This window comes from Lygodium microphyllum, chromosome 6, assembly GCF_053477565.2.
Source record: "Lygodium microphyllum isolate KBCC chromosome 6, Lygodium_microphyllum_v1.1.10, whole genome shotgun sequence".
NCBI classification, from domain to species: Eukaryota; Viridiplantae; Streptophyta; class Polypodiopsida; order Schizaeales; family Lygodiaceae; genus Lygodium; species Lygodium microphyllum.
The window spans coordinates 62,613,187-62,685,275 of NC_141140.1; positions in this window are offsets into that span (position 1 = coordinate 62,613,187).

The following is a 72,089-nucleotide window of genomic DNA, read 5'->3' on the forward strand; positions in this document are numbered from 1 at the left end:
GAAAGAGGGTCTAGAAAGCTCCACCCAGCACTCCCATGGAATGTTACGGGGTTTGCGATCTAGGTATTTCCGAGTCTCCCATGTAGCGAAGTATTCTGGCCGTCCCCACTTAGGACCAACCTGAATCAGGGTTTCCCTAATGGTCAATTTCCTAGAACGGCAGCTAGCATCGAACCCCAGGCAAACTACTTTACGCAAAAACATCAGGGTCGAAGCGGATTCATGCTGCACTTGGCTCAAGGAGAATGGAAAATGAGAGGGATGCAAAGCTCGACCTCTCTGCCCATAAGGCATAGTCCCATTCTGTTCCCCTAAAACAGCATAAATCGGGATTCTAGTTACCTAGATTCTAGGTCAACGTTCCTTGCTGTTCATTTCCTTCGAGAAGAATTTCTTGTTGTCAACTTTGTTTGAGAAAAGTTCCCGGCCAACCGGGACCACCCATCCATAGGACGGAACCATGGCCACATCCACCGCAATTTCCTCAGCGTTTTTTTAGTTGTCTAATTACCTACCACATTTAGTTGGACACGCATAAAACAGCTTCCTTAATTAGCCAATTAGACACCGGTTCCTTCACGTAATCTTAGCACTAACATAGAAAAGTAGTGTCAATCAAGTTCCTTTTCAACAGATGATCTTATTTATCTTTGGAAAACATCATATAATCCAGCCCGTAGGCTAATCCATAAACCGCCTGAAGGCTATCCATAATCCGTTCGAAGGCTATCTAGCAATCCACAGGGATTACTAATCCAAGATTATGCCCGTAGACTAGTATGCGGGCCTCGAGATCCAATCTCGAGTCATGTTGGCCTCTTGTGCAGGGCCTAGAAGGCAAGGGATTTACGGCTAGAGGCCCTTCTGGCATCCAAGTGTCCTCCTGCTTCCAAGTAGCGCCCAACAGAGAGACCTCTCGTAGTGGGTTCGGTCCACATTCCCGGCACGGCTAACAACCCCCTTGGTTAGGGTCAGGCAGACAGTCGGGGGTAATTGATGCTGCCTCTCCCTTTAGGCCTTCAACTTGAAGCATTAATTATCTTTCCATCTTTAGTTCCTTGAGCAAACAATGCAAACAGTGCTCCTAAACTATTACAAGAACAATCAATCCAGTGGTCGTTTATTTGGCCAACTGCTAAGGAGTGAATCCTTCTCTCCGAATGCATCCAGCATTCGATCCGGGATCAATTGTAGCTTGGCAAGATCTCCAAGGGTTTTTTTGTTTACCCCTTTTGTCCTTGGGTTAGGGTCATTCTCCTAGGGTTTCCAAACTCAATCCGAGTTTTAGCATTAGGTGAATGATCCTTAGGATAGAAATCCTAGATCGTTGTTTGCGTGAGCGTCCAATTGACCCAAATATTCCATCAATGTGGGTAGGACCTTTGGGCTTGAGGGTTTTGACTTGGCGTCCAAGTACGATACTTGGTTGCATTTCTAACGTGCCAAGCCCTAGCTAGTACTTGAGGTAATTATCGTATCGACTAGTTATGCCTATATGAATCCCTTGAGGGTTAGGTGATTTAGCTAAATTGGACTACTTGTCTTGCGACAAGGAATGATCCTTTCCTAGAGATGCTAACTTGTTCTAAGGTGTAGATAGTACAAGATGTCACAATACATGTAAACATGCGATTCCTTACTTCTACGTGCCAAGGGGTTTGCAATAACCCTATCTTTCCTTACTAAAGTCATTACGCATGATAATTTATAGAATACCTTACATAGGACCTACAAGGATTTACATCAAAGAATCATGCCTACAACCCTTTTGTCTAAGCTTTAGAATTTCATACTTTGATAAGCCATGCAATCTTTTCTAAATGCAACTCAATGAAATGAAATTTACGCACGACGAGTATGTAACATGCGACCCTTAGATACAACATCGTAAATGAAGTTCATGCAAGACTAAGGCTAGTGTTGACTTAATCCATTTCCAAGCATCTTTTGCATGTAACTTGCAAATCCGTGGTTCCATTCCCATACTATGCAATTGTCCAGGGTTTCATTTTCATGCCGTGCAACGGACGTTAACAACTCTTTCCATGTGAGACATAACAAGGAAGTTATTACTAAATGCAAAATACACTTGTTCTTTCACGGCCAATCAAGGATGCACTTAATAATTTCAACCTTTCAATGCTAGGCAATATGCGTTTTAGGCTTGTCACTTTGAAATGCACGACAAGGCAACATGCTACTAAACTCATAAAATGGATAGGTAATTTACATTCATAGCATTGGAAATGCAAATAACCCAATTTCATGTCATGCATTAATTCTAATAAATCGTTTGAGTAGGCAATTTTTCCCAAATGCATTCTAACTAGGCTAGGTGAATTAGATACATGCATAAGTGCTTCCTTTTCATGAGAGTTATCGTGCTCAATGCATTTTTATTGCATGGAATCAAAATCGTAAAACCTGGGCTTGTGGGCTTGGGGAGATGTCCACGTGTATGTTTGGGGAAGAACCTCCCGCGAGTGCACCTTGCGTCTTCTTGGGAGCCATCATTGATGACTTGAACTCCGCGGATTCCTAGCTTTGGCAAAACAGCCTCCAAGCCCGCCTGCTTTCTTCCTTGCCTAGGAATTACCCTTTTACAGGGTGTGGATATTAAGACCGGGAATTGGACGCGTGCACATGGCTTAAGAGGATCTCCTTTGAAAGCTTCTGCTTCCCAAGACCACATGGGAGAAAAAGGGGGTAATGATTTGGGAGAATTATGATGTCGAAGGAAAGGGAGTTGGGATTATGATGAAGGCGAGGATGGGTGGCGGCAGAAAAGCTGCATTCGGCGGCAGCTAGCGGTGTATGGTGGTGGCAGCTCTTCAGTACGGTGGCATTTTCTGGCAGCCCAACGGCCTCTTCTTCCTTCTCTCTGATCCCCTCCAGCAGCCTCCCACTCTCCTCTATCCTCCCCCCACTTGACCACCGAGGGGGGGTTCTTATAGCTTTAGGGAGGGGAAGAAGGTAGCCACCACGTGGCTTAAGCATGCCCCTCCCTCTTCATGCTCCCACACATGAGGCCATTCCTCCCCACACTCCCTCTCCTCCAGCCATGCATCGACTGGGGGAAGGGATAATTATTTAAAAAAATTGACTTAAATTTATCCAATTGCCCCTTCAAAAATGGTATTTTCGCACTGCTTTTACGGTCTTCAACCCCGGCCTTGGTTTCACAATGCAGAGGCCGCACTTTTGCGCTTGCGGGGTACGAATTAAGCTGCCAAAAATTACGATGTGGGAGACAACCTTGCACAGGTTTTACGCGGTGTGCGGGGAGTCAATTTCAATAATATTTTTGAGTGGAAATATTACATTCTCTCCCCCTTAGAGGAATCGAGATGTCCTTATCTCGAGAAGAACTGGGGGTATTGTTGGTTGAGAGTGCTTTCATCCATCCAAGTGGCATCCTCCTTAAGATAATCTTTCCATTGGACGAGGCATTCTTTCAAGGTTCTGGATCTCAATTCTCTCTCCCTAACATCTAAGATCCTATCAGGCCATAGCTCAAGGACTCCTTGGCTAGTCATTACAGCTTGTTGGTCATCAAGTACATGGCTAGGATTAGGTACATACTTCTTCAGTAGGCTGATATGAAATACATTATGAACTTTTAGGTTCTCAGGGAGTTGTAGTCTATAAGCATTGGGTCCTAGGCACTTGAGGATCTTGTAGGGTCCACAATACCTTGGACTTAGCATCTTCCATTCACCTAAGGATAGGGAACTCTTCTTTGGGCGTACGCGAATGAAGACCATGTCTCCTTCAGCGAAGGTTCTATCTTGACGTTTCAAATCCGCGTATACCTTCTATCTATCCTTGGTGGCTTGGATGTCCTATCTTATTGACTTCATTTGGTCATCCATATCTTCCAGCATATCTGCCTTGAAGCTTCAACCCTCAAGGTTGGATCTGAGAAGTTTAAAGGACTTTGACAGTCATGCCCATACAATGCTTGAAAAGGGATCATCTAAATGCTTTGTTGATAAGAAGCATTGTAGGCAAACTCAACCAGTGGCAAGTATTGAATCCACCTTTTTGGTTCATGACAGCAGTGTACCCTTATCATATCCTCAATGACTTGGTTGACTGGCTCCATTTGACCATCAGTTTGGGGATGGTAAGCTCTACTAAAAGAGAGTTGAGTCCCAATGGCTTCGAAGATAACTCTCCAGAAGTATGATGTGAAGAGAGAATCACGATCACTAATGATTCTTCTAGGTAACCCATGCAGTTTGAATATCTCCTTGATGAAAAACCTTGCAATGTCAGAGGCTTTATAGTTTGTCTTAACAAGAATAAGATGTGCAACCTTGGTGAACATATCCACCACAACCATAATGGAGTTGTATCATCCCTAAACTTGGGGCAAGCCAACAACAAAGTCCATACTGATGAATTCCCATTTCATTTGGGGAATGTCAAGTGGTTGTAACTTTCCTTGCATTTTGACATGTTCGGCCTTAATATGTTGACAAGACAAACACTCAGTGACATATTTGAGAATGTCACCTTTAAGCATCTCCAAATAGTAACTCTTCTTGACTGTATTGAGGGTCTTGGCATAGCCAAGATGTCCTGAAAAAGGGGAGTCATGAGCTTCCCAAAGTATCTTTTGCTCCAGTGACTGGTGTGCCAGTATACATAATCTCGTTCTATAGTAGACAAGTCCACTACTAATAGAGAATTCTTGATACTTAACTTGTAGCTTCGGGTCTTGATCCTTGATAAGGATCTCCCTTAGCATCTTCTGATAGGTTGGATCATGGCATGCTTCTTCTCTAGCTAGCTCAAGTATTGGGTTGTTTGGCATGGATACCTTTGTGGCTAGAGATCTAGCTGTTGATGGATTCTGCAAGATTAGGGAATTTAGGAACGCCTTGCACAACTGAGTGCATCGGCAACTAAATTCTCCTTTCCAAGCCAGTATTTGATTTCAAAATCATACTCCTCCAGCACTTCAATCCACCGACGTTGCCTCATGTTGGTAAAGATCCACTTCAAACTTTTATGATCTGTCACTAGGGTAAACTTGTTACCCGGCAGGTAGTGCCTCCAAAGCTTGAGAGCATGGATGACAGCTAACAACTCTAGATCATGGGTAGCACAATTCCTCTCATGGCTCTTCAACTTCCTTGAAGAGTATGCTATAGGATGTCCTCCTTGCATAAGCACACATCCTAAGGCAAGTGTGCTAGCATCCATTACTACTTCGAACTCCTTACCAAGATCCGAAAGTTTTAGGATAGGTGCTGATACCAAACTTTGCTTTAGACTATCAAAGCTAGATTGTTCGCTGTACAAATCGATGTTTTCTTCTTCAATAGATGCGTCAGAGGTGTTGCAATCAAAGCATAGTTTTTGATAAAGACCCTATACCATCCTATCAATCGAAGAAAACTGCGTATTTCCTTGATAGTTGTTGGTATTGGCCATTCCAGAACATCTCTGACTTTGGCTGGTTATCCACTGATATTCCTTTAGCTGACACGATGAATCCCAGATATTCAATCTGACGTTTGAAGAATGCACACTTCTTCATCTTGGCATAAAGCTTGTGTGCCCTCATTGTCTCAAGGACAATGCGAAGCTGGGTTCATGATCTTCTTCCTGTTTGGAGTAGACTAAGGTGTTGTCGAAGAAGACGAGTACGAAGTCATCAAGATATGGCCTAAAGATATCCTGCATTAACCTGTTGAAGGTGGCAGGTTCATTCGTCAGCCCGAATGACATGACCCTAAATTTGACCGAAGTCGAATTCCACATTACATTACATGTCCACTTCAGCTTTTAGCCAAGTGACCAAATCACTTTACTTATTTATCAATATTCACAGTCAAGACAATCATTCATAAGAAGAAGTCTTATTTGATTCATATGCGCATAGCCCTTTCGGAGTGCAATATTTCTTGGGATGGTAGAGCAAGCTGATACATTAATTCGGAGAGAATAAGGTTGTGTTACATTCAGCTACGGGAACTGGGTAATAGTATGGATTTGGGTCATGAATCTTCAGGAATCGATAAGTCATTGGAAGATTAGTGTATCCTTTCTTTTGATACCCATTCTTCTCGTAGTGTCCCAACACCTTGATCCTGTCGGCGGGGATTATGCGGGTCACTTCCTTGTACACATATGTGTTCAGCTTGACCTTGCGACCTCTCACATGTAAAGTTGTATTTACGTGAGCCTCAACAAAGATGAACAGCTTCACGATCTTAAGGTCCTCCAACCACTTGATTCTCTTTAGGTTGGTTTGAAGGTACGCAAATCGGTGGGCCGCTATGTAGTAGATTCCTGAATCACCTGTCCATCTTTGTTCCACGTATAGAGGCGATGGATTGTAAATGCGGTCTCTAGGATGTTCATCATATCGATCCTTCGTCGATAATCTGAAGCATGCATCACGGTCATAAACATGACCTAGAATACCATGAATCTTTTCCATGCTTCACAATTCTACAAGACATCATCGATAAGTAAGGAAATGTTCTTAACAACAACATTTTCTTTACTTCTGCTTATTAAGTTTTCTTATAAAGTCAGATCCTTCCTTGGTTCACTCTGATACCAACTGTAACGTGTCCATCTATTCGCTTGCAGGACACGTCTTAGTAGCCCATCGGAAAGAGGGTCTAGAAAGCTCTACCTGGCACTCCCATGGAATGTTACGGGGTTTGCGATCTAGGTCTTTCTGAGTCTACCACGTAGTGGAAGTATTCCAGCCGTCCCCACTTAGGACCGACCTGAATCAGGGTTTCCCTAATGGTTAATTTCCTAGAACGACAGCTAGCATCGAAACTACTTTACGCAAAAACGTCAGGGTCAAAACGGATTCATGCTGCACTTGGTTCAAGGAGAATGGAAAATGAGAGGGATGCAAAGGTTGACCTCTCTGCCCATAAGGCAGAGTCCCATTCTGTTCCCCTAAAACAACACAAATCGGGATTCTATTAACCTAGATTCTAGGTCAACGTTCCTTACTATTCATTTTCTTCGAGAAGAATTTCTTACTGTCAACTTCGTTTGAGAAAAGTTCCCGACCAACTCAGACCACCCATCCGTAGGACGGAACCATGGCCACATCCACCGCACTTTCCTCAGCGTTGTTTTAGTTGTCTAATTACCTACCACATTTAGTTGGACACACATAAAACAGCTTCCTTAATAAGCTAATTAGACACTGGGTCCTTCACCTAATCTTAGCACTGACATAGAAAAGTAGTGTCAATCAAGTCCCTTTTCAATAGATGATCTTATTTATCTTTGGAAAACATCATATAATCCAGCCCGTAGGCTAATCCATAATCTGCCTAAAGGCTATCCATAATCCGCGCCCGAAGACTATCCAGCAATCCACAGGGATTACTAATCCAAGATTTTGTCTGTAGACTAGTATGCGGGCCTCGAGATCCAATCCTGAGTCGCGTTCACCTCTTGTGCAGGGCCCGGAAGGCAAGGGATTTACAGCTAGAGCCCCCCTAGGACCCAAGCATCCTCTTGCTCCAAGTAGCACCCAATAGAAAGACCTCTCGCGGTGGGTTCGGTCCACATTCCCGACGCGGCTAACAACCCCCTTGGTTAGGGTCAGGCATACAGTCGGGGGTAACTGATGCTGCCTCTCCCTTCAGGCCTTCAACCTGAAGCATTAATTATCTTTTCATTTTTAGTTCCTTGAGCAAACAATGCAAACAGTGCTCCTAAACTGTTACAAGCACAATCAATCCAGTGGTCGTTTATTTGGCTAACTGCTAAGGAGTGAATCCTTCTCTCCGAATGCATCCAGCATTCGATCCGGGATCAATTGCGGCTTGGCAAGATCCCCAAGTGTTTGTTTGTTTACCCCTTTTGTCCTTAGGTTAGGGTCATACCCTGTCAACCCAAATTAACCTTTATCTTAGGTTTCTTAAGTTCAGTCAGTGAATCCTAGCGACCATGTCGCTCTAACTTGATTGATCGTTTGCTTACTAAGCAAATCATAACTTTCCTTAACTTGGCAAATCAGCCCAAGAAAGGTGATGTAGTAGGATGACTACTCATCCTCTTGCAAGTTAGACTTGCGCTAGAACCTGCCAACCTCGTTCCAAGGAGTGGCAATTCTCTCTTGTGATTAAACCACAAAGATGCGCGACATTGCAACTTGTTGCACAAGTGTCGCACCTAAGTCATAGGATCATTTCACCCATTGAACAACGTTTCTTGGTCAAGGAATTATGTTTATGCAAGACGCAGGGTTTGGGGTGTCTTCTTACCAACCCAACCCTAATTGTACTAGGCTCACAACATTCTCCTAGGGTTTCCAAACTCAATCCGAGTTTTAGCATTAGGTCGAACAATCCTTAGGGTAGAAACCCTAGATCGTTGTTTACGTGAGCATCCGATTGACCCAAACATTCCGTGAATGTGGGTAGGACCTTTGGGCTTGAGGGTTTCCACTTGGCATCCAAGTACGATACTTGGCTGCATTTCTAATGTGCCAAGCCCTAGCTAGTACTTGAGGTGTTTATCGTATCGACTAGTTATGCTTATACGAATCCCTTGAGGGTTAGGTGATTTAGCTAAATTGGACTACTTGTCTTGCGACAAGGAACGATCCTTTCCTAGAGATGCTAACTTGTTCTAAGGTGTAAATAGTTACAAGACGTCACAATACATGTAAACATGTGATTCCTTACTTCTACGTGCCAAGGGGTTTGCAATAACCCTATCTTTTCTTACTAAAGTCATTATGCATGATAATTTAGAGAATAACTTACATAGGACCTACTAGGATTTACATCAAAGAATCATGCCTACAACCCTTTTGTTTAAGCTTTAGAATTTCATGCTTTGATAAGCCATTCAATCTTTTCTAAATGCAACTCAATGAAATGAAATTTACGCACAATGAGTATGTAAGATACAACATCATCAATGAAGTTCATGCAAGACTAAGGCTAGTGTTGACTTAATCCATTTCCAAGCATCTTTTGAATGCAACTTGCAAATCCGTGGTCCATTCCCATACTATGCAATTGTCCAGGGTTTCATTTTCATGCCGTGCAACGAACGTTAACAACTCTTTCCATGTGAGACATAACAAGGAAGTTATTAACTAAATGCAAAATACACTTATTCTTTCACGGCCAATCAAGGATGCACTTAATAATTTCAACCTTTTAATGCTATAGGCAATATGCGTTTTAGGCTTGTCACTTTGAAATGCATGAAAAGGAAACATGCTACTAAACTCATAAAATGGATAGGTAATTTACATTCATAACATTGGAAATGCAAATAACCCAATTTCATGTCATGCATTAATTCTAATAAATCGTTTGAGTAGGCAATGTTTCCCAAATGCATTTTAACTAGGCTAGGTGAATTAGATACATGTATAAGTGCTTCCTTTTCATGAGAGTTATCGTGCTCAACGCATTTCTATTGCGTGGAATCAAAATTGTAAAACCTGGGCTCCTGGGCTCGGGGAGATGTCCACGTGTATGTTTGGGGAAGAACCTCCCGCGGGTGCGCCTTGCGTCTTCTTGGGAGCCATCGTTGATGACTTGAACTCCACGGATTCCTAGCTTTGGAAAAATAGCCTCCAACCCCGCCTGCTTTCTTCCTTGCAGAGGAATTACCCTTTTACAGGGTGTGGATATTAAGACTGGGAATTAGATGCATGCACAAGGCTTAAGAGGATCTCCTTTAGAAGCTTCTAAGAAGCTTTTAGGAAGCTTCTGCTTCCCAGGACCACGTGGGAGAAAAAGGGGGTAATGATTTGGGAGAATTATGATGTTGAACGAAAGGGAGCTGGGATTATGATGAAGGCGAGGATGGGCGGCGGCAGTAGCGCTGCATTCGGCAGTGGCTGGCAGTGTATGGTGGCAGCAGTTCTTCAGCACGGCAGCATTTTCTAGCAGCCTGATGGCCTCTTCTTCCTTCTCTCTGATCCCCTCCTCAGCACGGCAGCCTCCCACTCTCCTCTATCCTCCCCCCAGTTGACCACAGGGGGGGTTCTTATAGCTTTAGGGGGGAGATGGTAGCCACCACGTGGCTTAAGCATGCCCCTCCCTCCTCATGCTCCCATACACGACTCCAGCTTAGGCCATTCCTCCCCACACTCCCTCTCCTCTAGCCATGCATCGGCTAGGGGAAGGGATAATTATTAAAAAAATTGACTTAAATTTATCCAATTGCCCCTTCAAAAAGGGTATTTCCCCGTGACTTTTACGGTCTTTAACCCCGGCCTCGATTTCACAATGCGGAGGCCTCATTTTTGCACATGTAGGGTACAGATTAAGCTGCCAATAATTACGATGTGGGAGATAACCTTGCACAGGTTTTACGGCGTGCGGGGAGTAAAGTTCAATAATATTTTTGAGCAGAAATATTACATCATGAGCTTCATCTACATCCAGATCCCCCCTATTTGCTATAATTTTTTCCACACAACCATACCGACAAAAGATCTCTTCTAAGAGAAAAGTACACATTGCATTTGTTGTCTTAGTACGTAGAGCTCTCCCTTCTACTTGGTTAGCCAAGTCTTTATGAGCAAGTACAAGATATCTCACTTGCCAAAGACCTGTAGGCATCGTGTCTAAACATCACCCACTTAAAATGAAGAGACAATGGATATGTAGATTGCAATCCATCCCAATGTGTCACAGATGAATACATTTGACACGTCGTACATGTTTCCATAAAGTTATCAATGTCCTTATATATACCCTGCCACCAATAACTTTCTTTGATCTTTGCAAAAGTATCCCAAACACCTCTATGGCCAGCCCCCATAAGCTTTCATGAAATTCTTATATAACATTTACTTGTGAAGCTCTCTCAAACTTGCAATGGCATACCCTGTTTCTTTTTAGCATGTTTCCATAAGTATCTTTCTTTTAAGAAAAACCTATAGGCTTTCCTCTTGATCTTCTCAAACTCCTCATCTGACCATTCGTCTCTCTTTGTTAATGTACTGAGATATTGACCAATTCTCAGCCATTCTCCTGCATATTTCTCTTCTAGAAACACTTCTACACAAGATAAAAAACATCTAAAGTGTCTTCTTGAGAGCTGTTTTTTGGCCCCAGAAAAGTGCTAGAAAATTGCCAAAAAACCCGAAGTTCAGGAGAAAATTGAACCCCGTTGAAGGTGACGGATGTAGATAGGTCGATTTTAGCGGCAAGTTAGAGATGGGTTTCAAAAGTGCCTCAAAGACGGACCAAGCGGCGATTTCGGCTTTTCCATAAATTTTTCATCTTTCAGATTTGATCTTGAGAAGTGCCAAGCAGTGCGGACCTCAAGACGGTCGAGAAAAAATTTACAGATCCAAAATCAGAGGCTAGACGTGTGGGCACTAGGCCAACTGGGAGCAAAGGAGGCCAAAGTAAGAAGGGGTGTAACCCTTGGGGGCCCCCTTGGCCCCCAAACATCAACATGATAGGGGGGGGCATTTTTTTATGGCATACAAAATAGAGGGGGCATAGCGCAGATGAATTGAGAGAGAGGGGACCTTAAGCCAAGTCAGAGGTTGCAAATATTGATAGCAACTGATAATAGACATGGATTGCTAAGGGGCCAATCCCCTTGATGTAGGAAAGCTACAATGGAGCTGCGACAGTGAGTCGAGAGGTGCTTCCCTATGTTTGTGCTACGAGAGGTATTATACCTATATGTTATGGGATCTTCCCTCTAAGGAGAAGGGAATGTAAACATTGGACTGTGTCCTATTACAAATGCAAAATCAATATTAGAATTTAGTGTAGTGTGAGCCTTAGATGCTCCTAGCAAGGCCGTGTGGAGTGTCTTGTGTGTCTTAGAGGTCTCACTAGTGCTAGAGAGCCAGTGGCGGGCCCATTTTAGGTCCCGACACTTCTCTTTGCTACTGTCCAAGCTTCTGTTAATGCTATAGCAACTCCTTGCATTGCTAAATTCACTCTTACAACATCATTTTTAGCTCCAAGAAAGTCATCTTCTTCGTCCTCATCCACCATCCCATCTTCATTCTCATACCACACCCAAGATAACATGTCTGCCACCACTGGGTTATCTCTTCCTTCAATATGCTGAAATTGAGGGTTCAAAGATTTTATGTATGCAATCTACCAAAGCATAGCAATGTTCGGGGTAGCACAACTAGTAATCCTACCCAATAATCGGTCTCAATGACTACATGAACACCCATACAATACTCCTTATCACATTTAAGGGCCGTCACAATTCCCCATAATTCTCTTTTTGCCTGTGGATACCTTCTCTGTCATTTAGTCAATACTTTAGCACCAAAGTGAATTGCATATCTTTTGCCCTTCCTCATCATCTTGCTCAATTTCCCATCCAATCCCAATTGGGCTTGCATCAATAGTAATAATGATAGGCTTTCCATGTGAATAATCGACCTTTCTCAATGTACGAGTAGATTTTAAGAGCTGCTTCAATTTCTTCATTGCTTTTTTATGCTTCCTTTTCCAATGAAACCTTTCCTTACAAGCTAATATAGAATATCAGCTATATGTGCAAAGTGAGGAATCCATATCAAATAGAACACACATGCACCCAAGAATCTACGCACCTCTGATACATTCGTGCATACATCTTTCATTCTATCAATCCCATCTATTTTTGCTGGTGCTGGTCTTTGCCCATAGGACCCACACATATGCCCAACAATCAAAACCTCTTCAACTCCAAAGATTGACTTTTGTCCAAAAAGAGTTAAATGCAATACCTCTTTTAGATGCGTCAAAATGCTCTCACAATCCACAATATGGTCTGCAACAAACTATTGACACCCATAAGCATCCATCTCTTCATTCTTTTTATCCAGTGCACACCCTTTGATTGGAACATCATCCAAGAAGGGCATTGTCAATTTTGGTATAAAATCCATGAGTATCCTATTCATAGCATTTGTCATGTGTGCCACTGAGTTTGTTGCACCCTGTGGGAGAGTACACATCCGTACAAACCCCAAGGTAGTCTTCATGGTTGTGATATCCTTGTTTCAACTGCAAGCTGAAACTGATCACACCCCAAGTAAAGACCACCCAAAGAATAGATCACTCTGCTTGCAAAAGCCTCTGCAAATTCATCAACCACAGGGCCTACACCCACATTTCTTATGGTCACTTTATTGATCGGTTGCATGTCTTGAATAAATCTTAAAGCCCCATTCTTTTTGGGTACAGTAAACCAATGATTTGAGTATGGGGTTGAAGAGGGCTCCAATATCTTCATGTGAATCTTTTCATTTAGCAAATCCATTAGCCTTGGCAAGTAAGCTCTAGGCACTGGAATAGGCCTCAAGTTTCATGGTACATGTGGCACAATAAATATTACCATAGGAGAGACAACATTTGGATCCACACAACCTATTTCAGTTGGTTGAAATACAAATGCCTTTCCATGCCTAGCCAACATGTGCATAAAATAGTTTCTTTCAGTAGACAAAAGAAACCCTTTTGCACCAACTTTCAATTCCTGTAATGTTTCATATGTAAATTGATGACCTATATCTTTAGGATCCTGTAAGCTTGCCGCCTTGACACGTTTCCATACAAACCCTCACTTTCTGGTGGAAGTGGCAAAGCAATTGGTTTCATCTTTTTGTCAACTATCTTATACTTTGTCTCCACAAGTGCTTCAGCCCATTGTAATCCTTCCTACTGAGTAAACAATGCTATGACATCATATATATCCAAAGAACAAGCTGACAACATTCTATTTTCAGCCTCATTTTCTGCATGTATAGTTGCTAAAATTTCAGCCATAGTGTCATTAATATTCAGCCTATAAAAGATGCTTGAAATGCCTTCATTTTTAGCTAGCAGTCCCAATGCTTTCATTTCCTTAGTAGCATGTTTCATAGATATGCGTTCAACCTCGCACATAGCTTCCATAGGCTTAAACCAACATGAACTCTTTGCTGTAAACTAAGAATAACCAATAGTAAATACATGCTTCATTCTATCAAGAGGCGAGTGCATCCTCTAAACAATATTATTGTAGCCCTTCATTACAACAGTGCTTAATGAAACTCTGGGTCTTTGAATTCCCTTGCATTTGAAGGTAAAGGAGACTCTCGAAGCATATCCCGATTTCTAGGATGATTAACACAAATAATAAGAAATTTGACTGCTTTCCTCTCATCCTTCCTTTTGACTCTTGCATAAGCAGAACCATCATCAAGCACCTTTGTTTTCCATATGTACTCCTATAATATAGGGATGTCCCAAAAGCACTGCATATGAGGAATTATCTTGCACAAAAAAGTGTTTCTCTTCTTGCACATCACCAATCGTCACTTTTACATTAGGACATGCTGCATAGAGCTTTCCCAAAGAATTATTTACAGCCCTCATATGCCAAATATGATCAGTATCCACAAGCCATGCACCATTCTCATACAATACACACTCAATGACATTAATCTCAGACCCATGGTCAAGCAAAGCAACACAAGGAGTTTCACGTCCCCTTATTTTCACTACCATTTCGCTGGTAGCCCTGGCATAATGATTTCTTATGTAACGACTTTGAGAAATTAATCCTAGAGTCTCTTCCCTATATTGTTGCATCTTCCTTACTCCACCATGCATATTGCTACAAGACAATGCATTTTCAATCACTTTCTTCTATTTTCCACATGTTTTCCATTGATTAGTTGTAATGTGTCCACCTGTTCTCTTCAGGACACGTCTTAGCAGTCCATCGGAAAGGAGATCTAGAAAGCTCCGCCCAGCACTCCCATGGAATGTTACAGGGTTTGCGATCCTGGACTATCCACGTCTGCCACGTAGCGGAAGTATTCTGGCCGTTCCCTAAATCACGGTTTCCCCTAATTGTCATTGCCTAAACGGCAACTAGCATCGAATACGGAGTGAACTACTTAATGCAGAAATGCCAGGGCCGAAGCGGATTCATGTTGCACTTGGTTCAAGGAGAATGGGAAACGAGAGGGATGCAAGGCTCAACCTCTTTGCCACCATAAGTCATAATCCCATTCCGTTTCCCTAAAACAACGTAAATCGGGATTATTATAACTTAGACTCTAGGCCAACGTCCTTGCTGTTCATGTCCTTTGAAACGATCTTCTTGCTGTCCATCATGATTGAGAAAAGTTCCCGGCCAACCGAGACCACCCATTCGTAGGACGGACCCATGGCCACATCCACCGCACTTTCCTCAAGTTATTTTAGTTATCTAATTACCTATCACATTTAGTTGGACATGCATCAATCAGCTTCCTTAATTAGCCCGTTAGGCACTGGTTTCTTCACGTAATCATAGCACTTGACATCAAAAAACAATGTCAAACAAGTTCCTTTTAACCAGCTTATCATATTTATCTTTGGAATACATTTATAAAGTCTAGCCCGTAGGCTTATCCATAATCTGCCCGAAGGCTATCCAGCAATCCACAGGGATTACTAATCCAAGATTCCACCCGTAGACTAGTATGCAGGCCTCGAGATCCAATCTCGAGTCAAGTTGGCCTCTTGTGCAGGGCCCGGAAGGCAAGGGATTTACAGCCAGAGCCCCCCTGGCACCCAAGCGTCCTCCTGCTCCAAGTAGCGCTCAATGGAGAGATCTCCCGCGACGGGTTTGGTCCACCTTTCCGGTGTGGTTAACAACCCCCTTGGTTAGGGTCAGGTAGACAATCGAGGGTAACTGAGGCTGCCTCTCCCTTCATGCCTTCAACTTGAAGCATTAGATATCTTTTCATCCTTTAATTCCTTGAGAAAACAAAGCAAAAAAGTGCTCTTTAAACTGTTACAAGCATAGTCATTTCCAATGGTCGTTATTTTGGCCAACTATTAAGGAGTAAATCCTTCTCTCCGAATGCATCCAACATTCGATCCGGGATCAATTGCAACTCAGCAAGATCCCTAGGGTTTGTTTGTTAATCCTTATATCCTTGGGTTAGGGCCGTACCCTATTAACCCAACTTAACCAATGCCTTAAGTTCTTTTAGCAATAAATATGTTATTCCAATTTACTGATTGGTCTTGTGCTTCCAAGCTATTATCTAATTCCCTCATCTTGTTACTTTTCCCAAGAAAGGTACTATATCAGGATGACTACTCATCCTCTTGCAAGATAAACTCGTGCAAGAATCTGCTAATCTCATTCCGAGAAATTTGGCCATTCCCTTGTGATCAAATCACAAGATCATGCAACTCTGCAACATGTTGCACAAGTGTCGCATCTAATCCATGGGACTATTTTACCCATCAAAAAACGTCTTCTAATCACAGAATCATGATTAGATAGGAAATAGGGTTAGGGTGTCTTCATAACAGTCCCTTCCTGATTTCACTAGGCCGACATTTTCGGTCCTAGGGTTCCAAATTCAAACCGAGTTTTATCTTTTTAGCGAGGGATCCTTAGGGTAGAAACCCTAGATCGTTTCTTGCAAATATGTCCTATTGTCCCTATATTCGGTGAATGTGGGCAGGTCTTTAGGGATACGAGAGTTTCAACTTGGCAATAAGTGCGACTAGATCATGTCCTCAACGTGCTAAACCCTAGTTAGCACTTTGGGATATGTTGCATCGACTTAACCATTCTTAAGCGATTCCTTCACGGTTTTTTAGGTGTTTAGGGTAAACCAATTTACTTATCTATTTTTGAAGATGTTTCTCGTAATCACATGATTCATTGCCTACATATGATTAGTCTTACAAACCCTACTTTTCTGGTTAAAATCAAAGCATTGTCAAGATTGTGGGAGAGAAGGAAGGAGTCTCACTTGTAGCTTTCTTGCTTGCACAATGGGGGAATACACACAAGGGTGGAGGCTGAAAACAGTTTTCCTCTTCTTAGTTGTGTAAGCCAAAAGAACTCACATACAAAGAAATAGAAGAACCCTATATATGGGTCTCACACCAAACTCAACTAACTAAGGTGGCATACTAACCAAGCCACGAACTAGAGTAGATAAGGATAGCTATCATGTAGCTATTATTCATGGGCGGTATATCAACCGCATCTGCAACTAACACGTCGGTGACATAAATGCACAACGGTCACCCTGGCATATCACGAGTGGAGCTCGATATCTCAACACTCCCCCTTGAGCTCAATCCCAATTCATGCACACCAAGCAGGTCTCTGAACTTGCGCAGCTTCTCTGCGCCCAATGCCTTCGTGAATATGTCAGCTACCTGATCCTCTGTGCTGACATAAACTAGATCAATAAGACCTAGTAAAACCCTCTCTCGCACATAGTGATAATGCACCTCAATGTGCTTTGTTCTAGCATGATAGACTGGGTTATTTGCCAAGTGTATACTACTCATGTTGTCACAATAAATGACAACTGGCCCATCTGTAGACTGATGCATATCATAAAGTAGCTTATGCAACCAAGCTACCTCACATGCAGCCATTGCTACACCCCTGTACTCAGCCTCTGTGCTCGACAAGGCAACTGTAGGCTGTTTCTTATTGCTCCAAGTGACTGCAGCACTCCCAAAAGAGAACACATATCCACTGGCAAATCGTCTATCAGAAATACTACCAGCCCAATCAGCATCAGTGTATCCATGCAACTGTATCTGAATCCCAGTCTCATAAAATAGTCCATACTGCAATGTGGACTTCACATACCTGAGTATGCGTCTAGCCGCATCCAAATGTGGTTTCCTTGGAGCCTGCATAAACTGACTTACCAATCCAACAGTATAGCTCAAATCTGGCCTGGTAATAGTCATATAAATCAAACTTCCTATTATGCGTCTGTACATAGTAGGGTCTTCTAGAAGCTCACATGCATCTGTGCTCAGCTTCACATTCTGCTCCAAAGGAACTGAAATAGGCTTACAGCCTGTCATCCCATATTTGGACAGCATGTCCAATCCATACTGCCTCTGCAAGAGCTGTATCCCACTTGGTGATCTAATCACCTCAATGCCCAAGAAATAACGCAGCTCTCCCAAATCCTTCATCTCAAACTTCTGCTTCAATAGCATTTTCACATGAAGGATATCTTCATCACTGTCACCTGTCATAATCAAATCATCAACATAAATGACAAGTAGCATAATACCTTTCTCTGTTTTCCTCACATAAAGTGAGAAATCTGCCTTGGAAATCTGAAAGCCAATAGTGACAAGATACTGTCCTATCTTGTCAGACCATGCTCTAGATGCTTGCTTCAAGCCATACAAGGCTTTCTTCAACCTGCAAACAAACTCAGGATGAACAGCATGCACATAACCTGGTGGCTGCTCCATATATACCTCTTCTTGCAAATCACCATGCAAGAAGGCATTCTTTACATCCATCTGATGTAAAGACCATCCCTTTGATGCAGCCATAGCAATGACTGCTCTTACGGTTGCCATCCTTGCAACCGGACTGAATGTTTCTTCATAGTCAATGCCATATGTTTGTGAATACCCCTTGACTACTAATCTTGCCTTGTATCTGTTCACAGAACCATCTGCATTGTGCTTCACCTTATAAACCCACTTACAGCCAATTGCATTTTCACCTTTAGGCAAAGGTACCAATTCCCATGTAGCATTTGCTTCCAAGGCATCCATTTCTTCATCCATGGCTTCCTCCCATTTTTCTTTTCCCATGGCTTGCTCAAAAGATGTGGGTTCTGGTTCCTATATCACTTTGACCATATATGCATAGTGAATGGCTGTAAATCCATCATATTTCAGCCTATCCACAGGATACCTAGCTCTCGTAGACCTGCGCAAAGTAGGTTCACTCCTAGGTGCTCTCAAAACATCCCTGGTCTTCCTTACTCCAGGTGTAACAATAGAAGGAATACCCAACTCATCATCAATGCTCTGTTCTGAGCCACTGGATTCACCATCCACATAAGAGTGACCTGCATTCACATCAAACATGGGCTGATCAACCTTCTCTTTTCCTTTTCGTGATACCTGCATATCACTATTTGCATTGCTTTGAGAAGATTCTCCTGATCTCAATCTGCCTGTCCATGGCGAAGAATGTGAACCACTGCTAGAGGACTCTCCAGGTCCACTAATATTTTGTGACTGCTGCTGTGAATTCTGTGCAGCATTACCATTTTGTGCATCTACATCATCAATCACATTTACTGGTTTATACCAGCTACTCATCTCATCAAAAACAACATCTCTGCTCACTATAAACTTACGAGTAGAAGGGTTATAGCATCTATACCCTTTTTGCTGCAGAGAGTAACTAATAAAGATGCACTTCTCAGCTTTTGGATCCAACTTGGATCTCAGCTCATCTGGCACATGTACATAGGCAATGCAACCAAAAATTTTCAAATGAGAAATATCTGGTTTCCTACCAGTATACCTCTCCTCTGGAGTCATTCCATGTATTGCTGCAGTGGGAGTCCTGTTCATTATGTAGACTGCTATAGCAACTGCTTCAGCCCAATAAAAATCTGGCAAGTCTTTTTCATTGAGCATGGCACGAGATACCTCTTCAATATGCCTGTTTTTCCTTTCTGCAATTCCATTTTGTTGTGGGGTATAACTGCATGAATATTGCTGCTTTATGCCATGCTCCTGCAAGAACTTTGCAAACTCATTTGAGAGGTACTCTCCCCCTCCATCTGACCTTAGGCATTTTATTTGCAGGCCTGTTTCTTTTTCAGCCATAGCTTTAAGGGTTTTGAAATGCCCAAAAACTTCACTTTTCTTTTTCATAAAATACACCCAAATTTTTATGCTATAGTCATCAATAAAGGTGACAAAATAATGACAGCCTCCAAGAGATGCAGCTTTAGTAGTCCACACATCAGAGTGGATTAATTCCAATGGCTTCTCACTCTCTTGAACATGTCTAGGAAATGGTTTCCTTGCCTGTTTTCCAAACTGACAGGCTTCACATACCTTATGCATTTCTGCAACCTTGAATTTTGGCAAACCTGCAACAATATTTTGGGCCTGCATTGATTTAAGTCGCTGTACATTAACATAACCAATGCGTTTATGCCAGATATCAATATCTGCAACTACACCGGTCCCATGTGCAAACATTGCTGCACTCAATTCAGACATGTCTACATCCAACGTAAACATTCTGCCCTTCTTCTTTCCTTTTGCTATCAAGCGACCTTTAATTTTCATATCCTCAACAAAGCATCCATGAGGATTAAATCTGACCTGCAAGCCCTGGTCAACCATTTGACCGACAGAAACCAGATTCTTGGTGATATTCGGGACATGAAATACATCGGACAGGTATTTATTTTTCCCATCCTGCATAGACAAGGGAATTTTTCCAATCTGCACAATAGGATGTGCAGTATCATCACCAGTCTCCACAAATCCTGGTTTTTCCATTTTCCTTGCATCCTCCATCCATTCTGCATGACCTATCATGTGGTTTGATGCACCTGAGTCAACATACCATACATCATTGCTTTCTTCTGCACTTGTCACAGAATTGTTCATGTGCTGCACCATGAACAAATGCTCATTTCTGTCATCACCCTGTCTACTAGAAGATGCATAATTCCCTTGTTGCAGTTTTCCATTCATGATGTCATTCTGCTTTTTATAGCAGTCTTTAGCCATATGACCCATTTTACCACAGTAGTAGCATTCAACATTACTGTTTGCATTTTGGCCTCTTTGCCATCCACCACGACCTCTTTGGCTCCCCCTGCCTCTAGAGTTACCACATCCTCCTCCATAGGACTGGTTTTCTTGAGTTTGCTGCATATTCTGATTTCTACCACGGCCTCCAAATCGACCTCCTCTACCTCTGCCTCTACCTCTTCCAGCATTTGAGTAGAAGACAGCTTCTTTTGAAGTTCCTCCTGAAGAAGATGCACCACCATTTCTCTGCTCCTCAGAAATTAGAAGAGCAATCAACTCCTCAAAGTCAGGAAATCTTTCACGAACTGAAATGGATGTCCGAAACTGTGCATAATCCTTTCCTAGACCATTCAAGGTCACAGAAACTAAATCATCATCTTCCACTGGCGACCCAATGGAAGCAAGTGCATCTGCAATCTTCTTAACCTTCATGTGGTAATCATTGATGCTCATATTTTCTCTGTGCACATTATGCAACTCTTGCTTGAGCTGCATTTTCCTGGCTTGCGTATTTGTGCTATACATTTTTGATAACGTATCCCATGCCTCCTTTGGCGTACTTGCATCCTGAATATGCACAATCATAGAGTCTGAAATACTGATAGACATCCAGTACATAACTTTCCTGGCTCTCTCATGCCATGCTTTGAATGCCTGCATTTGCTGTTGATTGGGAACATCAGGAAGAACTGGTTCTTCTTCATTTCCTGCAACAAATTCCCAATATCCTTTTCCCATAAGGAAATTCGTCATTCTAAACTTCCATGCTTGGAAGTTGTTCTTGTCAAGCTTTTCAGTGACAATCTGTGAAAGAGAATCAGATGCCATTACAGAAGACTGCAAAAAATTCTGTCACTGCAAAAACCACAGCTTCACCCTCACAAGGGAAAATCTGCAAAACTGGCGAAAGTGGTATTTGACCACACAGTCACTTCCTAGTGACGATTTTGCATCAACAGGCAACAGGGATGATTCTGTAACTCCCAATGTCTCTGCGCACAAGCATACAATGCAATTTTTACAGTAACTATTCACCGACCTGTAGAACAGTGGCTGCACAGCATAAAACTGGGCCTTTTCCTGAGTGCGTGCAGAAAACTTCCGCCTCCAAAACAGGCCCCGAAATGGCCTCAAATAAAAAAAACAAGGTCACCGAGGGCTAAAGCCTTTCGTCCGCAGCATATACTGCCCTCTTGCTTCACCGCGAAGGGCGTCTCAACCTGAGACAATGCACTCCTGCACTTTCCGGCTGTGCTACCTGCAGAGATCTGCTCCCAAAACAGAAAATGAAAGCAACACTGCTCCTCTTACCAGAACACCGCGAGCTTGGCTTGCTTTCTTGAGCTCCTTACCACGAACAAGGCTCTGATACCATGTCAAGATTGTGGGAGAGAAGGAAGGAGTCTCACTTGTAGCTTTCTTGCTTGCACAATGGGGGAATACACACAAGGGTGGAGGCTGAAAACAGTTTTCCTCTTCTTAGTTGTGTAAGCCAAAAGAACTCACATACAAAGAAATAGAAGAACCCTATATATGGGTCTCTAACCAAACTCAACTAACTAAGGTGGCATACTAACCAAGCCACGAACTAGAGTAGATAAGGATAGCTATCATGTAGCTATTATTCATGGGCGGTATATCAACCGCATCTGCAACTAACACGTCGGTGACATAAATGCACAACGGTCACCCTGGCATATCACGAGTGGAGCTCGATATCTCAACAAGCATATACTAAGTTACGACATAACTTCTATTGATTCTTCTAGAACATGCATTCAAGATTCATGCTACTAAGCTTTAGGGTTTTATGTTTAAAATGAACCATGCAGCTTTTTCTAACAACTACGCAGTTGAAACGAGATTTATGCCAATTGCCTAGAGTTTAATCTCCTTCATGCAGTCATAGAATCATTTCCATGCCTTGCAAATTCCTATGGTTATTAGCAACCTTTTTTAAAGAATCATTTCGAAGAAAAGATGTCTAATAATGCGACATGTGATTTATTCTTTCCATGCATAATCGAAGTGTACTACCATAATTTCGATTTGTAAAGATGGTCATTAGTTGATCTAAATTCATTACTTTGCAATACATAAAAACCACTTACTAAGAATGCATAGAGATCTTATGCTCTTTTTTTTGTTCGTTTCATTGAAAAATACCAATGATCAAATTCTTCAATCATGAGCTATTTCTTTTAAACTAGCCAAAGTATTTCAATAAAAAAAGTACATCCTAATTCCATAACTGATCCATGCACAATTGTAATATTACGACATAAATCAAAATTAGGAAGAAAACCTGGACTTGTGGATTCAGTGAAATGTCCACATGAATGCTAGGAGATGATCCTTATGCGGTTGCGCCTTGTGCCTTTTTAGGAGCCATCAAGACTTCGACCTTCTTGCCTTGGCCGCAGACTTATGATCTTGACTCGTCTCCTTCGCATGCGAAACTCTCTTTGAGATGCGGCTTTCTTGACCGATTGCACCGTCTTTCGGGCTTTAGAAGGCCTTATAGGCTTCCTCCTCGAGGCTTGGAGGAATAAGAAGTTTTTTTAGGAGGGTTGAATGGGAGAGTCCTTAAACCCAGCAAAGAGTTTGGGCTTGTGACAGATGCAATGAAGAAGGCTTTAAAATTCCAGATATAATAAGTCCTTCACGAAAAGGGATACTATGGATTTAAAATACTTTTGTGGGAAGGGTTTTAAAAAGGAAACCCAGGTGTTAAACGGATTCTTGGGGGATGAAAAAGGGAAGTGCTCAATTCACGAGGATGTAAAGGGAAAGGCCTTAGTTCCGGGGGGTGTAAAGACCGCACAAGAAGGGCCAATGGAAAAAGGGTTTTTAAGAAACCCAAGGGTTAAAAGGACTTGCGTGGGAATTTTGACTGGACAAAGACCAAGCCACTTTTAACCCAGTTGTCAAGCCAACTCCTAAGAGTTGTTACACTAAACAGGTGATCTTGATAACTAATTCTTGCAATTTAGTCTAGCCTTCCTTTTTATTCGTGACACTTATTAGCGATAGTCCAACTAATCGTCTGAACAAAACTTGGTAAGCTTATTCAATCTCATATTTCATTTCTTTAAATGGCTAGGTCTCTATGTTGGGTCCTAGAATGCTAACCTAGGAAAACTACAGCTTCTCCCCATCTCTCAGGGGTAGCTCCTCATAATTCGCTCCTGCCAAACTAGTGGCGGTTTATCCAGGAAGTTTTGATGTTTGACTTTAAGAATTTTGTTTCAAAGTATAGATCCCTTGGATCTATTTGAATATCCCCATTTAAATTCCTTTTTATATTTCTCTTCTCCAACTGATTAAAATTAATTCGTTTTATTTATTTGATTAATAGCAAACATTCAAATCAAAACATCTAACATTCTAAAAACCCATAATTTTAATTCCTTGTAACGTTTCCCAACTCCGTATTGCAATTTCGTCGTTGCTTTTTAGTGTTTAAATACTTAATTCGTTTTGCAAGTATAGCGTCCTTTCTTTCTTCTTCTTTACTAAATACAAATCACGATAAAAACATGTACTCTCTGCACTCTAACGTAAACACATACATAGTTCATTTTAAATTCCCATATTTTCCTTTAATTTATCAGTTAGTCCTAGTGGCCCTCCACTCTTCCTTGCAATCATCAGATAATCATTTTTTAATTCAAACAAAATATAGATCTTAAATATGGATGCTTAGGCTTTCCTTCATGCCATCAAAATGATTATCTAATTAAGTTTCTTGATATTTGTAATTTAATTTAAGATTATAATTTTCTTATCATCAGCAAACATCATAAAATACTATTGTATCTCTCATTCCTACCTATCCTTGTGTTATTTAATAGTATATCATGTATCATTTTATTTGCTCAAAATAAAAACACCATGTTTATATGTAAATGTTTCTTTCAGTAGATTATCATTAAAATATTTTTTCTTTTCATTTTAAAGTTTACAAAACTTCATCAGAAATCAAGAATTATCTTCTCAGCTTTTCATGTAAAAATCCATATTTTTATTGATAAATAACATATTTTACTCAAATAAAAACTATGATTTTTCTTTAAAAATAACACTTCTTAAATTTTTAAATATATCAAATAGACTTTAAATATTATGAAAAAATTTAAGTGAATTTGTAAACACATATTCTTTATCAAAAAAATATCATAGTTTATATTGGATCAACCAAAAATTTTATAAAAAGTCATATGTGTCAATTTTAAACCATTTTAGAGCATTTTTCACTATTTTTTATTTTTAGGAAATGATTTCAAGTGTCGATATTGTCAAGCTTTCAGTGACAATTTGTGAAAGAGAATCAAAAGCCATTACAGAATACTACAAAAAATTATGTCTCTGCAAAGAACACAGCTTCAGCCTCACAAGGACAAATCTGCAAAACTGACGAAAGTGGTATTTGACCACACAGTCACTTCCTAGTGACGATTTTGCATCAACAAGCAACAAGGATGATTTTGTAACTCCCAATGTCTCTGCGCACGGGCATATGATGCAATTTCTACAGTAACTTTTCACCGACCTGTAGAACAGTGGTCGCACATCATAAAACTGGGCCTTTTCCTGAGTGCGTGCAGAAAACTTCCGCCTCAAAAACAGGCCCCAAAATGGCCTCAAATCAAAAAAACAGGGTCACCGCGAAGGGCGTCTCAACCTGAGACAATGCACTCTTGCATTTTTCGACAGTGCTACCTACAGAGACTTGCTCCTAAAACAGAAAAATGAAAGCAACACTGGTCCTCTTACCAGAACACCGCGAACTTAGTTTGCTTTCTTGAGCTCCTTACCACAAACAAGGCTCTGATACCATGTCAAGATTGTGGGAGAGAAGGAAGGAGTGTCACTTGTAGCTTTCTTGCTTGCACAATGGGGGAATACACACAAGGGTGGAGGAGGCTGAAAACAGTTTTCCTCTTCTTAGTTGTGTAAGCCAAAAGAACTCAAGTACATAGAAATAGAAAAACCCTATATATGGTTCTCAAACCAAATTCAACTAACTAAGGTGGCATACTAACTGAGCCACGAACTAGAGTAGATAAGGATAGCTATCATCTAGCTATTATTCATGGGCGGTGTACCAACCACATCTGCAACTGAAAAGTCAGTGACATAAATGCACAACTGTCACCCTGGCATATCACGAGTGGAGCTCGATATCTCAACAATCCATAGGTGTAAATGCATTGATTTTGTTTTGTTCCTGCAGTTTGATAGATAGCTCTTTAAACCATTTCTTTTGACTTTCTTGAATCCACCCATAACCATGTATCCTCTTCACCTTGGAGTAGTCCCCACTATCAAGCATGTAAAGATTTAAGACACTTCTTCTTTCATGCTCTAATCCCAATGGGCCTTGCACTTCTAAGTGGTAGTTACCAAATCCATCTATGTCAGTGACGAGTTTGTTGCTTGAATTCTCCATCCCCCTACCACCCTCTACATCATGGTGTCTAACTTCTTTTGGATATACTTGTGACAAGGTGTAGTCCATGGTGGTGATGTATATATATTTTTTTAAGCAAAAGAAGGATCATTGAAATATGAGGAGACCACCACATGTGTTGTATAAGAGTGTTAGTTGATGAGGACCACAATACTTCGTAATCAATCGTAGATAGATCATGATCATCAAGTCATTTCCAAGTAGAAATCTTCCCTACTCCTAACCACTGCATATCTTGGATTGATGTTGCAAAATTTCCTTTGGCACCCTTTGGCACCACACAAGGATGAATGCAAATATGACATAGTGTGTCCTTATAATCTTTAACACATTTTGGAATAATGAACATCAAACATGAAAATCTTGCTTTGGCATTAATTCACCAAAAGACTCCTCCATAAGCTTGTCTAAGATTGTGCTTCTTATAGGCTCCGTGTCTGTATGGTACATCCAGTCTTCCTTTTGCTGGTAAGTCCCCTTTGGATTACTTCGTCCTTGCCAAGAGTCTATTCACTTGAGTCTGATATTCAACACCTCCCCAAATAAATCTCTATAATAATCACCAATTATCTAATGATCACCCTTTGATCATCACTACAGTATTACTGTAGACAATAATAACACATCATGATGCTATGTATTTTTCATAAAGAATTTAATCCTTAGGAGGTAGGAGGTAGCATAACTACTGAAATCCCCCATCCCTTAGATTAATACTAAGATATCCTATCAACCTGTCAAGACCTTGCCAAGTCTAAAATTCCCCCGAAAACTCCTAATTTATAACAAGGTCCTATCTCCTCTAAGTGATAATAATCTCTACAAGAACATTTTAAACAGTCATAGCTGAGATTCACTAAGTAAACCTATCAGATTTTGTCTAAAACTCCACCTTCCTCTTGTACAAGAATTTCCTTGTACCAACATCTCCTGGCTAGACTACAAGAACACAGCCTCCAAAGACAACTACCAACACCGCATCTGTAGTAAATTAATGTAAAAAGATGGTAGTAGGGTGTCACTTATATACAAATTTGCCAAAAAATTGTTGCAATAGATGGCATGTTTTTAAGTGTTGTCATTCTCCCCCACTTAATTGCGAAGTGTCCTCATGAGCACAGCTACATCACGAACTTGCAGCATCACGAACACAGCTACCACAAGCACTGCTACGCAACTTCGAAGAAAAAATATACTCTCCCCCACTTAATTGCGAAGTGTCCTCACAAGCACAGCTACAAGATCTACAAAACCGCACATGGACAACTAGTAGACACTACAAAGGTAGAAAAATACTTATTGGTGTCATATTAAAACACAAACAATACAAACATTACAAGTAAATTGTATAAAAACTTATGCAAACTAACATTTCCCTTACTCACTTTCCCCACTAAAGTGCATAACAGAGCTTCATCCATTGCATAGAATATACCAACTAGGAAGCTGTCTAGAGCCGCTAAACAACAATAATCCCTTGAGGCAATAAATTGCCACACTACTATCCTACTAGAAATATTGCTTCTAAAATAGCCTCACTAATAAGATCGTTACTTAACAAAGAACCCAAACAAGGCAAGCTAATACTATAACACCAAATAGGACTCCTAGGGTTTAGCTGCTAACCCTCCATGTTCTACTGGAACAACCAGCCAATGATCCCTTGCTTCCAAGTGTCCAAAGTTTTGCTTTTAATTATCAGTTTTAATAGCATTCTTTTCAGTATCAAAAGAGTATATACATTTATTCTCCTTCCAAAAGGTCCAACCCCAAAGAGATGCAAGGCATCGGATGCAGGGCACCCATCATTTCCCTACAGCCTATTAGGACCTCAGAGGCGATGGTTATCTTCTTTTGGTTTTTTTTTTTCAAACCCTACAGTCTGAGGGCGTTTTTTTTTTCTTTATTTCATTTCATTTTTAAAATTTTAAAAGAATAAATATATAGACTCTTCTGAACTTATAATATTTGGATTGGATTTTAAGTAGTTTTTTTTTTAAAGGATCAACTAGAAGGCTAAGAATACATCACTTAATTGAACGGTCAAACATTTTAGCTCAACAACCTTGCTCAAGGAATCTAATCTAGCGCATAATACTAGTCACTCTGCCTAGGAAAATGATAAGCAAAGAATACTCACCAGTTCAGCATCTCTCTTCCACGCTACTCCTAGTTGAAATTTCGTGGAGAGAAACCTGTTGCATAGCTACCCTACATATCGCTAGAAAAGCAACTAAAAGATAGGGGAAAACTCTATAGAATTCCTAATCAGATATCCATACAATGGAATTCACTATGTTATACACACACATCACCCCCTTTTTAATCTCGTCCTAGTGCTAAATCCCATCCCTTGTGAGTGGACTTCATATATACGACATTAGATATGTGTCATTCATATTTGTTTAAAATATCTACTTATCTTTCTTCTATAATTACTGAGGCTATTGAAATCTCTGAGTTAACTCAATCAGTTTCTATTGTTGTACTTTGCCTTTATACCAAAGGAATATAAATAAAGAGTATAGATATGAAACAACCTGATTTGTACGTGGATATTGCAACTCCAAGAATCATCAAGAGAAGCATGCAATAGTATGTAACTCAAAATCATAGTCAAATGTGCACATAAAACATACACTAGCCAGGACAATGTTAAAGGGTTAGATAAAATAATAATAAAACTTTCCCCTAGACAAAAGAATTGTCATATACTCATGTCACAATTTTGATCAACTAGTCTATCGTAATGCTTACACTGCTTAGTTGTTTAGAGCAGCATAGTTCTCCACTTGATAACCATTCTTGCATATAGAACTGTCCATCTCACTAACTTAAGTATCCCAAACTCTAGCACTGAAAGGAATACCCTGACCGTGCGTGCAAGCTAACTACCTAACTATGTGAAGAATGAAACTAGAGTGCACTAAAACCTAAAAAAGACATGAACTCGAAAAGTTTTTTTTTTTAAGTTATCTATTTTTTATTTGTTTTTGTTAAATGCAGAATAAAGTAGAAACCTAAAAAAACTAAGAAAACAAAATGTCTAAACTAAAATCCTCAAATTCTCTAAGATCTTCTAGTGCAAATAATAACCCTAATCCGAAATCAGCATCACTATCTAAGTCAAATCTACTAACTAAACTATCAGCTATAGGATGCTCAGGAATAACCTCTAGCATAGGCACATCAGAGGTCACAGATCCGCTATCAGGTGCATCGCTAAGAACCTCCATCACATCATGGAGCGGAGCCGAAGTTGCATCATCATAGTAGGGCATAGGGGCCACTGGTAAAGCATCTAAAGGATGCCCCTCGGTCGCATCCATATACCAACAAATATAATCCCAACATGGACATGGAACTCTAGTCTGCAAATCATGGTAAGATGGAGTAAGGTGGTAGACAATGGAACGATATCTCCCAAATTCTGCCTGCTCTCTACCTACCCTAGACTAACCAGCGCCACACTCAGGAGAAAAAGCACTAGTGTAATCATGACGCTGGAAGGTATAACCAATCATATCCTGCATGGCAGTGGTACTATAGCGTCGAAAGTATGTGCAACACTGCCAACACAAGAGCTGAGCATGCACAAATAAATGCCGCTGACAAGACCTACAACCAAATGGTGGATGGTACTGTAAACAAAAAATAATCACAAAAGAAGAACCACAACAAACCTCTCCCCTCCATGCATATAAAAACCTGTCATGCGCTTGAAAATGTGGAATATCGTAAGGCCCGACATGAATAGGATCAGAACTATCAGCATCAAGACGAGGGTAAAGTGTATCCATCCACAAAAGAGCCATACCTGCATCCCATGTAAAACCCCCCAAGAAAGAAAAGAAATCCAAAGGTAGATTAGTCAAAGTATTATTTTAACTACTAACCTAACTATACCTAGCTATCCTAAGTCACAAAATGTTTAAGGCGCAGGCCATTGACCCTAAATATCTCATTTTCAGCATTAATATCCTGCACATCAAGAGAACCATTATCATAAACCTGAACAACCTTAAAAGGTCCCAACCAACGAATTTTAAGCTTCCCAGGAAACTTATAATAATGACTATCATAAAGTAAAACTAAATCATCTTCTTTAAACTCTCGTACTTTAATATTCTGGTCATGCCATGCTTTGCGACGTTTTTGCATTGCTTCTAAACTTTGTAGAGCTAATAATCTCTCTTCATCCAACTTTACCAATTGTAAAACCCGTTGTTTCAAAGATTCAACCTCACCTAGTTGTAATGATAGAGCTACTCGTAAAGTGGGCAACTCTTGTTGAATAGGGAATATAGCATTGGTTCCATAAACTAGATTGAAAGCTGTATTTTGCACTGTCACCTTATAAGTAGTTCTATAGGCCCATAACGCTCATATAAACGTTCATCCCAATCTCGCCTGTGAGAAGCAACCGTTTTAGTTAAAATGCCACAAATAATGCAATTGGTTACTTCAACCTGGCCGTTAGCTCTAGGATAATAAGGCGTTGATTTGCGATGCTTAGGTTTGTAGATTTCCATTAGCTCACTGATAAGACCATTCAAGAAATGGGAACCTCGGTCACTTACTAATTCTAGTGGGCAACCAAAACATGTAATAATATTCTCATACATAAACTTAGCCACGTCAATGGATTTATCTGTCTTCAGCGCTTTCGCTTCCACCCACTTTGTAATATAGTCAGTACAGACCAAAATATAACGATTTGATCGATATCTCGTAGGCAGATCAATTGGGCCCACAAAATCAATTCCCCACTTCTCAAAAGGTGCTAAGGCTAATATGGGTGTCAAAGGCGTTGCAAAACTCTTAGAAGGACGACCAGTCCTTTGACATACATCACATTTTCGGCAATAATAATAAGCATCTTTAAATAGGGTAGGCCACCAATAACCAGCTAATAGAACTTTTCTTGCAGTCAATTCACCGGAAAAATGGCCACCACACGGCTCATCATGCAATGCCTTAAGAACCACTGGGGCTTCATCTTCCCTTACACATCGTCGATAGATACCCTCGCGTGGAAAAAATTTATAAAGGTAACCCCCTAATAATCCATAGGAGCCTGCTTGCATTAATATCTAACGTTTCCGACGCTTATCAGCACCAGGTGGATATCGAGCAGTACTCAAAAAATTTGCAATATCAGCATACCATGGAACTTGTGTCTCCACAATAAAAAGTGATACATCCGGAAAATCATCTTCCACACCTTCCTCCTTGTCTGATGTTAATAATCGTGATAGATTATCTACTAAGACATGATCTCTACCACGACGAGTAACTATTTGAAAATCAAATTCTTGGAATAACAACATCCAATGAATCACACGTCCTGAAAGTTCTACTTTATTAAGCAAGTACTTTAATGCCTCATGATCAACATATATGGTAAATTTATTCCCTAATAAATAATGACGAAATTTTTCCACCGCAAATACCATTGATAGGCATTCTTTCTCAGTGGTGGTATAATTCCTTTCTACATCACTTAAATTCCAACTCGCATAATAAATTGGATTATCCACCTTATTATCATATGCTTGGCACAAGACAACCCTTACAGCATACATAGATGCATCGGCATTAATATGGAATTATTTTGTCCAATCTGGGGGTGCTAATACTGGTCCTTCAATTAACTTATGTTTAAGAAATTCAAATGCTTTCTGACAAACATCGTCCCAAGTAAAAGGAGTATCCTTTCGTAGCAGATTTGTCAAAGGTGATGCCACCTTTGTGAAATCTGAAATAAATCTCCGATAATAATTTAGATGTCCTAAAAAACCACGCAATTGCTTAAGATTTGTTGGAGGTGGAAGTGCAAAAATCTTTGCAATTTTAGCTAGATCCATAGCAATGCCCTCTTTAGAAACAATATGCCCCAATAAGGTTCCTTTTGGCACTCCAAAAACACATTTATCAGGGTTCAAGGAGATACCTACGTCATCACTATGCTCAAACACTTGCGTTAGAGAGTTCATGACCAACAACCTTATCAAGTACCTGATTAGTAAATGGCAAAGGAAAATGATCCTTACGTGTTTTGCTATTCAGCTTTCTATAATTGACACAAATACAAATCTTCTTAGTATTCTTCTTGGGTACTACCACAATAGGGGACACCCATTCACTATTGTAACGTGTCCCCAAGAATCATCCCGAACACGTCTTAGCAGTCCATCGGAAAGGATGTCTAGAAAGCTCCGCCCGGCACTCACATGGAATGTTACGGGACTTGCGATCTAGGTCTTCCCATGTCTGCCACGTAGCGGAAGTATCCTGGCCGTTCCCACTTAGGATCGACCTGAATTTGGGTTTTCCTGTTTGGTCGTTAGCTAGCAACAACTAGTGTCAGACCCAAGCGAACTACTTTACGCAGAAACGCCAGGTCCGAAGCAGATTCACACTGCACTTGGTTCAAGGAGAATGGGAAACGAGAGGGATGCAAGGCTCAACCTCTCTGCCATAAGGCATAGTCCCATTCCGTTCCCCTAAAACAGCGTAAATCGGGTAAGACGTAACTCTAGGTTATTGCTCTCATTATTCGCTTTGATAATGATGATCATCCCGATGTTCTTCGAGATTTTTGAGAAAAGTTCCCGGCTAACCGGAACCACCCAACCGTAGGACGGACCCATGGCCCATCCTCCGCACTTTCCTCAGTTTGTTTTAGTTATGTAATTATCTAACACATTTAATTTGACATATAGCAATCAGCTTCTTTAATTAATCCTGTTAAGCACTGGTTCCTTCACGTAATCTTATCACGTGACATAGAAAAACAATATCAGACAAATTCTTTATTATCATTTCATCATTTTATCTTTGAAATACAAGGAGTTCCGCCCGTAGGCTTGTCCATAATCCGCCCGAAGGCTATCCAGTAATCCGCCAGGGATCACTATTCCAAGCTTCTGCCCGTAGACTAGTATGCGGGCCTCGAGATCCAATCCCCAGTCACGTTAGCCTCTTGTGCAGGACCCGGAAGGCGAGGGATTTACGGCCAGAGCCCCCCCTGGCACCCAAGCGTCCTCCTACTCCAAGTAGAGCTCAATGGAAAGACCTCTCGCGGCGGGTTCGGTCCACGTTCCCGGCGCGGTCAACAACCCCCTTGGTTAGGGTCAGGCAGGCAGTCGGGGGTAACTGAAGCTGCCTCTCCCTTCAGGCTTTCAACCTGAAGTATTAGATATCATTTCATCCTTTAGTTCTTTGAGCAAACAATGCAAACAGTGCTTCCTAAACTGTTACAAGCACAATCAATTCCAGTGGTCGTTTAATTTGGCCAACTGTCAAGGAGTGAATACTTCTCTCCGAATGCATCCAGCATTCGATCTGGGATCAATTTCGACTTGGCAAGATCCCCAAGGGTTTGTTCGTTCACCCTTTTGTCCTTGAGTTAGGGCCATACCCTGTAACCCAACTTAACCAATACCTTAGGTTTTATTCATAGTAAATCCTGGCGACCATGTCGCTCCAATTTATTGATTGATCATTTTCTTCCAAGAAAATACCTAACTTCCTTTAACTTGGCAATTTTTCCCAATAAGGGTGATGTAACAGGATGACTACTCATCCTCTTGCAAGTTAAACTTGCGCAAGAACCTGCCAACCTCATTCCAAGGAATGGCAAAACTCTCTTGTGATCAAACCACAAGGCTATGCGACGTTGCAACTTGTTGCACAAGTGTCGCATCTATTCCAAGGGATCATTTTACCCATTGAACGGTGTTTTCGGGTCAAGGAATTATGATTAGACAAGAAGTAGGGTTTAGGGTGTCTTCTTACCCAACCCAATCCTAATTGCACTAGACCGACAACGTTCGGTCCTAGGGATTCCAACTCAATCCAAGTTCTAGCATTAGGTCGAATGATCCTTAGGGTAGAAACCCTAGATCATTATTTGCGTGAGCGTCCCATTGACTCAACATTCCGGGAAGGTGGGTAGGACCTTTGGGTTTGAGGACTTCGACTTGGCGTCCAAGTACGATACTTGGCTGCATTTCTAACGTGCCAAGCCCTAGCTAATACTTGAGGTTTTTATTGAATCGGCTAGTTATGCCTATACGAAACCCTAACAGTCATGATACCACAAATGACTTGGGTAAATTGACCTACTTGTCTTATGACAAGGACAATTCTTTCCTAGAGATGATAAACTTGATCTAAAGTAGAAAAATAGTTGCAAAATGTTACAATACATGTAAACATGTAATTCATTATTTCTACGCACCATAAGATCCGCAATAGCCCTATCCCTTTCTGCTAAAGTCAAAAGGCATGATAATTTGAAGAATAACTTACATAGGGCCTACTAGGATTTACATCAAGGAATAACACCTACAACCTTTTGTCTAAGTATTTGCATTTCATGCTTTTATAAGCCATGCAATCATTCCTAAATGCCACTTGATGAAATGAAATTTGCGAAAGTATAAGTGCGACCCTTAGATACAACAACATCGTGAATGAAATTCATGCAATACTAAGGCAAGTGTCGATTTAATCTAATTGCAAGCATCTTTTCCCATGCAACTTATATAAGATCGGGGTTCTTTTTCATGCCGTGCAACAGAAATTAACAATTTCCTCATGCGAATCCTAACGAAGGGAGTTTTTGCAAAAATACTCCTTTCCTTCATGACCAATGCACTTAACAATTTCCTCTTTAATCCTAGGCAATATGTGGCTTTCCTTTGAAAATGCACGACAAGACAATTTACTATTAAGGTCGTAAGATGGACGGACAAATAGCGTTTATATTGAAAATACCAATTTTTCCCAATTGCATTTAACTAAGCTAGGTGAATTTGAACACGCACGGGTGCTTCCTAATCAATGAAGTTATCGTGACTAACTCAATACTTCTAGGTAAATCAAAAATAGGAAGAAAACCTCGACTTGTGCTCTCGGTTAAATATCCACATGAACATTAGGAGATGATCCTCCTTGGTTCGGAGCCTTATCATCTTTGGCCGTCTCCCTCGTACGTGGAGATTCCCTTTGAATTACGGCTCCTTGAGAGAAGTACTGACTTGTGGAGTTTGGTTTTTTTGAAGGCCGTAGGGTTCGGAGCTTGGGCCTTCTTTCTTTCGGGAAAATAGGGATTTTGTGAAGGGATCTTATGAGGGCCTTGCGGAAACGAATGCCTATGAACTTCATCTTCCTCCCCTAAAATCAAGAGGGAAAAGGGGTAGGAATGGATTTATGTGGAATCCAGTGGGGAGGGGGTCTAAGGAAGCCCTCTTCTTTTCCACAAAGACCCGAGGGTTAAGGATGGGCTTATTGGGGAATCTAGTGAGAAGGGGTTTTATAGGCTTCCACCTCTTCTTTTCAAATCTCGAACTAGGGACGATTGGTGGGAAGGAGCTTTATAGCTTCCTCTCCTTCAAAGTCCCGGGATGGGCTTATGGAGTGATTTGGTAAGAAGGACCTTATAGGCTTCTCTTCAAAGCAGGGTATGGAAATTTGGGCTTTTGGAGAATTCAATGGGAAGGGGGCTTAGGGAAGCCCTTAGAAGCTTCCTAAAGAAGCTTCTATGAAGCTTCTGAAACGCAAATGTGGAAAGAGGGAGATTAATGGCTACGTGGTTTATGTGGATTTGGAAGGCCTTGATGGTGGCGACTATTATGTGGGATGGCGACAGCGACTTCAGCTGGCAGCTAGCGGCGTTTCGGCGATGGCAGCGGCGGCCTCTAGTCTCGCAGATGGTTGCCCTTCTTTCTCCTCCCACATAGGACTCAGCTACAATGTCTTCAGTGTGATTATGCAGCCTCTCTCTCTTCTCACACCTTCGCCACAGCTCTACGGCAGTGAACACGATGCGTTCTCCTCTCCAGCGGCAACGTTAGCAGTCTGTCTCTCCTTCTCTCTCCACGCCAACACTCCCCTTCTCAGCTGATGGTGATGTGGGCTTCTCCCAACTCAGGGCAATGCAGCGTCTTGGCCCTCCCTCTTGACGGCCAGCATCAACCCTCTTGCTCCACAGCAGCGACCAATTACAGCAGCGTCCAGAGTTCTCCATTCTTCCCCTCACTCATCAACAATAGTATCAATGTATTAGCTTCTCGACCACCCCCCTTTCCTCACCCCTTAGAGGGGGTATTTATAGGAAGGGGAGGTAAGGTCTCCCTTCCCCACGTGGTGCATGCATGGCTCTTCTTCCTCCACCTCTCCTATTTCCCAACATAGCCCCCATCCTCTTCCCTCTCGGCTGGGGAAAAGAGGGAAAAACAATTTGCACTAAATCCAAAATTATCCTCTTGACCTCCTCCCAAGAGGAGGTTCATATGAGGATATGTAGGTTTCTTTAAACCATTAGTCTCATTTTTTCCAACATCGTATACAATTGCACCGTCCGAGAACATAATGCTGGCATTATCGTTTGCCCGAGACTTCACACGGCCTCGTAATATTTTCAACAGGAATATTACAACTATATGCAACAGGATATATAATCCCAGTATCTAAAAGTTTAGTTATTTCAACCTTCACTAACTCTGCATATACACGGTTTGTCCGTCGTTGATGTTGACATACGGGTTTCGTGCCTGGCTCCAGATCAATATAATGCTGACATAATTCAGCTTTGATACCCTTAAGGTCCTTATATGACCAAGCAAAAGCGTCAACATGTGCTCGTAAGACTTCTTCAAATCTTTCACGATGTAGCAATTCCAATTGGTCTCCTAAATTTAAATATTTTTCTTCTGCCATTTTAAGTTTAACTACTTCAATTTCAGGCTCTTCAATAAATAAAGAAGCTATTCTTCGTGGCTTAATTGTAGGCACATCTTCGGATATCTGCATCGATACATTTTCAAGCAGACTATGCCTAGTACTTGATTTTGGTGCTTCTTCCCTCACATTCACAGAATGTACTAAGGGTAAAGCCCTATAATGAATAATAGCCAGGTTATCTTGAGTAGCACCATCAACTTCAACTCCGTAAACATTTTCTATCTCAGGAAAGGATTTTTCAGTATATCCCTTCCAATATTTATCTAAACAGCCATTATTAGCATTTAAGTCTTTATGAGATTTCATAATAAATGAAGTTTCTACAGAGTCAATTACACTAGGTATCTGCTCAAAATTACATGGATATTGAGCATGTAACCTACGGCGATATCGACATAAGATTTTGTTATTCTTTTCTAAACATTCTTGATCATCTACACTCCAAGACCATTGATTATCTTTAAGCTTGAGAATTAACAAATGTAGATTCTCGTCCTCCTCGCCCTGAATTTGACAGCCCAAATAATGTATGACTTGTTTCAGTTCCACAAAATTCCTAGGTGTTGCAAGTTTAAACCATCTAAGTTGTGGCTCCTGGCCAACCCCATAGATAGTAAAATCCATTACTCTTTCTTTTGGATGAGGCAACACCACCTCGTGCATATTTTGCAATTTGACCTTGGTGGGCTTAGATTGGACTCGTCGATAACCAACTAGTGGTCCCCTAGAATAGCGATACATCTTCTGTGTAATTCCATTGGAACGCTTAAAAGAATGACACAACCAAGGAAAACTCGTAGGGTTTTTCTCTTGAGTCTCTGGCTCAAAAGTACCCTTAGATTTATCTTTTTCCAAAAACCTATTAGTTTTATCATATTCTTCCCAATAATTCATATCCATAGGTAAAGCTTGTTCCATCTATAACTCCCCGCCACTAAATTTAGACTTCTGTTCTTCAAAATAAAATTCTAAAAGAGAGATCTCATCTAGATATCGCCTTTCTCTAAACTGAAATTTTGCCTTTTCCTTTTGCAACTCAGTAATCTTCTTCATTGCTTCATTTATAGCAGTCAACGCTGACTTACGCTCTACTTCCAACGCCTCGTTCAATCCTCTAATAATCCTAACGTAATTACCATGATGTTCATGAGAAGTCTGTAAAAACCTATTAAAAGCCGAAGATGAATCATCCTCATCCTCACGAGATAGTGGTCTTCGTAAGGGTTTGCACCCATGCTTACTTCTCCTTTCTCTTTCCTTTCTTTCTAGCTGGTAATAATAAATCCTTTTGGCTCTATCTGGCAGTTGTCCAAATCCAAAGGATAAAGCATTTTTCCCATAAGGAAGAGCTGCTAAGATCCTACTCTCAGGCATACTATTATTATTATCAGTAACATCATCTTCTTCCATACTTTCTGAAGAGGTTATTAAGATGTCAGCCACATCAAATGTCATTAACTCGGGCATCTCTTCCTCCTCAAATTCATCCATAGAAACCTCTTCTGACTTGCTGTATGCAAAAAATGCATTTTCTTGATTATTCTCTTCTTGATCCGTGGATAACTGAAAACATGTTTCAAGCGAATCATCAAAGTATTCTGCTTCCTCTGCAAAAAGCATTAAGCAGTCCAAGGTTGTATCTTCGGATGTAGATAACCAATGGGTAATATCACTGTCTGAATCATTGTCAGATGAAAACATTACAGCATATTCACCAATACCCATCTGTTCTACCTTGTGAGGCTGATGTACTATGTTGACCTCTACTTTCTCTGCTCCTGCTAGGTGTTGTGTTTTAAATAACCAGGCATAAGGCCCTTCATGATCAGTCCTCTCCATTTTCAAATCATAAAACTCACTGTTGGATCTCTCATCCATTTCACTAATTGCCTCATCTCCTGACTCTTTCAAAAACCCTTTTGAAATAACTTGTATTTTAACCCTATCATTTCTAAGACCAATCACAATTGAACCTTTATACCAGTCTTGAATGCATCTTTCTTGGTATAACCAGGGTCTTCCCAGCAGCACAGAATATGATGAAATCTTTGTCTGCGAATGAATGATCAAATAGTTCACATGAAATTCTAATCCAGCTACTACAGATTTCACATTTCGCAGTAACCCCAAAGGAGTTACCTTTCTCTGATCAGCCACCCGTAAAACAATATGAGTAGGTTCTAGATCCTTCAACCCTAATTCTTGCATTGCCTATTCTGTCATCAAATTAACTACTGAGCCACCATCCAACTGCACTTCATGTAGCAAGTGGCCATTAATAGTAGTATCGATGACTGGAGCTCATGGATCCACAAACAAATCTACTATTTTTACATCCTTAGTTGTTTTTCTCTTACAAGAATTTTCACTTACTTTGGAAGCATTAATCTCAATCCTCTTCCTTCGATGCCAAACTAATTTACGATAAAGTTGCTTCTCACAAACAGGCGCTATTTCTAGCAATTGCCGAAGGTTAATGGTCAATGATATTCCTTCTAATGCAGCCCAAAGATCAAAGGTCTTATTTCCTACCTCCGATTTCTCCTTACTTCCTTCCTTAGGAGGAATCAGTCTTTCAGGAAAAGGAGCTACTCCCACTTGAATCTTAGGATTTGCTAAAGGCACAGATAATAACGGGTGGTCAGAGGAATGCTGTGGAGAATCCGATTCAGGTAGTTCTACATTAGGATCTATGTCCTTAGATTTATCCTTCACTGCTCCATTTAATTGTGGACTCTCTTCCTCTAAACCTTGCTCCTTTTGTTGTTGCTTTTGTGCCCTAGTAATGACACAAATCATAGGGTCAGCCTTAAAGGTCACTTTACGAGGTATAAATTTTAGCTTAACGCCAGTATCTTTCCCTATTGTTTCTACTTCAACTAAATTTGCAGCAAATGTTGAAGGTTCATTAAAGGCTTGTTTACCTTTGTTAGTAATTTTGTTATCCTCTCTCTTAGGGCAATTCTCCTCATAATGTTCTTCACCACTGCACTTCCTACAAAGAGGAGTATAGTCTTGATTTTTACGTGCATTTGGATAATACGGAGCTATGTGACCTTCTTGTTGACATCGATAACAAATTATTGGTTCCCTAGGCCGCTCTTGTCCACCCTGCCCCATTGGATTACGAAAATTTCCATTGTTTCTTCTAAAAGGAGAAATTCTCCCTCGATTGGTATCACTATTATAATTGTTTCGGGGTACTGGAGGTCTACCCTGGGTTGGCAATCCTCGTGGCCTAAAAGGTTGATTGGGTGGTCCAATCTCATAAGTTGTATTATTATGATCCATATAATTATAATTCGTTTGCATTGAACGAGCTTGTTGTTGCTCTTGCCCTATCTTATGCCATTAATTAGTATCCAAATGCCCTGTCTTAAGGAAAAAAGTACATAACGGTGGATGATCAAGTATTAATCTTGAAGGTGTCGGGCACTTTGTAGCCACATGGCCGTAACCATGACACTTACCACACCATATATTTGATCTAGGTGGGTTCAAAGTTGAATTTCCCGATGATTGTTGTGCACTTGGACCTTGTGTTGTTATCGAATAAATTTCCTTCAAAGGTGCTTGTACTGCACTCATAATTTCCTCCTTCAATTTTCCTAGGGATTTTGCAATAATATCTACTACTTTTGCTTCATCAAGAGGAGATTGAGGTTGAGGCATAGAGGGCATTCCTGTCTGCATCATATAGGCTGGAATTGAAGTGTACAGATTTAAAGGTACACTTGACACATTTGAATTTGCAGTTATACCGATGGATTTAAAGGCACGGTCACATAAGACACATTCTTAGGTACCCCGCCTGAAGTGCTAGCAAGGTATTCCATCCGAGGTTCCTTGAAGAGATCTCCCAGTCGTTGTTGACTAATCTGCACTTCTTCCCACCATCTAGCATGAGTTTTAGCATCTGCCAGCATAGCTGGTCGTTGTAAACTAACATGCTGATGAACTTCAGGATTAAGCCCATCAATAAACTTACGTTTTTGCGTGGGATCATCAGGAGCGGGATTCATCTTGCGAATGATTGTCTCCATACGCTCAATGTAATGCTCAACGCTTTCAGTTGCTCCTTGAGATAAATAATCTAATTGAAGAGCTAACCTATCTTGAAAACCTTATCGCCTAAATTTTTTGAGAAAAGCCCTTGATAAGGCAGCATAGGTTCCTTTATGTTGAGCATCCAGGTTCCCGTACCACCTCGCTGCTTCTTCTTTTAATGTTGCAGGGAAGATATGAAGCTTTTGGTCGTCGTCTATTATCTCATTGGCGACACAAGTAACCTCAAATCGTTGCGAATGGGCATCGGGATCTTCGTCCCACAGTCCCCCGAATTGCATAAAGTCAGCTAATCTTACTGGGTTTCGAGCCATTGTTTCCCTAAATAGTGTTCGTAGTCCAAAATCTGAAGTAGAGTCAGACCACACAGGTTCCTTGGATTCTTTGAATAAGGATCTTAATCCAAAGTCAGATACGGCTCTTGATTGCTCTCTTTGATGGGAAATACGAAACAAAGAACGTAATCCCAAATCTGTCACTCTATCTATCCACAAGGGTTCTTTTGGTGCTTTAAATAAGTAGTTTAACCCAAAAATAAATTCTAAATTCGAACTAAATGTAGATTCGTTACTCCTTATAGTGGCATTAGCTTCACTTTCCATGCTCTCATTTTGCATACTCTTTATCTCAGTAGGACTATCAGTGCTTGAAACCACTCAATCCCACTGGTATGAAGCTGCTTCACTTTCCTTTGATGGTGTTCTATCAAATGATATGTTAGGCTCTAAGGATTCTATGCTTGAGTTAGACACAACGTCTATCCCCAAGTTCAATAATGCGTTGACCCTCTCAAGTCTTTCTAATAACCAAGCCTCCTGTCACGCCGCTCGTTCTCTAGCTCGCTGATCTCTGGCCTCGTTTGGCTGCCTCCGTCTTTCAGAATTCATCCACGATTACTAAACTAGCTCTTACTGTCATACTCCAAAATTACGCACGTTTTATTTGAAGCTATAAAATTAGGTTTTTGCTTATGTGCACACTTAGAAGGTTCAAAATAGTTGGCAACTCTGGGTCTATTTCCCCATAAGGCAACTTTTCTTCTTGCTCGGGGATTAAGCCTAAGATTTCAACAACCTCTTTAACGTCTTTTGTGTCAAAAGTAACTTTTAGACCTCTGGATACACGTATCCAGGGCAGCACATCATCCCAGACCACTCTTCTAAAGGTTCAATAAGAGCTGCGATAATACCAATCAAAGTGGTACAATACACTAATTGTATTTATCTCCATTGCGTCTATTAGCCCAAAGTGTGCTGCTAGTAGAACTATGGTTTGCGCACAATCGTTATAACCCCAACTCCAAGAGGATAATTGCTCTACGTCCACAGCTACTTTAGGGTCAAAATATTCGCCTCCCTCTACTAATTCTGTATCTCTCGCCCAATCTATCACTCTTCTTTGGCACTCTTGGGGCAAATTAGGAAAATAGTCGCTTAGAAAAGAGACTGCGTATTCACTCATAAATAACACCTAGGATTTAAATACCCTAGGAAAATTGATCACCCATTCGAGCGCACTTGTCTCCCGACAGACGCACCAAAAAATGACTGGCCAAAGACCAAGCCACTTTTAACCCGGTTGTCAAGCCAACTCCTAAGAGTTGTTGCACTAAACAGGTGATCTTGATAACTAATTCTTGCAATTTAGTCTAGCCTTCCTTTTTATTCATGACACTTATTAGCGATAGTCCAACTAATCATCTGCACAAAACTTGGTAAGCTTATTCAATCTCATATTTCATTTCTTTAAACGGCTAGGTCTCTATGTTGGGTCCTAGAATGCTAACCTAGGAAAACTACAGCTTCTCCCCATCTCTCAGGGGCAGCTCCTCATAATTTGCTCCTGCCAAACTAGTGGCAGTTTATCCAGGAAGTTTTGATGTTTGACTTTAAGAATTTTATTTCAAAGTATAGATCCCTTGGATCTATTTGAATATCCCCATTTGAATTTCTTTTTATATTTCTCTTCTCCAACTGATTAAAATTAATTTGTTTTATTTATTTGATTAACAGCAAACATTCAAATCAAAACATCTAACGTTCTAAAAACCCATAATTTTAATTCCTTGTAACGTTTCCCAACTCCGTACTGCAATTTCGTCGTTTCTTTTTAGTGTTTAAATACTTAATTCATTTTGCGAGTATAGCGTCCTTTCTTTCTTCTTCTTTACTAAATACAAATCAGGATAAAAACAGGTACTATCTGCACTCTAACGTAAACACATACATAGTTCATTTTAAATTCCCATATTTCTCTTTAACTTATCAGTTAGTCCTAGTGGCCCTTCACTCTTACTTGCAATCATCAGATAATCATTTTTTAATTCGAACAAAATATAGATCTTAAATATGGATGCTAAGAGTTTCTCTCATGCCATCAAAATGATTTTCTTATTAAGTTTCTTGATATTTGTAATTTAACTTAAGGTTATAATTTTCTTATCATCAACAAACATCATAAAATACTATTGTATCTCTCATTCTTACCCATCCCTATGTTATTTAATAGTACATCACGTATCGTTTTATTTACTCAAAATAAAAACACCATGTTTATATGTAAATGTTTCTTTCAGTAGAATATCATTAAACTATTGTTTCTTTTCATTTTAAAGTTTACAAAACTTCATCAAAAATCAAGAATTATCTTCTCATCTTTTCATGTAAAAATCCATATTTTTATTGATAAATAACATATTTTACTCAAATGAAAACTATTATTTTTCTTTAAAAATAACACTTTTTGAATTTTCAAATATATCAAATAGTCTTTAAATATTATGAAAAAGTTTCAATAAATTTCTAACGACATAATATTTTTTCCAAAAAATATCATAGGTCATATTGGATCAATGAAAATTTTTATAAAAATTCATATGTGTCAATTTTAAACCATTTTAAAGCAATTTTCACTATTTTTGATTTTAGGAAATGATTTCAAGTGCACATAAATGCAAAAAATCATTCAGCACAAGAAAACAGGTTTCAAAGCATTTTCTAAAAATATTAAACTGAACATTTACTCATGCTATATCATTTATTTTAGATAAACAGTTTAGGCACATACTTGTAAATCCCGCGGGTCGTTGTCACGTCGTTGAAGACCGTGTCCTCCTATAGTCTAGCCAATGCAAGTCCGTCGTCTAGCGAGTCGTTTTTATTGTGAGCTCATCAATTTTTTACTCTCTTGCTCACCCTTGTGCGACTGTTGCCCTATGGCAATAGGAATGACCTTTTTCTCTTAAGTTAAAGATTAAACTCTTAATCAAGAGTTAATTTTAGCTATGGCTTTTCTATTCTTCCATGTCGACGACCTTAGAAAGGGGGTATCTAATTGTATAACTTTGCCATCTGTTCACGGATTCCTGTGCGAGGCCAGGCGATGGAATGAGGAGAAATTCTGCATCACACCCATGACCTCAGATCGTATCAGTACGTTGAGGCTCCATATTGGCTCTTAAGGAGAATACATGGCGATGAAGAAGAAGAAGAGACATTGGCTTGAATTCTTCTCTTTTGCTCTTCTTGGTTGCAATTAAGATCTCCCCCCCTATTATCTGAACGATCTTGGTGCCTCCTATCTTTATCTCTGATCAATTGATGGCTTCAAAAGAAGGCGTCCCCCTTTCATCATGTTCGTTCTCTCTCTTTCTCTCTCTCTGTCAGATTGACATCATCTTGCAATGAAGTGAGGCTTGAAGGAAGTTGAAAATTTGATCATGTCTATGAAGAAAACCTGAAGCGATAAGGAAGAGTGCGAAGAACTCCAAGAAGTGAACAATACTAGGAAGCCATTAATGGAGGTCAAATCAATAATGATTGGAACAGAAGTTGCGCTTCTGAGAGGAGAAGCAATATTCTCTCTCTCTCTCTCTCTCTCTCTCTCTCTCTCTCTACATTCTTGGAAGCTTCCATGGGTGGCGCCAGGGCTCTGTGCAATCATCCTACGTGACGTGGAGCCTTATGGATGTGCGACCAGAGTGCGCGATTGCCACGTCGTCAACGCAAGTCTTCATCATATGATGAGGGCTGGATGAAATGAAGATACAACCAGTTGCAGCAGCCTCTCTCTCTCTCATCATTGACCCTCACTCGCCTTCCAACCCATCACTCCCTCCCAAGTACACCATTGTACTACAAAGCATAAACCAATCATTATTATTCTAATCGATATATACGTCTTCATATTTTTCCACCCATTGCTGCGTGCTATGAGCTATAGGCGCCATCGATTTTTTTTTTCTCTCTCTCTCTCTGTGCCTGCTTCATAATCATCTTCCTTGTATGGCGCCTTGTATCAGAAGCACATGCAACTGCAATTCGGCCCCCAAATCTTTCCTCGTAGTTTACTCAGAGATAGAGAGAGAAACGCCACGAGAATGTAACTGCCCGTAAAATGAGAAAGCCTACACAGGGTAATATAGGCACCCTTGCACCCTTTGAATGTGGTGGTGATGTATATATATTTTTTAAGCAAAAGAAGGATCGTTGAAATATGAAGAGACCACCACATGTGTTGTATAAGAGTGTTAGTTGATGAGGACCACAATACTTCGTCCTTGCCAAGAGTCTATTCTCTTGAGTCTGATATTCAACACCTCCCCAAATAAATCTCCATAGTAATCACCAATGATCTAATGATCACCCTTTGATCATCACTGCAGTATTACTGTAGACAATAATCACAATCATGATGCTATGTATTTTTCATAAAGAATTTAATCCTTAGGAGGTAGGAGGTAGCATAACTACTGAAATCCCCCATCCCTTAGATTAATACTAAGATATCCTATCAACTTGTCAAGACCTTGCCAAGTCTAAAATTCCCCCGAAAACTCCTAATTTATAACAAGGTCCTATCTCCTCTAAGTGATAATAATCCCTATAAGAAAATTTTAAACAGCCATAGCTGAGATTCACCAAGTAAACCTATCAGATTTTGTCTAAAACTCCACCTTCCTCTCGTACAAGAACTTCCTTGTACCAACATCTCCTGGCTAAACTGCAAGAACATGGCCTCCAAAGACAGCAACTACCAACACTGCATCTGTTGTAAATTAATGTAAAAAGATGGTAGTAGGGTGTCACTTATATACAAATTTGCCAAAAAATTGTTGCAATAGATGGCATGTTTTTAAGTGTTGTCATATGGCTCTCAGACAGAAAGCAGCCAAGGTTAATACAATAGATTATTTTAATTAATAATGCTAACATTTCTTATCCATTTGATTGAAATAAATAAAAATCCTCATGTCTGCGTGTTTGTTTGGGCATAAAATGAATTTGTTAGCCATAGGCATCGATAGTTTAGTTAGTTGAGCTCCAACGATCCCAATGAATGCCAGGGGCATTGATAATTAGTTGAGTCCCAAAAGACGAAACAATAGTCTGTATCATGGTGCAGTCTTTTGAGGAGGAAATGAATCTATCCTTACATCCTAACTATCGTTGAACAAAATAAAAACCTCTATTCAATTAGCTCAAATAATGAAGGCAATTAGCCCAGTAAAGAAAGTGCCTCGTTTACGTGGTTCGAATCTGTCATTGCCCAAAATCCAAAGACACCTTAGTTTCTATTGATTTCAAATAAAATGATCAATTACCATGCTTAACCTTTTTGGTCAAAAGGGCCAAACCAAAAAGAAGGAATTAGTCAAGCCCCCATCCCTGCTCCAGGTACAACCCATTCGTTATTAGGTGAATTTATTTAAAATACAAATAATGTCAAAAAGGCCATCATCAAAGCAAACAAGGCAATCGCTTCATAACCGAATAGTTATTTAGCTAATGAAAGATTTCACACCACAGAAGTTATCAAGAAACCAAATGTGTTTCCAATACCAACTGCTGCTCTCGCCAAGGCCGTGGTAGCTGCTCTTGGTCCAATTAATTTTTCACCTTCTAACGTCATTAACTATTTGATATCAGCTAAAGCTGCGATACTATAATAAATTTGGTGCACCAGCCAGTTGATTTGCCTAAACCTACCTTCAAACGAAAACTATACTAAATACAATATTTTATGCCATAGCTAAATAGTAAGCACACATTCATAATTTTTGGACCTAATAAAAACTGTTTGTTACTAAACACCTTTTTTTTTGGGGTGCCCACTTTACGAAGTGGGCAATGTCGTTGTAATTACAACCAGTAAACAAACTTAGTTGACACACATAGCCTATGCGCCGCTAATCTCACCGCTTCTCAAGCATTTGACAAAGGCACACCATCTATCTCAAATCAAATCTATCTCGTCGCCACACGAGCCATCCAACTTATGGGATTCCCTTTTCCTTTGCCCATTCTCACTTCTGTAAGTTTACGAATAATCAAAATATCTGTAAAAATCCTTACCTGTATTTAACCATTTCTTTAAAAATGTCTGCTTATAACGCGACATGCTGCTTCAATGGTTTAATATAAAATACGACCTACCAAACAACTTTTAATACCACATTTTCCATAACTAAGTCATGTATTGTTCGTTCTACAACCTTTACGTCTGCCCTTTCAACATTTCCGAAACTTTGTACGTAAAGAATATAGAGTCCAAATAAAATTACTGCCTTTGGAATATCGAAACTGAATGTGGAAGCCACACCTTTATGCCTGAGATCCCATAACAAATAAATGCCTCTACCCTCACATAATCGATATAATTGGAAAATACATGTAGGGAGGTCGAACCATATCTGGTGTATTCAGTTTAAGCAATTTTTGCACCATTTAATCAACCTGAACAACAAATGCGGATTCCTCTTACATACCTGCAATTTCCAATCTGTTGGAATATGGATGCATGAATTTACACAAATAATTTTCTTCTTTCCAGTCCCCAAGCTATTTCCTAAGCAATTAAGAAAGCGCTTTAATAAGGAAAATCAACTCTTACCGGCTTAATCGAAGTGTTGATGTTTGTTTCATCAAGTGAAAAGGATTACACTTCGAACCACCGAGATCTAATCCTTTTCCGGCAACAATGACTCCATATCTTCTTAGTCCCCTTAAATCAAGCATTCGCTACATACAAGCGTCAACGGACATCTCCTTTTAAAAAAGAGTAACTACTGCATAAATCCTTTTCTACAGGTTTTGTATGTTCACATTAGGTATCTTTATTACAATAGTATCGACAGCAGAGATTTTTAGCTTTCTCACATAATACATTAGCTATATACATGCATCGTTTCCTTCCTTTGGATTAGTTCTGTTTCTTGTCCATTGTACTGGAAAATCGGGTAACATCTTTGCCACGGAAGAAGAGAGGAGAGAAAAGTAAAAGATTGTCGTCGATTATGTTAACCATAGTAGGATCAAAATGAATTTAGTTCTTCGCATGGAGATAATATTGCGCAACCAAAGGCATGAAAGGTGCGGTTGTCAAAGGTTTTCGGAGGCCTTATCGACGTATTCGCTAGCTAATTTTTTTATTCTCTATACAGTTCCCCGGCCAATAGGATAGAGTCAATCGTTTACCTACGCTTAATGATAGAGGGCTTAAGATTTTTATATGATTAGCTGAATGATGATAAAATGTAGATCTCAGAGAAACAAATCTATGTCTCTTAAACGCTATCTGACCTATGTAAATGAATGATGCAGGCTAAATAAGTGCTCTCCAAGCCGAACATGCGAGTCACCCATCATACGGCTTTTTTACTTGCGCTTGACAGATCTTTTTCGAACATTACATTGTCCTTTCTTTTTCGAGTCGTGAAATAGGTTCTTTTCATTGTTCCTTTTTAGAATTGACCTATTTTCGTAAGAAGAGGGCTTAAGGGGCTCAATTAGGATAATCTGATTTAAGCCTCCCTTAACACAAGAAATTTTGAATAAGAGAAACTTCTCAAATTCCAATCAAATCCGCCTGAAAAAAAAGAGGTTACGAACGAAGTTAGTAGGCTCCAAAAGCATACTTAATTCCCAATCACTTAATTAGAAGAGAAAATAGTTAGTTAGTGTTAAATGGAATGGGGACAGTCCTAAATCGCTTTTATTCTGTATAATAAAAGGCCTTTTGCTTGCTTTCGGCTTGCCCCATTTTTTTGCCTTTAAAAGCGAATCAAAACCACTAAGTCACTTTACTGCTTTATCTTAAGGCTATCTCTTCATTTCAGCGAGAGCGCTTGTTCATTATGTAAGCAATAAGGTGCATTTTGGCATTTTTGCCCCATCAAATTATTTTCTTTCAATTTTCAACTGCCCTTAGCTTTCAAAGCATAACAAGTACATAGGCCCCTGTTTTTTTACTTAACATTCACTAAGTGCTTTCTTACTTCTAAGTCCTTAGGGGGTCAAAAAATGATATGGGCCCTCTAATTTCTCTCCAGGGCTTTCCTATATGGCTTGTCTATTGCTTAATCAAATGCCCTGCGTTGGGATGTCATTTAGTCTTTTGTTCCCAATAATACAGGTAGTTCCTCCTATTTTTCCCTTCCATTTCTATGCTATGAGTAAATTAAGGTAAAGTCATTTAGCCTAACCATTCGAAACCTCAGGTAGGCATAGGGTAAGGCAACATGAGTTCGTGCCCCAGAACTTCGTACTAATGATTAGTTGTCGTCATTGGTTCTAAGAATGACTTTGATTTGTGAGCCCTTGCTCTTATCTCCGTGTCAAAAGCAACTCTCACTTCAGGCTTTGGGCTTATTCTTCAAAGCCTGCAGACTCTTTGGTCCAGAAAATGGTCTTTTTTTGTCATACCAATGCCTAAAGTCCTTTAAAGTCATTTTTTATTATTACACATGCCTTGGTCCTTGCCTCCGTTATACCGAGCAAAGGTAAGTGCAAAGCCTCTATACAATAGCTTATACAATACATTTATATAAAAACCAAACCGGTCACTCTTTCAATTGGCATCATCAACAGTATCATCAACCAAAAAGTAATGATGGACATCATTAAACCAAAAAAAAGAATACATGAATGAATTTCCTTTCAGGAAAATAATAAATAATACACCTACCAAGACGAGATTCAATCCCAAAATTCCTCTCTTTAGTCCCATTCCCTTTTAACCTACTCTTCTCTTACCCTACTTTAGTTCTATTCGTTGTTTTCCTAGAGAAAATCTTGGAAAGAATGACACAAAAAAACCTTTTAAGATCAACATTTTAATATAACAATTCTCTATAATAATAAATAGAGTCGACCATCACTTTTCGGCACTACAATATAAGTCATAAAATAACTTAACTTTTATCTACTGGCGTAAGCCGAATGAAGTGCTCTCCAAACCGTATGAGATGGTTGCCTATCATATGGCTCTTTCACTCAAGTTTCCTATATCATGATGGGTCGAAGGAAAGGAAACACAAACACTTGCTTTCCTTGCACCTGCTTCTCTTTAGTGATCGAATGACAACGTGGCTTGATTTTAATAATTTTCATTTTTATCAATGTGGGAAAGAGCCTTTTCTTTATCCTTTAGAGATGTTTTGCCCATTTCGTTTCCATCTCATTTAATTGCCCTTTGTATTACTTTTAGTTTTAGGTTATCATTTGAACTCGTTATTGCGTGCTTTTTGATTATAGCTTTACTAAAAGTCTTTCTAGCCATAGAAATTAGGCCTGCGAATCAAGTGCTTCACCTTGTAAATTCTTATTTCACGCTATTTGCATGCAAAACGTATTTGAAAACCCATTCAATACTTCATTGCAAGTCAAATAACAATGCTGCGGGGCAGATGGATAAGGAATTGAGCCATGGCTCTTGGTTCTGAACATACCCCTCATTTACTGTAAGCTTCGCAAAAGGAATGCAATGTGTCCTGCTATTTGGTAAACAGAAAAGTCTCTTAGACAGGCCTGCTAAATGAAACAAAATTATCCAACATCGCAGCTATCACAATAAGATACTAAATGTTGCCGTTTCCCAAACAAATCAGTTGAGGTTTAGCTGATAATTATAACATTTCTATATTAGTCAAACGGATTCCAAATGGCAAAGGAGACTTCGATGAAAGCGAAATGAAGACAGGCAACTTCACATAGAACAATTAGAGCTATTAACTGTTTAAAAAAGGCATCACGATCGGACAGCTTGATTGATTTACAGATCAAAGTCTCTCAACAAATCACCGGACTAAAAAAACAAAATTAATTATCATGTCTCGAACTCCATCCAAAGATCGATCCGATCTTTCTATACTACTTAAGTGTACAATGTCCCTGTCGAATAGGTACATTAATTTAGGTTCCTTTCCTCTCACCGCTAATCTTGTAACTAAGATTAAAATAGGTAAACGGGTACTACAACCTGTCGGTCTCATGTCTTAGCCCGCAAGTTAGATGTGTGGTTCACTGGTTTCATTAAATGCTCTCATTCTTTATCGAAGCTTTCAAACACGCTGAGAGCGGAATTTTGGTGCCGAGAAGTGCTTAAAAATAGCTAAAAATTATGAATATCAAGGGAAAAATATTCAACGTCGAAGGCGGCGGCTCGATCTAGGACGATTTTAAGTGCCAAAGTGCTTTAAAGACGCCCGAGCGACATTTGTTGATTTTTCATAATTTTTTAGACTATCGTGCGGGTTGACAAGAGTTACTGGCCAATGCGGGATGCCGATCCGGATGCCCAGGATTTTTCAGAGCTCAATTCGGATTCCAGACGGGGAAATGACCAAGAAACCGATCAAGATGCGAAGAGGTGGACAAAATTTGGCCAAAATGAGCAAGTGACCCTTGGGAGCCCAACTTTTAATGTAGCATGAAACTTTCATGCAAATGGAAGAGAGGAAATCGTGGAGGAGGGCGTGAGGAACAGGCGCCGAAATTTGCGCCCAAATGTTGATGGGGCTTCTCCCTGCCTGCAAACAACCACTATAATTGACAATGGCCCTTGCTTCCCCTCTGTCTGCTGACTCTATCACCGTGCTTTGCTCCTCCAATGGTGGTCTCTATGAAGAATTCTAATTTCAGTCTTTCTCTCTCCTCCCTCTCTCTCTTCTAAAGGAAGATTCATGTGGTGAAGAAGAAGAAGAAGAATGGATGACGAATGCTTGTCCAATGAAGACCGGATTGCTCTGTGGTGCAAGAGGAAGGAAGATTGATGATTGTGGACTATCATGAGCATTAATGGTGGTTGGAAATCAGTCCCGAGATATGGCAAAAAAAAAAAAAACCCACAACCCGCAAAGAACGGTAATCTCATTTTTACAAAGGAAATTGATGGTTTATGCAATTTGCTTCATGAATATTTGTTCCCATGGGATGATTATGCATTATAATGTTGTTTGCAATGTCTTCCAATTGTTTGAAATTAGAAAATCAGAAAATCAGAAAATCATAAGTGTTGTGGATGAAATTAATAGTGTAAAACCCGTAAAACACGCGAAATATGGGAAAATTGGGTGTTTTTGAGATATAAATGGAAAATATAATAAGACACACCAACTAAATTTGTGATTTTGCTACAAATGAACCTAAGGGCCATAGCCCACAACTCATTTTGTATTTTCAGTCATTTAATATTGCAAAAAATACAAAGAAAAATAGGGAAAAAGGGGAAAAATAGGGGAAAAATGGATTTTGAGTACCGAAAATTAAGGAAAAATAACATTCATGTTTGTGGATGTATGGAGGGTCTGAAGTATGAGGTTTAGCCTCAGTTCAGCCCTATCTTTATGTTCTAGTGAGTTTTTATGGCTTTTCATACAATAAAAATGTGGAAAATGAACCCTAAACCGATCAATAATGCATAACCTAAACGGGTGAGGGGGTAGAGTGTATAAAAGGTGTTTAAATGCTAAATGAAATGATGAAAAGCTTGCTATTTTTTTATGCATACCATTTAGGTTGGTTGATAATTAAAAATTAAGGACCTAGTAGCACGGGGGTTTCTCGGTGCTAGGTTCATGCAACGCCGCATACGAGCAATAGTCGAAAATCATTGAAAGAAATGTTTTCCACATGTGAATTAATGCTGATTGTCTTAATTGTTTGAGCACATGGACATTCACAATTTGCATGAAGCATGAAATTTAAAGGGTATCAGACAATACCTCCTGGATGCATGGCAATTGCTTTCTCTAGATCATGACCAACGTTGAGTGAGACAGGTTGTCCAAGCTGTAGGCTAGGCGTTGGGTCTAAGGGAAAGAAAGTGAGGTATGGTACATTTCTGGATACGATCAATTGGTACCTTGAGTGGAAATGTGTGCGATATTATGTTATATATGTTTAGTGATGCATTGAGGGGCCAATCCCCAAGGTGTAGGAGAGTCGCAGTGAGGTAGCGGCAGTCAGCCATGGGAGGACCTCCTATGTTTGTGTTTCATGCTATTTGGCAATGTGCTGGGACTCCCTCTGAGGAGTGTTAATTGGGTTAGAGTTGGACTACGAGACGTGATACAAACGCAAGATGTTTAGGAAGATGATGTATGTGTCATCCACGCTCCTGGCCGCGAGGCCGTGGGGTTGTTGAGCACATGATAGAAGTCCGGCTAGTGCATGAGCCAGTGCCGGCCCATTTTAGGTCCCATCACGCGCAAAGCCGCAGGGCAAACAAAGGGCTCTGACCTTTTATGTCTAAATATATCCGCCAACGATCTACGCATGTACCAAAAGGCTGTAATGTTGGTGAAAAATTAAGTCGGGTTGCCCTGTAGCACTTTGTGTTCATGATATCTATATTTCATTGTGCTTTGGAGACACGGTCGGTTGAAGCACTCTTAAGAATCAATTAGCTTCAGTGTCTTTTATTTTATGCTCTGGTTCCTTTTTTTGGCCTTTTTGGGTGCTTTCCGTTGCTTGCGGTGGCCTTTAAAGAAATTGTGTTTGTTTCATTGCAGACATCTATAATGTTTTGATTGACATGCTAAGGCAAGTCATTTAATAGCTTTACAGTCGCTCTCACTAAACCGACTTGAATCTGAATGATAGTTCGGATTAAGTCTGACCGAAATCGGATTTGCCTTTTGTGCCATATTTTATTATTAGCATTTTGATTTTGATTATTTTTTAGGTTTTTCATATAGAAGCAAACTCTTTTTCATGCCATTTTTTATATTTCAAGGTTTGTGCTACGCGTTCTTGTACCCTTTGTTCTAAGTCTTCTTCGTTCTTTTGCTCTAAAGCCTTAAGTTTTTCTTTAAGTTTCTTACGTTTGGAACGTTCTATTTGTAGTTCTTCTTTAAGCTCATGTAGGTTCCGCTCTAAGGCACTAATTAATGACAAATGTTTGTCAGATTGTAATAAAGGCTCGAATAGATTAGACAATGGCAATTCAAGAATTGAATTGTCGATTCCATTGATTGGCTTATCAGTTTCATTGACTTTTGAGTCTACAATCTTTTTTGGTAAGATATCTATCCATAAACCATTTTCCTCAAATATAGGTTCTCTCTTAAAAGAATGATCAATTCCTAAATTCAACATTATTTTTTTGTTTGTGACCAAATAAACAGGCATCAATAAAAAGGTTTTTTCATACAAATCATGTCATAAACTAATTTCTACGCTTTCTCACTACTGTTTTAAAACTACATTTAGTGGGCTTTCCCCAAGGCGACACCGAAGGTCTACCTCCTTTCATACGTCCCTCACCTCCTCCATATAGATAATCAACCAGATTCATAGCAACACCTCGAACGATAAGACGTCTACCTAACCAGAGAGGGCTATGCAATCTAAGATGGACTCCCTGCATAAGAATGACACTTGGGATTTGGTTTCCTTGCCTACGGGCAAGAAGGCTTTGCCATGCAAGTGGATGTGCAAGCTAAAATGTACCCTTGGACACCCCAAGCCAGCATACAAGGGTAGATTGGTAGCAAAGGGTTTTAAGCAGGAGCATGGTGTGGACTTTGACGAGGTCTTTTCTCCTGTGGTTAAGATGACCACCCTGCGCTTAGTCTTGGCTTTGGTTGCTCAGCTTAGCGTGGATTTATACCAGATGGATGTCAAGACGGCTTTCTTATATGGGGGCTTGCATGATGAGATTTATACGGAGCAGCCTAAGGGCTTTGCAGAACCTGACAGGCAGCACCTAGTGTGCAAATTGAAGAAAAGTATTTATGGCTTGAAACAGGTACCTAGGGAATGGTATCATAAGTTTGATGCCTTTATGTAGTCACAGGGCTACAATCGGAGTGCTATGGATCCGTGTCTTTACACGAAGAAAGCCCGTGATGGTTCTTTATTGATTTTGGTACTCTATGTGGATGATATGTTGATAACAGGGAAAGCTCATGATGAGCTAGATGCTCTTAAGGCTCAGCTCAATAAGAGCTTTGAGATGAAAGATCTGGGACAGGCCGCTCACATACTTGGTATGCACATTAGATGCGACAGGCATCAGGGACTCCTCTACTTGTCATAGAGAGAGTACATTCATAAAGTCCTTGAGCATGCAGGACATAAAGCCTATTGGCTGTCCATTGCCTTCTTATGTGAAGGTATCACAAGTTGATTGTCCGCAGATAGATGAGCAGAGGGCCGAGATGGCCAAGATTCCCTATGCATCCACAATGGGCAGTCTTATGTATGCCATGATAGCCACTCATCCAGATATTGCCTTTGCAGTTGGTGTTGTGGCACGCTATATGGCTACACCTGGCAAGATGCATTGGGATGCCGTGAAGGATATCATGAGGTACCTGAAGGGCACTGCAGATATGTGCATATGCTATGGCAGCTAGGATACAGGAGTTGTGGGGTACACTGACTTTGATTATGCAGGACATGTAGATAGTAGGAAGTCCACTTCTGGCTATGTATTCACCTATGTTGCTGGAAGTGCTGTTTCTTGGATGTCCAGGGTGCAGAAATGCACGGCCCTTTCTACTATAGAGGCCGAGTATGTTGCAGCCACACTGAGGCTTGCAAGGAGGCCATTTGGTTGGGTCATTTAGTTGCTGACCTTGGTATTGATGCTATCCCTACACTGCATTCGGATTCCATGAGTGCTATTCAGTTAGCCAAGAATCCGGTCTTCCATGCGAAGACGAAACACATTGAGGTGAGGTATCACTTCATACATGAGGTCGTTGAGGACAAGTCTGTTGATCTTGTCAAGATCTTGATTGACCAGAATCCTGCAGATCTGCTCACGAAAAGCCTCTCTACAGAGCGCTTTGCCTTCCTCAGGAGGTTGATGGGCGTGGGATGAGATGACGTCTTTCCTCATCCTACTGTACATGTGTACATGTTGTACTATCTTTTTTCTTTTTCTTTTCACTCCTCACTGGGGCAGATTCACCTTTAAGTGGGAGGTTGTTGGGGGTAAAGGCGTCTCTGCCTAGCCGCCCGTGTATTACTACACTGACAGTCACCACCATTGCACACTGCAGGTGGCGGGAGCCCGTCACCATCACTTTATTCTTTATTCTTTTAGTGACAATTTGAATAAAGGAAGGCCCGGTCACACATTGTGACTATTGGAGTTTCCATTTCTAGTCTCTCCCTTTCTTGCTCTTGCTCTCCCACCATAGCTTTCGAGTCCAACCTTCGATCCATCGCTCCCTTTCACAATGCTTTGTCATCATTCTTTTGCCAAGTAGCTACAAGGTCCACATCTTGAGGCTTCTCTCTCTTCGTCATTTTTAATGGCCCAAAGACCCTTCTTCATCAGGATGAGCTTGATGTGGGTTTGCAAGGTGTGAAACCTAACCCCTTTGAACCAAATAGTTGGAGAGTTTTGCCCATGCTAGAGAAGAAAATTAGCACCAAAAATCTCAAATTTGAGCAGCATAAGATTTAATCGTGTCAAGAGATACAAGGAATGTAGTGTCAAATAACACTTGATAAGTATTAATAGATACTATGCTTTCAAGTGCTTTCAAGCACTGGATGTTGAATTTGATGTTTGGATTTCTCCCCTCCTTGCTGATTTGATGGGAAATTCTTGTTGGAAACTTGAATTCTCAGTCACATCACAGTGGTAGAAGATTTATTTGAGTGGCAGGAGAGAGAAAATGAAGTAGAAGAGAAGCTTGAGCTCAAAAAGCTATGGCTTCCCAACTTACAGTTTACAGCAACCCACTGGTTTTTTGTCTACAACGACTTGACACAATAGTATCTCGACAAGATCTCTAATGTCAAGCTTTGAAAGCCCTATGGTCCTTTCCAACATCGTGAAGCAAGCAAAGCACACAGAATGTACGACTACCAACATGCGTTGTTTTAACAACAAGAAGGAAATCACGCAATACTGGGCATATAGATCAGCAATGTCATACTGTAATGTAATAGGATGGTGCACCTTGAGTAGAGGAAAAGATCCCTAAAAGAAATTGTGTGGAGATATTTATTGTGGAGATAGATCTAGGTGCTACAAGTAGACAAGGTACTACTATCCATGGTAGTCATGAAAGCTCTAGTGAAGGTGCTGAAGGTGAAGCTCAAGTAGGAAATGAAGTCTTGAACTAATACCAAGCTAGGTAGAAGTGAAAGGGAGATCAAGAAGCATAGTGAGGAGTTGGCCATGCTCAACTGAGCTTTGATACCATGTTAAAATATCGGATCTAGAGCATGGCTATGAAGGTTGAAAGAGGAAGAATGAGCTCATGAGGACATAGACATTCTGATTGACTGTCACACAAGTGAATTAGGCTCCAAGATGGAAGCTTGGACTCATAAACACAATCTTGTGTGTTGACAATGACATAGACACTTTTCTGGAAGTAAAAAAGTACTATGACATTGCATTTAAAAAGAGAGAAAGTACAATGCTTTATAGGAATAGACTAGGTTGCATTTTCCACCATTGTGCATATGGGATTCTGCATCCTGAGCCCACACTGCTCCATACAAAGAGACTAAGCCAGGTGTGATTGCCAATATCTCAACAAGAAGATGGTGGAAATCTTGATCTTCAATAATATTACTAGGCTAGATTTTAACTACATGGTTTTCTTAGAGAGTCTATTTATGCAAGTTCCTTCTTGTAAGCCTTGTTTGGACAATGTGAGATACACCTTGCAATACCTTAAGGTCACATTTAATTATGGCATCTTTTATAAGGCTGACTTAGTGGTATAATTATTTGGTTATATTGAAACATATTGGGCAAGCAGTATGTTTGACAAAAAATTCACTACTAGCAATGTATTTTCCTTTGGGAATGGGTATATTGTGATTTGGAGTAGTAAGAAAAAACCCACTATTATATCATCGAGTATAGAGGAGAGTACAAGGGTAAGGCTATGGTAGCATGTGAATTACCTTGAATGTGAAAGCTACTTGAGGATTTAGAAATATAGATAGAGAGGAGAGTTGTCATCTATTGTGACAACATGAGTAGTATACATTTGGCTAGGAACCCAATGTTTCATGCATGCATGAAACACATTGAGATTCATCACCATTTCATTAGAGAGAAGGTCTTGGCAGGTGATATTGATCTCATATATGTGGACACAGATGAGTAGATTAGAGATATTCTCATTAAGGTCTTAAGAATAAAAAAGCATATGTATTTTTTATGCTTACTTGGAGTAGTATAGTCATGGAGTTTAGCTTAAGGGAGATTCTCGAGATGTCTAGCTCAACACGAGCTGACAGTCACATACCTAGATGATCATGTCCACATTTATATCACCCACATGGTTAATATCTCCATTGGAATATTATTCTAGTGATACTTCTTAGCTAGTGAGTCCACCTAGCTAAGTTGTGAGATATCTATATTGTGTGCATTTTCTTTGTGTGGTTTGTGACTTGCAAGATCTCAAGCTCTCTGCTTTCCCTCCACTATTTTATTAACTACATATCAATCAACATAGCATACATCATCACATGATCCCTTTTTTTGAACAACATTTATCATATATTGCATGATAAACAAGTACTCATTCTTTTCATCATTCTATCTTGGAGACAATGCATAATTTCCTTCCTACAATTTGCCACTATGAAGATCATCCTTCTTATGATCACAATATTGAGAAATATATCTTAGCTTATGGGCATTGACTATATATGCGTTAAACTAAAAAAGAATATGTCAAAAGAGGAGTCTATCCACCTTTACAGATAGTCATTGTAGGAGAACAAGAGAATGGAAAAATAAGAGGTATGGAGCATGAAGAAGTATTGAGACTCTATATGTCATGCCTATTTCTCTTTCCTTGTGTATCTATCTCAAAACTTTTAAATTGGTACCGGAGTGGAAGTGAAGAATTAGATTGATGAGTATATAATTGTTGAGATATCAAGCTCTACATAAGCCAGTATCTACTATGTGCCATGGTGATATCACATGATATTATTCAGTGGTTTGGTAGGTGACCGACATCAGGATACATGAGTGATTCTATAATTGGACTACACCCACATAGTCCAATAGTCCCACCATCCTTGGTTATGGTACATTCATTGTGCCACCTCTTCTTTCCTAGCAAGTCCACACTCAATGACCACATGTACATATATTATGGCACGTTTCTATTAGTCCTTTATCATGTTGTAGACTTAGTTATTTTGTGACGAAGAAGAAGAAAGAAGAAGATGATGATTTCAACCTTATCTCTCTATGTTTTCAAGTCTCCATTTCTTTTGTTTGTGTGCTCTTGGGTGCTTCACCTCTCTGTCTATTTTCAATAATGAGGTCTACATTCAATGCAAGCTTGCTGTCCACAACTAAATTAGGTATAAATTCTCACAAATCAAAAGAGGTGTATGGATTGGAAGAGCTATTGGAACTTGGATTTGGAGTTCTATTGGCTACTTTGAATGCATTTGAGAAGCCATTGAAGGCTGCAAATCATATATGACAACAAGGTTTCCATTTTCCTTTAGTATGATTGGTACAAGTAATGATGTTGAATGCAAGGGGGTTGCTTAAGCTTAGGGCGTGCTTGAGTTGGGGGCCTACTTGAGCCCAAAAGCACAAGGGAAACTTGCAAGTTAAGCACAAGGACTACTTGGTCAAAGAAGCATGGGGCTCCTTGAAATAGAGAGAAAGAAGAGAATTTGAAGATTCTTTATGGCTACCCTTTAGAGCTTCAATCTTTGATCCTATCTATGTGGTACAAAAGGATGTTGTAGACTCATTTGTTAGTGGCATCAATATCTTGAAGGCTTTTGCAATTTGGCAGTAGCCAAAAATGCTTATATTCTTATCTATTTAGCCTTAAGATTTATTATTAAACCTTATCACATAAAGGTTAAAAGCCCTCGCCCCCTTGCTCCTCCCTTTTAAAAATCCTTTTCACACTACCACAAATTGAATTGGTTCTCTGTGACTCTAATTCACACGAGAGTACCTCTTGAATAAGATAATTGGAAAGCTACTTTAACACTTTCTTGGGTTATGCTAGTTAATTCTAAACTAGCTCACAAATTTGGGTCTTTATACTATAGTGAAGAGAACTATTTTTTTTTAAAACAAAAAGAAAGGGGATTTCTATGCAACTTTCAAGTGCCATTTTGGAAGGGAAAAGGCTATGCAAGAGGGAGCTCACACTCAACCGCCAAGACCCACAAACTGCTTATTCATTCAAGCATTTCAAGAAAGCACCTAAGGCTATCTCTCACCTAGCTGACATGCCTTTGATACTACCAGGGTGTAGTGAGCTTACCTCGATACCCAAATGAGTTGCCTCCTCCCTCAAGCACCACACTAGTACCTCCATGATTGTAACAATTTCTCCCCCCCCCCCCCCCCCCCATGTGCCCCGTGTCTCCCTCCATAGAAACTCCCCCACCTTTTCATTTTTTTCAAAAAAAAATTCCCTCTCCCTCTGATGGGACCTCAAATGGGCCGGCACTGGCTATGGCACTAGCCAAACCTCATGCTCATAACAGACAGACACACCCTCACGGCCTCACGGGCCAAGAGCGTCTATCTGCTGCTAAAGGACGAATTGTCCTAAAGCCTAATCTATGCATTTATAGTTTTGTAGTCCAATGTTTCCCTTTCTATAAACTCCATAGAGGGAGAGCCCTTACACATTGGCAAAAAATGCCACGATAATCACATAGATGGGAGGCAACCTCTCGGTGGAATCACCGCGACCCCACTGCAGCTCTCCTACATTGCAGGGATTAGTCCCTTGATGCGCTGCTCAACATATAGAACAAACGAACAAACTCCACTCTTTCACTTCGAAAAAAATCTAGGAGATACCATGTGTCCTTACCAAATAATCCCCCAAGAGACGAACGTCTATCCTACGGCTTAGGATGCATTTTCACACTCAAGCGTGGGTCATTATCATTGAAAATAGGTGCTATGCATCCAGTCCTTCTTATTCTGATACCATGGTTGACATGCACATGCAAAAGTGAATGATCCTAAAGTGCCCAAACATAATTTTAAATCAGAAACATGTGGTGCACAACCAGGCTTTCCAATGCATTTACTAACCCGTTGCGGCAATGTAAGGATAGCTCCGAGACAACACTCGTGCTATTATCCTCTTAATTAAAATACAAAGAACTTTGTGTCATGACATGCATAAAAAAATCAGCAACAATCAGCACGCAAATCGCACCATTCAAACATCCCAACCCCCTATGTTTAGGTATTGCTTTCGTTGCATAGGTGTAGAGGTTCATTTTGTCATGTTTTGATGTATGAAAAGCGATAAATCACAAACTTTGACAAGGAGATAGGGCAAACTAAGCCTAAACCTCATGCTTTGCCACTACCACACATCCACAAACAATCATTATATTTTTCCTTATTTTTGTAAGATGTATTTCTATTTTTCTCCTTATTTTTTCCATTTTCTTGATTTATTGGGCAATAAAATATGGTATTTTCTGATTTTTCTTGTTCCAATCACTTCAATATACTAACATTCAATTTATCTTCCATTTTTCCTCCATGGGAACACCTTTCACCCACCCGAAACGAAAAAACTACCATTGTACCGCTTAAAAACCGCATTTCGGGTTTACGAGAGTTAAATAGAGCATGTAAATCATTGAAAAATCAAATTTTTTTGATAAACAACAATTAATCATGATGCAACCAACACACAAAAAAAATTTCATCTAATAAGAACATAATTATCATCATAAACTATAAAAAATCCTTCATTTTCTTCATAAAAATGGTCATACCGTGTTTTTACGTAACCTGAGACGCCTTGAATGGCTGCATAACCAGCAGATGGAGCCTCCATTGCTCTCAATCCAATGCTGCCTATCAATCTTCAACATCTCCATCAATCTCCGTCACCGCTTCCTTCAATCCCCTTCCCAATTCCTCCTTCAAGATGATGCACATGAACAGCCCATAGAGGGGAGAGAGAGGGAGGAGAGAGAAAGACTAGATTCTGATCTCTTCATCCAGACAGCCATATCTCACATGAAGAGCGGCGATATGATCAGCCAAGAGGGAGAAGTTGATGTCCAATGTTTGTTTCATAGCTTATTTGCAGCCCACAATCATGATTTGGGGGGGGGGGAGGGGGATGGCACATTTTTCGGTGCCTGTTGCTGCCGCCATATCCACGCTTCCTCCACGTTTTTGCATAAAAATTGGGGGGGGGAGGGAGGGGGTTAAAAGTCCCAAAGGGCACCCCCCCTTTGGTCCTAAGTTTTGTCCACCCTTTCATCTCTCTCTCCATCAACAGTACATCATATCCTCACTACAATAATCAATAATCACTCTCAATAATCCTCTCTTGGTTGTGAATACACCTTCCAAAAGGTATGTGTGGTATGAAGGGGCACCAGAGACTTCATAGTGTCCTGTGAGATCTGTCTTCTGTCATTGTCTTCTGTAACCTTCTGTGAATCTTCAGTAGTTACTTCTTCACTTCAATTAGCTTGGATAGAGCTTCCATTCATCCTTTCCTAAGACAAAAACACTTCCCAAAATATCCACACATCCATCATTACTCAACAGAAACAACAGAACAGAACTACAGAGCAACAGAAGTACAGAACAACAGAGCTACAGAAGCTTACAGAACTTCACAGAAGATCAACAGAACCCATAAAAATCATAAAAACCAAAACAAAACCAATTCAATCTTTCATAAACCTCTTCACACAACTTCAATCATCTCTCAAAACATTCATTCAACCATCTCTACTACCAAAACAGAAACAAAACAGAAGAGAACAGAAGAAAATCAGACCTTACAGAACCAAACATCCTCATAAAAAACCCTTTAAACTTATCCAAACCTTTCCAAACACTTCAAAATAAACAACCATTTATCATCAAAAACAACAAAAAATCAGTCCAAAAACCAACATATTTCACACTCAACATATCCCCACACTTAGACAAGGAAGCGTCCTCGCGACCTCAGGAAAAAATGAATAAAATCTCTAATCTCTTTGCTAAAAAATATTTAATCAGCACAATGTACCAACTACGATTACGACCCCAACATCAACTTCATAAAACCTATATAATATGTTTCAGCTTCCAAATCTTCAACTGCAACTTCATCCAGCTAATAAGCAACATCATCAATCTTCACATCTCCATCTTCATCAGCTCCTCATCCACAAAGAAAAACAACAATATCCAATAGAAAAAATACCCATACACAAATATAATCTGAATGGCACAACTCCTCAAAAATGTTGAAGAGAAAGAAGAAATTTCCACTAAAAAGAAGAGAGTGGATACAATCAAGAAAACCCTCCTACTAAGTAGGATGAAGGTATTTCTTCTTAAACTGCACACTAATTTTAAGACGGTCCAAGGCTTTGTTTTCATCCACAAAGTACTGAGGTACATTTTGGAGGAATTGTAGGCAACACATCCTTTCCAATAAAATGATGAATCTGGGAGGGAAGGCCTATGCAAAATAATATAAGAGATCCATTTGAGCAACTGCTACATCCTCATTTGGATTAATCAGCATCTGGGGGATACCCTTGCAAGTATTCAAGTGTGACTAATGATGCATGGATGCAAGATACCAGCAAAAGTGAGCAGCAAGACGAACTGTGGTATCTCCAAAAGTACCATGTACCCTAGCAAAGTGGAGGTAAGAATTGGAACACGCTGTAGAAGTATCCCAGGACCCTGGAATGAGAGGCCAATAAAACACTGGACATGTCACTGAATCATGAAATGTCCATTGTCTTCTACGAAGGATGTCACCATCATACCCTGGGGTATCCAGCACTGTTTGGGGAGGAAGGTTAATGTAATCTGTCGGAGAGGGTAATGGAATGAAAGGAGAGCATTGTAATGGAGGATAGGATAGATCATAAAAAGAGGGTAATTGAAGGGATAAAGAAGGTGGAAAAGATGGAGAATACATCAAAAATGTATGAAGGGATTCTGTTGGAAAAACTGAAGGAACTGGAGGAACAGTAGTAGGTGGAATGTCAGAAGGAGTAGGAGATAATGTAGGATCAGCAATGAAAGGACATGTAGTGAACACTGGAATGTGAGGAAATCCTGAAGGGATAAATGATAAGAGAGGAATATTATCAGGACTAGATGAAAGAAGAGAAACATATAATGGGAAATGATAAGACATTAGGGAATATGATAAAATATCAGCAGGATCTAAAGGATAAATAGAACATTGGAAATTTAAATCCTGAAAGAAAGACTCAGTAAATAATGGGTTATCAGCAATGAAGCTCAACAATTGAGATTGAAGAGGCTAGATATCTGATTTATGAAAGACACTTCTGAGGCGGTGAGGTTCCAAAGCAACATCCTCCAAAGGTGGATGCCAAGCATATCCCTTGCACCAAGACTTCTACTCATGATAAGTTCATAAACTCTCTGCTAACAGAAGCTCAACTGAATGTACATACATCACTGCCTGTAAGATGACATCTCCCACATAAACATTTAAATCTTCCTCATCAAGGATCTGTAGATGGCCTGTAAGATACATGAAAGAAAGTAACTGGACCTCATGGGAAATCAAGTCATCCACAAATCTATCAAAAATAGCTCGTAAGAGATCCGCAGGCCAGAGATTGGACCATCCATCCTCTAGAGGCTCTAAATCCACATTGCTCAAAGAGATATATAAGGCAAACCTCTGTTGATGATATTTCACCCAAAAGGATGGAGGAGGTGACACCAATTCAGTATAACGGACAAAATCATTCTGCACACAATCCATCCGCTACTGCTGAAGGCAATCAACCTTAGTTGAGAACCCATCACAGAGCTTAGCCTTATGTTGCAACTGATTAAGCTCCTCTTGGGATGACACAACAGAAGATACAAGAGCAGGAGGGGAAACATAAAAAACATCCACCTTCTGATTAAGTTCTTCAATGAGTTTTTATTGGGACTCTACAGTGTCGTGAGATTGTTGGAATTGACCCTCACTGGTAGCAAGCTTACTAACCAAAGTGACCATCTCTGCAAGGGCAGAATTCTTCTCAAGCATCAAAGATACATTCTCCTCCTCTAGTTTAACAACCTTAGCTTCTAGCTCCTGAATAGTGACCTTCTGTGAATCCATTAAGGTTGTGGCAGTAGTCATCTGATTGTGGATATCACTAAGGATAGCCCTTTCTGAAGGCAGATCCTCTAGTGCCTTACTCAATTGACTAGTAAGGGAATCCACCTTGTCTTGCATGGAAGTGTAAACACTGGTGTACAGTGTCTGAAGACAGGAAGTAACGGAAGTTTCCAGAGTAGACTAGACATTGGAAACCATCTATGGAAGCATGGGTCTAGCTAAAATGGTTTGTAATGATGAAGGGATCTGTGAATCTAATTTTCCTTCCTTTTGAGCGGCAAATAGATTGGTAAAGGAAAGGAATGAAGGAAGGGCACTGCCAGACACAACAAGAGTGGATGTTTGCACCAGTGGATCTTGGACAAAAGCATAAGAAGGTCCCTTTGTGCAAAGGCATTTCTTTCTAGAAAAAATAACAGGCGACTCCTCATCTTCTGAATTAAGCTGCATGGGCCTAGGAGAAGAAACTGATACTGTAGGCTGCACTGGTAAAGGAGCCGGATCTGGCACTGGAACACCACCAGGAGGAGGTGCAGAAGTAAGGATCCTCTGTAGGGAGGCACCATAAGAAACAGTACTATTTTGACCCTTCCTGACACGCTGGAAATGCTGATCCATCTTAGATAACAGGAAACTTGCCCAATTGAATTTAGCTCCCTCCAAAATCTTCATAGAAGCTGTGAATAATTCTTTTGACAGGTATTTGGATGCAGCCTTTCCTGACATGAACCGGTCCTGTAGGAACTGGCATAACTGCTTCCAGACTGGAGACGAAATGTGGGCAACAAACACCCCTAAGCTATTAATGATCTGGTTAAGGAGCAAGGGGGTGGAAGTTTCCTTCTTCATCAGTGTGACTATCTCCTCAGCCGTCAGTAGCTAGTTACCACTGGGCACAAAGAAAGCAGATAAGGGTAAACATAATGCTTCACAGATATTGGCTACTGATAAACAGAATGTCCAGTTGTAAGCCAAGCCAGACTTGTTTTTGTAAGAAGCGAGGAAAGAATAACACAACTTCTCATCCACATGTGGTAAAGTGAGAGCCACAAATGGGCGAAAGCCAGCTCGTTGAATACAATCTGCCTCTAATAGAAGATAATAATCATGGACCGCAGGAGGAACATGCTGGACCACAATTGGAGGTGTAGAAAGAGGTGCCATTCAGACTATGGTAAAAAAACCCACACACAGGACCAGGAAAACAAAAAGAAAACCTGCAAAACCCAAAAACAAAACCAAGACTGAGACCATCGACAGGAAACCGACTAATTAACACGACGGACTGGACCATAACAACCCCCAGGCAAACCACATCCTAGAAAAAAAAAGCATGACCTCTACACACGTGCGACCGAAAGCTTCATGCTATGCACACATACATGCACCTTATAACCTCGTATCAGGCAGAAAAGAAAATAAAACTACATTCCGTAGCCCAGACAGAGACTCAAAAAAAATCATGACGCAATCAAATATTCTGACTAAAAACGAGAATAAATACCATGTGGACCAATGTCAAATTACTACTCCCACTCCCACGTAGCGTTCACGTCCTATAATGCGGTGGAGTGTGTGAGTGAAACTAACGACTCATTTTCTATTATATAAACAATTAAGCATAGTTCATTATTAAATTAACCCGTTAACGCATGGTGAGTCGACATCGTAACCCAGCTCCACCTAGATTTTGACACAACTGGACTAACTGAGTGGGTCTCTACTAATGTAGTTCCTTCTTATAATTAGATGATGTATGGCACTTACGTGCATGCATGCGTGACTTCGGGGTTGATTTTAATTACAAGTTAATGTGTCTGAAACACGTGTGCGTGTGCATTTGTGAATTGATTTTAATTTACAACTTATGTGGGTTAGGGTGCAAAGGTGCACGTGCAACGGCGGGGGTTCTTTTTACAATTAACGTTTGATTCATTTTATTTACAATTTAGGAGGTGCAGTCTGTTAATTATGTGTGTGCAATGTTCGGTTGATTTTATTTACAATTAATTTGTGCTATTGTGCAAGTGAGAGGGGGAAAAAGGAAGGAACATGGTAATGTGTGGGTCTCCCTACGAAGTCTGAAATCACAACCTCCAAAAGTGGAATGCCCAGTCCACAAAAATCCACAAAACGGTCAAACAGTCGATTGCCAAGAGTCGTCCTGTTGGATAGAAAAACAAAAACGAGCTAACACCGTGACCACGACAAAGAACAATGAAACGGATGACCAAAAGAAAAGAAGAAAAAAAATGTATGTCTTGGATTTATTTGGATGTGTTGATTTGTAGGGTGTGTACGGTTTTATATTTGTTTTTGTTTTTGTTTGGGGTTTGTGGTGTTTTTTGTTTGGTTGTGTGTGTTTGTTTGTTTGTGTTTTTTTATTTAAAAAACCAAGAACCCAAATTTTCCCACTACGAGGACGGAAACCCATATTGTTTTCATGTGATGGAAATGTTAATTTGATGTTGGGGAGTTTCAAAAAAGTTTGTTTATAATAAATACATTGTCATGAGATGTTTCCAAAAAGAAATAAGTTCCCAACATTATGTGAATATTTGTTTTTTATTCCAAGAAAATGTCCAAAATAGGAAAGAGGGTAAATGTGATTTTATTTTTTTTGAATTATTTTCTAATTTTTATGTATTTTTCTGGATTTGTGATCAATTCCCATCAATTTAGAAAGAATTTCAGCCAATTTGGAATTTTCAAGAATTTTTTAATAGGATTTTTCAAGAAGAAAAAGTAGTAAACTGTGGGAAAAGGTTTCGGCAATTTCTGGTAATTTTTCAGAATTTGTTTTGAAACTTTTTATGATTTTTTTTCAAATTTTAAATGTGTTTAATGGATTTTGTGATTAAAAAATGATTTTTGGGATTTCAAAAATGAATACCCGGACACGCGTGAACAGCTGCGTGTGAACAAACGAGCACGCACCACCTCACGGACAAGTCCAAACGCACGTCTCGCGTGTGAACAGTCACAAAAAGACACGATCATGCGTACATGCACGCGAACGACCGCTGACGGTCTCCCGCACGAACAACACACATGCAAATCCACGCACGCAAACACGTGGCGAGGGAGGGTGGGGTGAAGCCAACTGGGGAGTGGGGGGGGGGTTGGTTCTGGTTAAGGGGAGAAGGTGGGTGTTAAGGGGGGAATGGGTGTTGTGTGAATGGGGGAATGGGGGGTTAAGGGAGGGGTGTATGAATGGGGGGGAAGGGAGGGGTGTGTGAATGGGAGGTAAGGGAGGGGTGAAGGACAAGGAGGAGCGGAGGCCCAGCGGGAGGAGCAGAGGAAGGAGGTGGGGGAGGAAGGGGTAGGAGGTGGGGGGGCGGAGGCCCGGTGGGAGGGCTGTCAGCGCAGGCATACGGCGCCTGGGGGCGGCACCAGGGAGGGAGGCGCCAGGGCGGGGGTGCTGTAGGGCAGAAGGGCGGCCAATGGGCCAGCGGGCGGCGGCGTCTCTAGTGGGTGGCGCAGGCGCCTGGAGGGAAGAAGGGAGAGGGAGGGATGGAGGCGGGAGAGTAGGGGAGGGGAAGGAAGGTGGAGGGAGGAAGAAGGGAGAGGGAGGGAGGTGGAGGCGGGAGAAGGAAGAGGCGGGGGAGTAGGGGAGGGGAAGGAAGGTGGAGGTAGGAAGAAGGGAGAGGGAGGGAGGTGGAGGCGGGAGAAGGAAGAGGCGGGGGAGTAGGGGAGGGGAAGGAAGGTGGAGGTACGAAGAAGGGAGAGGGAGGGAGGTGGAGGCGCAAGTGGGGGGATGGGGGGGAAGGTGGTTGGGGAGGAGGGTGAAGGGAAAGGGGGAGGAGGGTGTCGGGGAGAGAGAAACAGGGAAAAGAAGAAGGGAGAGAGAGAGAGAGGGTGGGTGGTTGGGATAGGGGAGGGAGGCTGGGGTAACGGACACGGGAGAGGGGGGGGGAATAATAATATTTTTTGTGAATAATAAATAAATAGATTAAAAGAAAGGCGTGCCCCTATCCCGCGCGCGTGCGTGGGGTGGGGTAAAAAATAATTTGCAGTGGCGGGATCAGAACAGCGCCGGGACGTCGGCATGGGATGCACTGACGCGACGGGGTGTGGCAAGACGAGTCACGCGAGACACGTCAAAATAAAGAAAAATGAATATCTCACAATCCAATCGTCGAAACGAAATGGTGTAAAAATAAAAAATGTACAAGACGGCAGGGGAAAGATAGGAGAAAAGATCAACGAGGATTCCGGGGGGGATAAAGGGCGTGCATATGCAAAAAAACACGAAAAACGGCCCCGAAAACACATACGGGGATTAATTTCGGGAAATCCGCTCATCGGAATGCAGGGTGAAAAGAAGGAAAAAGGTGCAAAAGAATGCGCTTGACAACCCTATCACATCAAAACACTGTTTCGACTGAGATAAGACACGTTCACATGTGAAAAACATAAAAAGGACATGCAAATACGGTCGAAAATTAATAATAGATCGGTTCACCGAAACAGAGGGCAAAAAAAACAAAAAATGTGCGGGGGAAGGGGTTGCATAGGGCTATCATGTTAAAACGTAGTTCCGATAGGGTTAGGAGGCGTTCACATGCAAAAAACACCAAAAAGACACCCAAAAACATTTTTAAACATTAATAATTAAAAATCCGAAAGTCGGAATAGGGGGGAGAAAAAAGGAAAAATGTAGGGAAAGGCGTGGTGGACACGTCTGTTAAGTCAAACTAGAATTCCGATGCAAACAAGGCAAGTTCACATGGAAAAATGTCAAAAAGACGCACGAAAAGGTCCCGAAAAATCGAAAAAATTAATATTGGACAAATCGTGCATCGGAATGACACAGAGTAAAAAGAAAAAATATCAAGGAGGAAGAGGAGGTCAGGGCTATCACGTCAGATCACCATTCCAAAGCAAGAAAAGCACGTTCACATGGAAAACTATCTAATTTACGCAAAATACTTCAAAAATTAATAACTCAAAAACCGTGCATCAGAACAGGGGTGGGTAAAAAGGAAAATTGGATAGTTCAAAGGGACAAATAGGGTTGTAAGTTTGGATTGGAAGTTCGGTGAACGTAGGGTGCGTTCACATGAAAACACATCAAAATAAGGGAGAAAGAGAAATGGAGGAGGAACAGCCCCAAGGGAGGGGTGGCAGTGGACGATTGCGTGGGGAAGTGACCCCAAGAGGGTAAAATAAGGTCATGACATACATGCATGATCAAAGTGAGGCATATGCAGGGCGGTATGCCACATAGACGTGCAAGGACGCGTCCCCACAGTTAAAACATTAACGGCAAGGGAAATGCATCACGACAACCTACGATTTGACAACCGACTGGACACTGACAGGCTGGATGCTGACGTCCCCACACTTACAACATGACCGTCACACTGACAACAGAAGGTGTAAGGTTAGAAACCTTGGCCCATATTGTCAAGAATCAAGGTTGACTATTGATGGCACGTCTACTGTCGTTGTCGGCTGCAGGAGGTACCAAGGTATCTTCACAGCACACATCCTTCGTGGCAGGGACCACAAGCAGCACCCAGGGAGGTAGCTGGTTGAAGGAATCACAGGAAATTCGTCAATAGCGAGGGATATTGCACTCAACTCTCAATCACTCAAATGGATTGAAAGAGCAATCACTTGCCCCATGACTAATATCACTCGAGGAAATCAAGATGAAAACCCATAGCTCACACCCGATTTAGTAAGCGACAAAGGAATTGTGCAGAGGGAGTATGCTAGGGTGCATAATTGATGGTGCATCAGTGCGTCCAACCCATCTGGCATAGGTGCAAGGAGGAAGGCCAGGGAGCCTTGTAGTACAATGTACAGAATAGGGTGACGTGTCCTGTGATGATAGCAAAGACCCACCCCGTGGGTGCAGAGGAAAACAAGAACATACCTTGCGCCAAGGGTCGTAACGTCCCTCAATCTCTTCTCTCAATGATTTTTTTTTTTGAGGACACAGTAGTCACACTCTAACCCCCCTCTGTCTCACGCTCTGTTGATAGATACATGAGGCAGCCATTTCCTGAAACCTATTGATGTAATCCTCATAGTCACTTGTGCAAAGGTTGTATGCCTTGTGCATATTTGATGGTGCAACTGTGCATCCCGCCTAGTGCCGGCATACGGTGCGAGAAGGAAGGCCAGGGAGCCTTATGCTGCAGTGCACAAGAATAGATCATGCTTTGTGCATTGAGAGGCCCATCCCATGCGTGCAACACTCCATTCGCAGTTCTCACCTCTCATTTGATTTAAAGGGAAAGACTAGTCACTCACCCCACCCTCTGTCTCACTCTCTGATAGATACCGAGGGCAACCCATACTCACTTCCCCATCCGGTTAGGATGAAAGCTCGCATCACTCGATTGCTTGTCGATGAAGATCGCGTCGTTAGTTGTTGAAGAGGCGTACCCAAGGAGGTAGCCATCAAATCGAACGTTGTGTTAGATAGGAACATGGCGTCTGCTAGAGGACTGTCAAATGCTCTGCAGAAAGGCACATGACACAGCGTACCAAAGGAGGCAGCTTCGGAACTGGATCCTGGGGATGTCAACTGATGAATCCACTTTTTGGACTGTTGGGTGTTGCCACCTTTTCCACAGCCAGCTTCCTGCCCTAGGGTGTTTTTTTTTCTTTTCTTTTTTTGTTGTTTTTTTTGTCTCTTTTCTCTCTCCTATTCCCGAGGGTGTCTCCACCTTTTCTCGAAGAATAGGTCGGCATGACAGGGACCGAAGTCCTTTTCTCCCATGACCGATATGTATATTTTTTTCTGTTTCGAATTAAGTAAGGGAATGGTAGAAATACCATTTGTTAGAACCATCCTCGCCACTGTCGCTGGTGAAAATTAGAGGATAAGAGATCAGGGGCGGGAGGTGGCACTGAGGGGACAGAGGGTTGCATCCAC